The 68,902-nt window shown below is 40.4% G+C and overlaps 7 protein-coding genes across 10 annotated transcripts in view; 4 read left to right on the top strand and 3 right to left on the bottom strand.

The window, feature by feature from the left end:
• Positions 1 to 489: 489 nt before the first annotated feature.
• Positions 490 to 29,902, bottom strand: srpx (sushi-repeat containing protein X-linked). 2 transcript variants are annotated; one of them, XM_007555397.2, is made up of 10 exons: positions 29,709 to 29,902; positions 24,008 to 24,064; positions 21,694 to 21,882; positions 8,714 to 8,890; positions 6,832 to 6,958; positions 6,587 to 6,708; positions 5,638 to 5,817; positions 4,176 to 4,309; positions 1,169 to 1,290; positions 490 to 1,096 (listed from the first exon to the last, which is right to left on the bottom strand). In XM_007555397.2, the coding sequence occupies exons 1-10, from the start codon at positions 29,767 to 29,769 to the stop codon at positions 913 to 915; spliced, it is 1,353 nt and encodes a 450-aa protein (XP_007555459.1). In that variant the 5' UTR covers positions 29,770 to 29,902; the 3' UTR covers positions 490 to 912. The 2 variants fall into 2 exon arrangements, with proteins under 2 accessions (XP_007555459.1, XP_007555458.1); XM_007555396.2 differs by lacking the exons at positions 21,694 to 21,882; positions 24,008 to 24,064; positions 29,709 to 29,902 and adding an exon at positions 15,726 to 15,921.
• A 2,395-nt stretch (positions 29,903 to 32,297) lies between these two features.
• On the bottom strand, positions 32,298 to 41,407 carry rpgra (retinitis pigmentosa GTPase regulator a). Its single transcript, XM_016673082.1, has 11 exons — positions 41,400 to 41,407; positions 40,980 to 41,042; positions 40,684 to 40,842; positions 40,434 to 40,583; positions 40,187 to 40,345; positions 39,400 to 39,555; positions 38,933 to 39,057; positions 37,918 to 38,127; positions 37,090 to 37,588; positions 36,933 to 37,012; positions 32,298 to 35,408 (listed from the first exon to the last, which is right to left on the bottom strand). Exons 3-11 carry the CDS (start codon positions 40,721 to 40,723, stop codon positions 32,298 to 32,300), a joined length of 4,530 nt encoding a protein of 1,509 aa, XP_016528568.1. The 5' UTR covers positions 40,724 to 40,842; positions 40,980 to 41,042; positions 41,400 to 41,407.
• A 1,389-nt stretch (positions 41,408 to 42,796) lies between these two features.
• On the top strand, positions 42,797 to 46,966 carry otc (ornithine transcarbamylase). Its single transcript, XM_007555398.2, has 10 exons — positions 42,797 to 43,270; positions 43,377 to 43,515; positions 43,621 to 43,702; positions 44,879 to 44,966; positions 45,107 to 45,260; positions 45,334 to 45,456; positions 45,532 to 45,585; positions 45,656 to 45,805; positions 46,494 to 46,631; positions 46,713 to 46,966. Exons 1-10 carry the CDS (start codon positions 43,188 to 43,190, stop codon positions 46,770 to 46,772), a joined length of 1,071 nt encoding a protein of 356 aa, XP_007555460.1. The 5' UTR covers positions 42,797 to 43,187; the 3' UTR covers positions 46,773 to 46,966.
• Positions 46,967 to 48,120: 1,154 nt separating this feature from the next.
• On the top strand, positions 48,121 to 50,857 carry LOC103140312 (G-protein coupled receptor 161-like). Its single transcript, XM_007555399.2, has 2 exons — positions 48,121 to 48,435; positions 50,297 to 50,857. Exon 2 carries the CDS (start codon positions 50,341 to 50,343, stop codon positions 50,719 to 50,721), a length of 381 nt encoding a protein of 126 aa, XP_007555461.1. The 5' UTR covers positions 48,121 to 48,435; positions 50,297 to 50,340; the 3' UTR covers positions 50,722 to 50,857.
• Positions 50,858 to 51,624: 767 nt separating this feature from the next.
• LOC103140313 (ornithine carbamoyltransferase, mitochondrial-like) lies at positions 51,625 to 55,435 on the top strand. The gene is made up of 10 exons (XM_007555400.2): positions 51,625 to 51,739; positions 51,846 to 51,984; positions 52,090 to 52,171; positions 53,348 to 53,435; positions 53,576 to 53,729; positions 53,803 to 53,925; positions 54,001 to 54,054; positions 54,125 to 54,274; positions 54,963 to 55,100; positions 55,182 to 55,435. Exons 1-10 carry the CDS (start codon positions 51,657 to 51,659, stop codon positions 55,239 to 55,241), a joined length of 1,071 nt encoding a protein of 356 aa, XP_007555462.1. The 5' UTR covers positions 51,625 to 51,656; the 3' UTR covers positions 55,242 to 55,435.
• On the top strand, positions 53,806 to 67,133 carry LOC103140314 (G-protein coupled receptor 161). 2 transcript variants are annotated; one of them, XM_007555401.2, is made up of 7 exons: positions 53,806 to 53,813; positions 56,687 to 56,904; positions 58,804 to 59,191; positions 60,545 to 61,266; positions 62,405 to 62,512; positions 63,691 to 63,816; positions 63,982 to 67,133. In XM_007555401.2, exons 3-7 carry the CDS (start codon positions 58,848 to 58,850, stop codon positions 64,248 to 64,250), a joined length of 1,569 nt encoding a protein of 522 aa, XP_007555463.1. In that variant the 5' UTR covers positions 53,806 to 53,813; positions 56,687 to 56,904; positions 58,804 to 58,847; the 3' UTR covers positions 64,251 to 67,133. The 2 variants fall into 2 exon arrangements, with proteins under 2 accessions (XP_007555463.1, XP_007555464.1); XM_007555402.2 differs by having other exon boundaries at positions 58,814 to 59,191.
• Positions 67,134 to 67,689: 556 nt separating this feature from the next.
• Positions 67,690 to 68,902, bottom strand: part of dcaf6 (ddb1 and cul4 associated factor 6) — a 26,084-nt gene continuing 24,871 nt past the window's right edge. For both annotated transcript variants that reach the window (XM_007555405.2, XM_007555404.2), the window contains 3 exons: positions 68,898 to 68,902; positions 67,854 to 67,959; positions 67,690 to 67,773 (listed from right to left, as the gene is read on the bottom strand). The exon at positions 68,898 to 68,902 is cut by the window's right edge and continues 84 nt beyond it. In XM_007555405.2, coding sequence (XP_007555467.1) covers positions 67,715 to 67,773; positions 67,854 to 67,959; positions 68,898 to 68,902 — 170 coding nt within the window. In that variant the 3' untranslated portion in view covers positions 67,690 to 67,714. The remainder of the gene's footprint in view (positions 67,774 to 67,853; positions 67,960 to 68,897) is intronic.

Below are 68,902 nucleotides of genomic sequence, written 5' to 3' on the forward strand. Positions count from 1 at the left end.
TTTTCTTTTTGCACACAATTTTGGCCAAAACAGCTGATTCTGAGTTTCATCGTCCAGCAGAGCAACGATCCTAAACCTGCAGCCAGAGAGCTACAATTAAATGGTTCAGATCATCTGTTAAAGTGGCCCAGTCAAAGTCCAGATGTAAATCTAATTGAAAATCTATTTCAGTTACATTCATGGGAGCTCATTTTTGCTGGTCGGTCACATAAAATGCACTGAACTGTGTTTGTTGTACGTTTACAAGGCGTGTGTGTGTGTGTGTGTGTGTGTCAGGTAAAATGACAAAGCCACAAAAGAAGCGGGTTTGAAAAATTATAAACACGTTTCTATACCAACCATTTCAGTTTAACACATGGCAAACCTCTGAGTCAAATGCAATCTTTTTTTTTTGACTAACAAACCCAAATGACATCATGATGACGGAGATTTCTCCACAGAAATAAATTAAACTGACTCACAAAGACAAACATCACCGAGAAGCGCAACCTCCGCATTACTCACTTTTTATTAGTTTTATGAATTCAAAGTACATCGCAAAGTCAGATGTAAGATATAAATATTACAAAGAATAGAAATTTTCCAAAAGTTTATTTTTTTTTTCTTTTTTTTTTACAAAATAGTAAATCATATTTCTGCTCTGAAAAAATGTATAAAAAAATAAAATAAAACACACAGTGACGGCCCTCGATGTGACTACAAAGCACCGTGTGATCTGCTCAGACCAGCTTCAGATCAGCAACATGCCAGACATCTTTGATCACACGCAGAAACACACATAAACACACACTGGATACAGGACAGGAGGACTTCAGAGAGGAGTGTGTGGCACAAAACACGATGATCTGAGCTGCGTGTGTCTGTGGAGCAACAAAAAAGATCAACGCTCCACGAAGGGAGGCTCCTGTTTTTTTACGACTGACAGAACTGGCCCGCCTCCTGCTGCAGCAGCATCTCGTCCTTGCGGAGCGGAAACGTGTCGATGGTGGTGAACAGCTCAGCTGCCGTGATGGGGAACGGGTAGCGCTGTTTGTCTATGCCCTGCTTGTCCACCAGCACCATTTGGAACGACCTCTGAGGGATCCGGAGCAGTATCCTAGGAAACGCATGCCGGATTAAAGTCATGTTTGCCGAGGTTACCCACGATTGCGTGTGTGTGTGTCAGTACCTGATCTGCAGGGCCAGTCCAGGCGGGAGAAGCCTGTGGCGGATTCGGCCAACTTGAGCTGGATACGTCCCGACCAGCTCAATGACGGTGACGTGTCTCAGGTCCAGTCCACACTGAGCCGGCTGGGACAAAGATCCACATGTTACACAGCTACTGAGTCACATGGAGGTGAGAAACTGGAGATCTTACCAGGGCTAAAACGATTAATCACGATAAAACAGTTACTGAAATAATCGTCAACTAATTCAGTAATTGATTTATCATTAACTGGAGTATATGGACCCGAAAGATTAACACAGCTAGAGCCTTAAGGAAGCCACAAAAAAGGTATTTTTGTCTGAAAATTAGCTTTACCCAGTGGCCTAGTTTTAGCTCTACCCGGTTCATATTCTGAATAAATCTCTTATTAAAGACTGTTTGTAATCCAATTAATCTGTTAATCCAAAAAAAAAAAAAAAAAAATCTTCAGGAAAGAAGATGTTTTTTTTATTATTATTATTATTTAATTGTGCCTGCTGTATTAAAAGAAATGTTGACAATGAAGGGAAATTATATTTTCATGAGAAATATTCTTCCCCTTCTTTCATTAATGAAGAAAATCTCATTAAAAAAGCCATTGGGTTCTGTAAGGTGGTTTTAATCTTCTCTATGATATTAAAGAAAATGAATTTTATTTAAAGGATGTAAAGCAACCAGCTGCTGCATCCTCAGAGCTGAATGAAAGCACGTTAATAATCATTTGCTTAACATCATGCCAACAATAAACACTAATTTTATCTAGTCAGATCCAGCTGGAAAACAAAGCTGAACTGTTATATTTCAGACCTATAATTAGCTGCAAATAATTATGTTTAACCAGCTGGACATGAGCCTCCTGGATAATGCCGTAATAATACCGTCTATAACAACATAATGTTGTGTTTGCTCCCCATCTGTGACAAAGAGACAAGTATACGGCTGAGCAATTTCTCCTTTAATAAAACAGAAACACATTGGGTGACACGGCAAAAGCCAATAAGTTTATTTATTTATGCAACTGTGGGATTCTGTCACGTAAATTATTCTTAAAAATGGGTTGTGCTTTGTTGTGTGTGAGGGTTTTATCCAAACTGAACTTATTATGAGACTCACTGAACCTTTCTCTGCCTGTCGTCTAAACGGGGTCACTGGTGCCCATCTCCACTGGTCGCCGTATGAAACTTACGACATCGACTGGTCACCAGTCCATCACCTTCTAGCTGCGAAGCTACAGAGCTGACAACTGCGCCACTTTGCATCACTTAACATGAAGAAGAAAGTAGATTTTTGCAACGGAAATGGACATAAATGGATGAAATAGTCATCAAACGTCACAACAAAAACTAATTAGTTATCTGATTCCCGGCCATCGCACCGTAAACCTGATATGCTCAAAAACTAAGATACTCATGTCATGTCACTAAACCTGCTGTTATTGATCAAAATGTGATTATCCATCTGTCGAACCTGATTAACCCATCAAAATTTACCCTCATTTTCTTTGGCTATCCATTTCTAAAATGTTTGGGATTTCCTGTTTCCAAAAACCAAAAAAGAAAAGGCTGAAAACATAAATATTATTCTTTTTTTTTTCCATACTTGGACAAACATGATTTGTGTCTGTCCTGAGATCGTCGAAAGCTGGTCTAATTTTCTGCAAAAACTAAAGCAGCTGGATTTATTCGCTCTGTTTACAAAAAAAACAAAAAAAACACACAATATATGGAATTACAGTGGATGTTACACTTTTAAAAAAATTAAATAACCTCTGCTGCATATGTTTAAGTAGTAACATTGGCTTCATTTGTTTTATATATTGTTTTCAACATTTCAAAAAATGTTTTTATTGCGTGTGCACCTTCATACCTGATGTTATCGTTTCACCTGAATTTCCCCTTTGCAGGACAATAAAGGCTGTTTCTATTCTACTCTATTTATCAATTGTTTGAATTGCAGAATAGATGTGTGGTAATTTATGTGCAGATGTTATGTCGATTTGGACATGAGCACGGGATGACACACAACGCAGAACAAACATGTAGGAGGAGACACCTGGAGCTCCAGTCAAGAGAAATAAGGAGTTTTTCACACAGCGGCTTCGGCAGGCGGTGGAGCGGTGCTTAAAGAATACTGAAGTGGAGACAGATGTGCAAAATGTCAGACAGAGGAACTCTGTTGTTCAGAGTTGTGAAAATATGTGGCCTCATTATGATCTGTGCATCTCTGCACCATATTGAACAGGTCTGTGGGGTTTTATTTATCTTTGCAGAGTGATGACCTAATGAGGATCCGACACCTGATAGATAAAACCTAATCAATCCAATCAACTCTGAGCGAAGACATTGCATTTACATAAATTACTTATATGATGAATCACATGTAATTGTGTGTCTTATTCTTAATCCACACCAGATCTGTCATGTGACTCTCCTTGAACAAACTCTCTCTAGTTAACAATAAACAAGGCCTAATCAGTGTTAATTTAAGACACATTTTTGAATCACTAATTAAAGAATGACCCAACAACCCCTTGTTTTTTTTAGGAATAGTTTAAAAATGGCTCAATATCTGACAGGAAATCTAAAAAAAACAACCTGTTATAATCAAACTAGAGAACTAGCAACCGGACTGACCGGTGGACCCGTTGATGAACTAACACCGATTAAGTCTCTCGACTCATAAGCTGAATTGAAAAGGTCAGGGGTTTAAACAAAGCTCTGACTTAATGGTTTCTGACGTCGTGGAGGAAAACAACACCACTCACAGAGCTGTGTCACTATCATTTATTCATCGCTGAGACATTTCCTGATCATCAGCTTGACGCCCTCTCCTTCTTCTCAATTGTTGTGCTGAGATTAAAAACAACTCAAACACACCGCAGTCGTCTTTATCCGCGCTGCTTTCCTGCTCCAGCACCCACAGCTCGGTCAACTTGGATTTTGGATGAAGCTGTGTGTGTGTGTGTGTGTGCGCCCGAGTCGTGCCTCACCTGCAGGTTAGTCATCTGGAAACGGTAATTGTGATTGGCAGCCGTCGGCGCAGAGATAATGAGGAGCCGCCGCTTCTCGTAGAATTGGTCCAGCAGCGCCGCGGCCGAACGCACCCCCACATTTATGTTCATGGCTGCGATGACATCGAACGCAAAATTAAGTCAGTATATGAAGGAGAGTACATGAAGGTGAATACTTATTACCACACAGTGTCAGTGTGAGGCGTTGCATAATTAAGGCCGACGATGAGGAGCTTCTTCCTGCCTCACAGACGAGTGTGAAACAGAATGAACTCGCTATGGATTTTTTTAAAATCGATGGACAGGCTGCTATTTTCTCCTCCACCGAGCCTCCAAATCCATAGAGAGACCGCAATATCAGAAATGACTGACACGTACAAAAAGAAAAATGCTGAATCTGGATCCAGGACTTCTCCAAATTAGCTCTTGAACTATTCCTTTATTAGTCCTACCAAATAAATAACCTCACACAATGTGACGGTTCACTTATTTGGTCACTAAATATAATTTTGAAGGGGCGCAAACCTTGAGATGAGACTGTAAGCAAGACTTTAACCCCTTAACCCTCACTTCTGGAAAACACAATGGAAAAGCTGCACAATTCGCCCCTGCAGCATACACACAGCTTCATGCACATAACAGTGCATGAAGAGCATTTTTAATTCATCACAAAGAATATCAAATGAACTTGTAAAAAGGTGTGTTAAAGAGGAATACTAGGAATACATTAATTATCTTACATAATCCAATTTTTAGCTTGGTTCCTATGTTCCGTTTCAAATTTCTAAACTTTCCCACATTTAATTTTCTGGATTTTCCAAGCAGAATTGTGGACAAATTAATACACTATTTTTAGGATGGTTGCGTTTGAACTTAAAGACTCGGGGACGTTTGTAGCTCTTTCAAATGTCCTCTGCTTGTAGACTGTTTGTTTTGAGGTCTGTTTACTCCTGTTGTCTTCCTGAAGGCTTCAGACAGACCTTTAGATCTCACAATGAATGTTTAGCAGGCAAACTCCTTCAAAAACCTCAGTGTTTATGTTCTAATCACATGGAATGATTCATTTCCAGTAGGAATAAATGTGAAAGTGTCCAAATTAATCCTCAGTAGAAAGTGTATGTTTACTTATATTTTATAGAATATAAAACTGGTTTTTTCTTCTCTTTTGTTAATTTAGCTTTTCTTACATTTTCCAGTCAAGTTAAAATTTATATTAAATATCCACGCATACAAATACGTCACAAAAACGGAACGTGTTACTTTTTATAGCACGTTAGGTTTGGAGTTTACTTCCATGTCCCATTTTTTAACCCAAAGCTTTTAGTTGGACTAATTGTTTGTAACCTCAATGACTACTGAACACATGCAAGAAGAGATATAATAATACACTCAGCTTAAATTTAAAACAGCTTTGGTTGTTTGCGTGTTGAGCGCTACATACGTGCACACGTTGTGTCTAAACCAGACCAGGAGAGTCCAGACTGACACACTCTGGCAGCGCTGCCCTGCAGCTCGGAGCCGCCGGTGCAGGAGAAGTGACAAGAAGCGCCATAGTTGTCTCCGTCACTGTCGCACTTCATGTAGCCGTTGTCTGGAGGGAACAGGCGGCTGCAGCGACGCACTGTGCAAAGACGGGAACACGGAAGAGGAGCAGCAGCCAGGATTAAACAGGTTGGCAATTAAAAATAACATTTTGCATCCAAAAACAGTATTTGTGTGTTTTATTTTGTTTTTTGTTTTTTTTTTTTACACAAAACACAAATACTGAGAATTGAGACTTTTTTCTAATAATTCCAAACATATAAACTGAATATTATTCAAATACACTGAAACAAGAACAGCTAATTAGTTTGCTGTGACAGTTTTTTTAATAAACAGTCACGGGTCTTTAACTTCTGTAAGACTTTTATCAAACTAAGACATTTATCAAGTCAAAACAGTGAATGTTCTGCATAAAGAACAAAATATATATTGAAATTGATCCATTTCTATAAATATTTAATCTTGTATAGATAAATACTTGTATATGTGTAATTTTAAAAAAACACTCATTAAATCCATGTAAATGGTCATTATTTCACAAAATGTAATTTTCCCCATAAGATAAAGTATTTGTTTCTGTCTTTTTGTCTTATTTGGTGCACTGACTGACATTTCATGGACATTGAAAAATAAAGTAAATACGTTTTTACAGTGGAGTAGGTTGGTTTGAGTAGCTTAATTTCCTTAACATTTAAATAATCTTCATTACAAATCAGCTTTTTATGTCCTATCGGCTTGTTATCAACATTAGCTTAATGGTCAGACGTAAAAGCTCAAATATAGATCTGTGTATTTTTCTGTAGGTACATAAAAAAGCAGCTCTGTTCAAGCTGCTGTCTCAGGCTCACCTCGCACTCTGATGGTGAAGCGGCAGGACCCTTTGTTCCCGGCCCGGTCAAACACGCTGTAGGACATCTTATGAAGGCCTTCTGGGAAGTCGGATTTCGGTGGTTTCCCTTTCAGGGTCACACTGGAAAGCCCATGCTGAGTTTTAATCTTATACTCTGATCTCTGACCAGTTTATAAACAGGATTTAAGCTGAGTCTGAAGAGAAAAGGTCTTAAAGGAATCAAAGGGTTACGTCCGGACTGACTCTGTGAGGATGCCGTCTGCAGTGTCGACGCCCTCAGGTGTGTCCCAATTCACCCTCGCCGTCAGTTTTCCTGGTTCTGCCCATTTATCCTTCACATTGGGACACTTGATTTTCGGGGGATCAATATCTACAAACAGATAAGAAAGAGATCTTTATCTAATCCTTTTTTCATCCACATGAGCGTGCATGGTTCACCGATAACGGTAGGCAGCACAAAGCAAAAAAAATAACAAGACAGAATTTGGCCTTCTGTCTTATGCACATAAATGTCACTAGTGATAAACAAAAGTGTTCAATTTGATCACATTATGTCAAGTTTCAGCCACTAACTTCAATTTTATGTAGTATAATAAAAACAATAGAGACACGCTTAATGTCTTTTGTCCATCTGGAAGTGTCTCCAACTTTGCGCGTATAGAAACAGAAATTCTTGCCTACGTCTGTTGACAAAACAGCTGAAGCTCAGTTACACTGAATTGACAGCATCTGTGAACGTTTCTTGTCAGAAATTATAGTTTTGATATAGGCCAAGACTTTGACTTGACCATTTTAACTCATGGTTACGCACTGATCCTAAACTAATTTATTATAGTTTACTCATGGCGGTGTTCAGAGTCTTTGCTCTGTTGATGTTAGGGTTAACGCTAACGCTAATCCTGTCAGAGCTCACAGGGTTTCTTCCAGTGTTTGTTTTTATTCACCATATCACATCAGCTCTAAGTACTACCTCTGTCCTTGCTAAAGAAAAACAAACCATCTCCACAGCATGATGCTGCCAGCACCAGGTAATGACTTTCCTCTAACCACATTTCTATAAAAGCCAGACGTCTTGGTAGTTTTGCAGATGTGGGATCCTGTTTACATTTCCTCGTGTTTCATAGCTTTGTTCCACTTTGTGTTGGTCCATCACATAAAATCCCAATAAAAGAAAATGCAGAACACAGCTAAAATTAAAAAAAGGTTAATTATTTTTGTGAGTTACTGTAGCTAAAGTTGCTACATGACGGCATATTTAATTAAAAAGCCCAAATATAGAAACTCAGGAATATTAATGTATTTATTTCTCACTATTTAGATGAATAAATAAAAATTTGCATGTTTGTAGATAGTTTGCACTAAAACACGCTCTCTGTTTTATGCTGTCTCTCTCTCTGTGTGTCTCCAAGGGTTCATTTTATTTTCTCCAGCATGATTCCACACTCTGAAATATTCATGTTCTGCTAAATGCAGATACAGATTTGACTGGGTGAGTGTGCATTCTCATTCGTCTCATTTGTCTTTGTGCTGGAGCAAAAACTCCCGGGCGGTTTGTCGCGTTAAACAAACATAATCATCCAGGGAAATGTTGGCGAAATCAGAAACATGTCAAAGAACCTTCCAGTGTAGCACAAAAGCAAATGAATCATAAGGTGAAAACAGGGATGTTTCTTAGTGTCCTTGTAGACAAAAAAGTAGAAAACTCAATGTTAAATCTTCAACACACTCTCAGTACATGCTGGCTGTAGTGCAGTCTGTACAAGCATCAAAAAAAAAAAAACACTGACTGCAGTTGCAAACCTGTTCTTTCATTGATGTGTTCATCAAAACGTAGCTCCTTCATCTCTCACTCATTTTCATCTCTGACTCTGTGCAAGAAGTGAAAATAGTGTAATTTTCCAGTGAATGGAAAAGAAAAATGCTGCCTGCCTGTTTCGGTTTGTCTGTGAAAGATGATTCGTGTCTAGAGGTCTGCTTTCTTCCAAGCATCGATCAGATAATCAGGAAAAAAAAAATAAAAGCCCTGGAACTGACAAGGCGTTTCAAGAAAAATCTGTGAAATCTTGTAGAAATCCTCTGGCCACGCTTAAAGCAGCAAATTTATCAAATACAATCACAGTCTTACCGATGCATGTGGGGACTCCGGCGCTCCACACCTTGTTGTACTGGCAGACGGATGTTTTCTGGCCTTTCATGGAATATCCAGCAGAACAGAAGAACTCGCAGCGAGAGTTGTAGTAGGAGCCGTCCGAGCATTTGTAGCCTCCGTTAGCCAGCATGTTGAGCTTTGGGCAGCGGATCTCTGTGAGCAAAATGATAAAAGCTCATGATAAAGACGCTCTACAGGACTGTGTGTGTTTTTTCTGACATGTCTGGTAGAATTACTGAAAAGTCCATTTATTTCTGTAATTCACTAAATGAAACACATCATATAGATTAGTCACGCACAGATGGATATTTCGAAATCTTTATTTCTGCTAATTATGATGGAAAAAAACATTTAAGATTAGAATACAGCGAAACATTGTTGGTGTGTTTGACAACCTGCTTAAATAATGCGATTCAAGTCGATTACCCCCATCTCTGCATTGCAGTGCCCTGCAGAAACTCAGAACACAACAAAGAAAGGCTCAAACATTTACTGCAAAAAGCTGCTTTAATGCATCATAGTGTAACAATGAGGCTCTGGAGTGGAGCTTTGGAGGAAAATCAAATTAAAATTGGTTCTCGCACAATCAGTCAGACTTAAAACTGCAACTGCTTTGGTGGGGAGAAGAAAGAAAAAAAAAAACATCTATTGAGACATGAAAACTGCTTTCACAGAGTGCCGTCTTCCAGACAATGACTGCTTCCTGCTGTCTTCATGATGGACGGCTTGTCGCTGAATGATCTTTCCCACGGCAAATATTAAATTGCCCAAAACTGTCTGTCCTCTCGTACTACCAGCATGTATACAGGATGAAGGCAGCCTCTCTGGAGATCCAGAACATGTCAGAGCAGAAATACCTTGGAGATGATGGATGGATGGATGGATGGATGGATGGATGGATGGATGGATGGATGGATGGATGGATGGATGGATGGATGGATGGATGGATGGATATGATGATGATGATGATGATGATGATGATGATGATGATGATGATGATGATGAAGCAGGGTATTACCGTTTTAAAGGTCACCAGTCAATGGGGATTTTCATTTGTTGTTGCATTTCTCTTAGATTGCTGCCTTGGAAGCTTAATATCCAGCTTGTGCTGATATATTTGTTATCTAAAAAAACTAATAATATGACACACATATGCCATTTAGGACTTCAGTGTTCATGTAAACACTTATTCATCTTCAAACTCATCTTCATTTTGGGCCACATCTTCATCATGCTGTAACAGAATGAACTGATAAAACTCAAATAGTCGTGTCTGCATTCAATAAGTTCGTTCTAGAAGTAAATAATATTGAACATTTCACCACATGGATCACTACCTCATGATTGTTTTTGTGATTTTTTTTTGTGAAGCTAATTTAGAAATATTTGCAAGACATTTTGCGATATTTGTGCTTATGTCTGGCGGTAAATGTGACCTTCTACTCGCCATATGGATCACAGACTATCTTCCCATCAAGTAGGCTGAGGCAGTGGTGTAGTAGAAGTAAGAAATACTGCCCCCTATATGTGGGAGTAAGCAGTCACTAAAACCCGCAACGGACCTTACCACAGGGGCCGCGTTTCATTGTCTAATGCCCATTTCACGTCACAGCGCAGCTACCATGTGCGTGACTGTCTCACAAAACACAAGCCACGGTAGTAAACACATGCTAATGTAGATTGTGGACTAGCAGACCGGCAGAAAGTTTTTGCGTCAGGACTCGAAAAAGAATGGTTCTCCACTGTCAGTGGGGAATCTGTTCAGGCGATGTCAGGCATCCTGATCGTATTTGTGGAACTAAAATTCACAGATTTCCAAAATCTGAAACGGAAAGCCTAGCTTGGATCAAAGCTTGTGCACGACCGCATTTGCAGCTCAACCGTCGTAGGATCAATAAGAACAAAGGAGTGTGTGCTGGTGTAAGTATTACTGCTTTGCTTTCTTTGTGTTTAGCGAATGAAAAAAATAAAGTCAATAATTAACACATCCACTATGAAAACCTTTTAGCCAAGTACAGCATAATGGCAGTACCGATACAACTTCTACACCTTGAAGCCTGTCTGTTACACAGTCTTACGTTAGCTGAACAGATCAATATGCAGTGTGTACCGTATCTGACATACATTAAAGATTTTATTTTACCTAAAAAGGCTGTTTACAAAACTGTAATCGTGTTAGCCACACTAGCACCGAGTACAGTCTATCAGGTCTAGGCACACTCAAACATTTGCCAACAACAGAAATCACTGATTCCAAAAGTAACCCTCAAAACCATGAATGCCGACTTACCCAGCCTTGCAAGAACAATAGGCATCAGTGATCTTGTCCACAGCCATATTTATGCTGAGGGTGTGAGGATCTGCTGTTTTCCTCATCTGTCGGTAGCATTTAGTTGTGACGCGCACAATGTTGGAGGCATCGCGTGGCTCAAACATCTTGATGTCGTCCAAAAAACATGACATGAACTTGTTGGTTCCCCTGTACATTGTCGTCGCTGATATTTTTTTGAAAATCCGACAGAAATGCTACACTAATCGTCTTAGAAATACTCTGCAGAGAGTCAGTCGAAGTGAAAGACGCCATGTTTACATAGAAACTAAGCTCCGCGAGGCTTTGTTTGTGAGAGATGCAGCCACGTGGGATTTTAGGGGGCGTTTCTGGGCGGAGCGTGGTAAGGTCCATTGTTGATTAGCGCGAAAACGTGTGGGGATCTGTTAACTTTGAGTGAATTTCCATTGTCACAGAAACTGAAAAAACTGGAGGAAGTAAAAGGATAAAAAAAAATGTGTTTGATTAGATTGGTAAAATAATATTTAAGCACACAACTGTTATCTTGAAGCACCTATTTACTATTTATTATTTCACATAAATAGCTGTGGTGGACCAAATTTGAGTTTGACACATGTGCCTTAAATGGAATTTTTTTGTAATTTTGAAAAAAAAAATATTTAGGAATATTGCTAGCACTAATTATGCTGCAGCCTTTGGTACCACAGACCATTATAATCTATATTCTTCTGCTAAAGAGAGGCTGCCATGCCCTCAGAGTCCCACATATTTTCTGTGCATCTCTTTACCAGTCAATATTGCCGCAAACGAGAGTAAAGCCTGGTTTCTGCACTCTGTGGACAAACATGAACCTCTGCCATGATAAAAGTAAGCCAAACTCATCAACACTCACAAAGTCTAATATCAATAAACCCTGCCTGCATGTGTACAAACAAGCCGAATCGATGAAGCAACCTTATCATCAGACAAATAAATGATTGACTATTTTGATCATCATCTGGTTTAACGTTAATCTTTTATAATGCCATAAAGTTAAAGCCTGAACAAACAGGATAAATTTTAAAGCATAACTGGAGAAACTGTAACCTGCAGCATGTGCCCAGCAGGAGAAACGATCACACCCGCTGTGTCTGTCTCCAGTTTTCACCCTGCTTCATTATCAGTCATCAATTTGCTGCTCTGCTTGAGAAACATGCGCCATGACAACAACAACATGGGAAAAGGTTTGTTTGTGAAAGTCTCACACTCGGGGATGTGTGAATTGGCAGCATGTTATCTGCGACAGTAGACTTTAAAAAGCTGGCGTTCACGCATACACAGTGATATTTGTTCCACTGGGATCATCTAAAATAACACTGGGTGGGCTGGCCTTCAGACGCAGCCAACAGCGATGAGTTGTTTTAGTTCATTTTGGTTATTTTTAAAGTTTGCCTGGAGAATTACATGCTTTTTGAACATGATTAAGTCAGAAAGGAGCGCGCGCACACACAAAAAAAATCTAAAGCTTCTCAAATTTCCACTGAAAAAACTCAGAAGCCAAAGATGAATTAATTTAAAAGGTGAAACACTTGAGAAACTCAGACAGCAGAGCAAAATCTGCTGCACAGAAGAGGCTTTATTTTCCCACAGGTGATGTGCAAAATCAAGGAGTTTCCCTGGAGAAAATGAATTTCTGAACAGACACGGTCTGAGTTTCCTCTGCATTCCCAAAAAACCTTTAATTTCAAATACTTTTCAGAACATAAGAACATTATTGCTACCTTATAGTAGAAGCACAGACTATCGCAAAGCATGCAAATAGTAATGTAGAGGTCATCAGTAACTCTGATGTTCGCCTCTGAGGATTAATAATCCAGTCACATCATTTATGACATTATTTTTGCAAATTAGTGACATTATGACTTTAACTGTGAGCTACTTCACAACCAAAACTGTGGCTGTGATCCATGATTGGCAGATTAAACACTGAAAAATTATATTTTGTTCTTCTAATTTATTAAATGCATAAAACCAAAACAAAAAAAAAACAACATATTTTTCAGTCTATAAAAGTCAATAAACAGCATGGACTCTGATGCTTTGTCACAATCACATACAGATTAGGGAAATTAAATTCATCCATCCACCAAAGAAGCACCTTTTTCTCCTTTTATGTGCTATAGAAAGTTGAATAATGTTACTTAATGTTAGACGTTTAAAACAAAAAACATCAAAATCTGCACTTCAGTTCTTAAAGAAAACCACAAATCAGTCTAAGGTTTTCTTCGCTCACATCTTCACTGCTTAGTCACTCTGACTTAAAGGAGCTCTGCCTTTTAAAGGTCTCGTTTCTATAAATTCATTTGAACTTTTATTGTTTCCTGGTATCTTCAGTAACCTGAGTTTCCAGATTACCTCACCACCTGTTACTCATCTCTCGCTTACCTCCTCTCACCTAATCATTTCTCCCAGTAAAAATAGCCCCTGTTAGTCATTCACTTTGTCAGATCCTCAACCATTTTCTCTGGCTGTTTTAGACTTTTAACTTTTACGTTTGATCTGCTGGACTTTCTGCTCCTGCAGCAGAAAAATGATTGAATCAGTCACGACACAGACATGATTATTGGGTTGACAATAATTACTGTCAGGAGAGGGGAATATCCACTATAGTGATGACTTTGTCTCTAAGGGAGAGCCCATGCTCCCTGTGGGAACAGCGCATTCATGAGGTTGATTGACAGCGCTAAGATCCTCCTCCTGGCTCTGATTGGTTGTTTCTGACTGGGAGCGATGCATTTATTTTTTATTTTATTTTATTTTTTTCACATTTTATCTGTCTTGTGTTATACTGAGACGACACAGTGGCAGTTTTAATAAAAATGTAAAAAGAAGAAATTTAAAAGACTACTTTTATTAGTTGCATACTGCAGCTTTAAGACAGAGAAGGACCGGGGTGGTTTACCTCATTTTGGTCAATATAATCCCCACCTCACTAAGGTGGAGGAGTTTGAGTATCCTTATAATCCTGGGAGTTTTTCCCTCCTAGTTGTTTATATAATTGCAAATTAACCCGAGCGGAGGAGTTAGGATATAGAAAAACAAAGTCAGGAGAAACTGGGAATGGAGTAAAAGGGCTTGAAAAGTTAGGTTGCTTTTTTCCTATCACCTTAATTTCACCTGGTGGTCCGGTCTTTGATTCTGGGGTTCGCCCACAGAATCAACTGAGCTCAGCCCAAAAGGATGAGAGCTGATTTAGTCCACATAGACCCAGCATCTGCTGGGAGCTGCATCAAGGGTGGTAGAGAAGGGCGGCGGTCAGTTTTCTCAATTGTGTTTTGAAGAGGATTTATTTGCTTTAATTGTACCGTACCTGGGAGGTCCAAATTACAGAACAGCGTGTGAATGCATGAATTATGTAATCTGCATTGCTCAACATTTAAAGGTTTTATTTTTGCTGTGAACTACACCTTATCACTAGAGCAATGTTTTACAAACTAACCAAAGAGGTGCTGCAAAAGAAAAAAACAAAAACAAAAAAACCTAGTTTTGTGGAAAATTATGATCAAAGTTAGCAAACAGTGATGGCCGTATAGCACGGAGAGAGATTAGAGCTAAATTATCTGAGGGCTACAATAGTCAACAATTAGTAATAAATATAAAAGGCCTTCCTTTAATGACTTTAAGCCGTCTGCACAGGACATCACTAGTCAGTCAAACTCCTGTCCTGGAAAATAAAACTTTGGTTTGCTTACTTGGAAGAATGAGCTAATAACGAAGGTTTCTGAAAGTGTTTTTCTTGTGGAACTGATAACGGAGGTTTCAGTGAACATGTTTTTCTTCTTTGTCCAACCAAAACGCCTTTGAACCGGGTTTGATTTAGGGACAGAGGTACCAATTAACCAGAGATGGGAGAAACTGAGAGAAACTCCCTCCAGGAGAGAGACGGGTGGAAGGCACCACCGTGTACATGACTGAAAGATGTGTAAGCTGAATTGTATGTTTAAAGTTTCACTTCTTCTCTCTTGCTTTTCTTTTCTCACCACGCTGATCTCTGATACTTACTCTGATTTTCTAAAGAAAATATCTAAAGACTCTGACTGAGTCAGTGTTTCGCTCTCTCCCAAAACGAGAAAGATTTTTCCTAAACACTCCTCTGTTCTAATCTTTGGACACTTTTCTTTCAGTTTCTTTCACTTTTAGGTGATTGCAAAAAGTTTTTCAGGCATAATGTTGTCAATCACTTTGCAAGAGGTTTTCTGGGTTTAGATCAGCACATTAAACCAACCATTTTAACAGTTTGTTGTTTCTAGTTTCAAGAATTTGCTTCGTATTTTATCGTGTTTGGTGGCTGATTTTCTGCCGTGGCAGGTGGCTGAGCTGCAGAGTGAGTCCTTCACCTGGATCTGTTTGTCTTAGAGACATTTGCTCCTGATTAGGCACTAAATAAACTGAACTGAAATGTTTAAAACGATGCCCACCTCCAGCTGCAGCAAACATTCCTGAGATAATGACGCTTTCTTCTGGATTGGCTCTCTTCTAAACCCTCTTAAGTTTACAACTAACATAACGTTTCCCATCAGAGCCGTAAAAATGTAGCCATGCAACATCTGACCTGGAATTGTTTCTTTTTCACTCTTCACTGCCTTGAGATGACTTCATCGACTTCATTTAAAAAAACAAAAAAAAGATAAAAGTGTGTGTGCAGATGTTGGCTCTCACCCCGACAAGCGTAGTTGGAGGACCAGTGCTTGCTGGCCATGCACACCACCTCCGTGTTCTGGGATTCGTAACCCCTTTTGCAGCGGATTTTACACCGCGTCCCCATCACGTTCCTGTAGTGCTCCCCTCTGGGCGTGCGGCAGCTCGCATCACCGTGCTTCAGCTTAATGGGCGCGCACCACAGGGTTCCTGGGAGCAGGGGAAAAAAAATAAAAAGATAAAAAGACAGGGCACTGGGTGCATCAAAGCAGGTACATGACTTGGCCTTTCAGCTGGAGAAGCTCAATAGGAAGCACTTACCTGCAGGCTGCAAAAGCTTAGGAAGAGTTTCTTTACCAAAGGAAAAGCAGAGAGAGGAAAGCCACCTATCTGCATGAGCACAGGCAGATATGGTGGATTTCTCATTACCTTCTCTGTGACTTCCAATCATCCAAAAGTGTCTCGGGAGAGGGATCAGAAGATGGCTTCACCCGAAGAAAAGGTGTGTGAAGAGCTCTTACGGCTGTTAGAAGATAGCTGGAAAAGTCTCTCTTTGTTAACACCACTGCTGAATTATAGGTATTCACGCCTTTTCTACGTGATTTACATCACTTCAATCTAATAGTTCAGAATTCAAATTAAAGTTGGTTTTCATTGCAGACCGCACATTTATTATGAATCGGTGATTTTCATCTCAGTTGTGAGACGAAGAGTGTACTTTCACAAACATTAAATGACTCTCTTTCTTTTAGTCCATGTCTAGAAAGCTGTTTAGAANATCCTGATCGTATTTGTGGAACTAAAATTCACAGATTTCCAAAATCTGAAACGGAAAGCCTAGCTTGGATCAAAGCTTGTGCACGACCGCATTTGCAGCTCAACCGTCGTAGGATCAATAAGAACAAAGGAGTGTGTGCTGGTGTAAGTATTACTGCTTTGCTTTCTTTGTGTTTAGCGAATGAAAAAAAGAAAGTCAATAATTAACACATCCACTATGAAAACCTTTTAGCCAAGTACAGCATAATGGCAGTACCGATACAACTTCTACACCTTGAAGCCTGTCTGTTACACAGTCTTACGTTAGCTGAACAGATCAATATGCAGTGTGTACCGTATCTGACATGCATTAAAGATTTTATTTTACCTAAAAATGCTGTTTACGAAACTGTAATCGTGTTAGCCACGCTAGCACCGAGTACAGTCTATCAGGTCTAGGCACACTCAAACATTTGCCAACAACAGAAATCACTGATTCCAAAAGTAACCCTCAAAACCATGAATGTCGACTTACCCAGCCTTGCAAGAACAATAGGCATCAGTGATCTTGTCCACAACTATATTTATGCTGAGGGTGTGAGGATCTGCTGTTTTCCTCATCTGTCGGTAGCATTTAGTTGTGACGCGCACAATGTTGGAGGCATCGCGTGGCTCAAACATCTTGATGTCGTCCAAAAAACATGACATGAACTTGTTGGTTCCCCTGTACATTGTCGTCGCTGATATTTTTTTGAAAATCCGACAGAAATGCTACACTAATCGTCTTAGAAATACTCTGCAGAGAGTCAGTCGAAGTGAAAGACGCCATGTTTACATAGAAACTAAGCTCCGCGAGGCTTTGTTTGTGAGAGATGCAGCCACGTGGGATTTTAGGGGGCGTTTCTGGGCGGAGCGTGGTAAGGTCCATTGTTGATTAGCGCGAAAACGTGTGGGGATCTGTTAACTTTGAGTGAATTTCCATTGTCACAGAAACTGAAAAAACTGGAGGAAGTAAAAGGATAAAAAAAAATGTGTTTGATTAGATTGGTAAAATAATATTTAAGCACACAACTGTTATCTTGAAGCACCTATTTACTATTTATTATTTCACATAAATAGCTGTGGTGGACCAAATTTGAGTTTGACACATGTGCCTTAAATGGAATTTTTTTGTAATTTTGAAAAAAAAAATATTTAGGAATATTGCTAGCACTAATTATGCTGCAGCCTTTGGTACCACAGACCATTATAATCTATATTCTTCTGCTAAAGAGAGGCTGCCATGCCCTCAGAGTCCCACATATTTTCTGTGCATCTCTTTACCAGTCAATATTGCCGCAAACGAGAGTGAAGCCTGTTTTCTGCACTCTGTGGACAAACATGAACCTCTGCCATGATAAAAGTAAGCCAAACTCATCAACACTCACAAAGTCTAATATCAATAAACCCTGCCTGCATGTGTACAAACAAGCCGAATCGATGAAGCAACCTTATCATCAGACAAATAAATGATTGACTATTTTGATCACCATCTGGTTTAACGTTAATCTTTTATAATGCCATAAAGTTAAAGCCTGAACAAACAGGATACATTTTAAAGCATAACTGGAGAAACTGTAACCTGCAGCATGTGCCCAGCAGGAGAAACGATCACACCCGCTGTGTCTGTCTCCAGTTTTCACCCTGCTTCATTATCAGTCATCAATTTGCTGCTCTGCTTGAGAAACATGCGCCATGACAACAACAACATGGGAAAAGGTTTGTTTGTGAAAGTCTCACACTCGGGGATGTGTGAATTGGCAGCATGTTATCTGCGACAGTAGACTTTAAAAAGCTGGCGTTCACGCATACACAGTGATATTTGTTCCACTGGGATCATCTAAAATAACACTGGGTGGGCTGGCCTTCAGACGCAGCCAACAGCGATGAGTTGTTTTAGTTCATTTTGGTTATTTTTAAAGTTTGCCTGGAGAATTACATGCTTTTTGAACATGATTAAGTCAGAAAGGAGCGCGCGCACACACAAAAAAAATCTAAAGCTTCTCAAATTTCCACTGAAAAAACTCAGAAGCCAAAGATGAATTAATTTAAAAGGTGAAACACTTGAGAAACTCAGACAGCAGAGCAAAATCTGCTGCACAGAAGAGGCTTTATTTTCCCACAGGTGATGTGCAAAATCAAGGAGTTTCCCTGGAGAAAATGAATTTCTGAACAGACACGGTCTGAGTTTCCTCTGCATTCCCAAAAAACCTTTAATTTCAAATACTTTTCAGAACATAAGAACATTATTGCTACCTTATAGTAGAAGCACAGACTATCGCAAAGCATGCAAATAGTAATGTAGAGGTCATCAGTAACTCTGATGTTCGCCTCTGAGGATTAATAATCCAGTCACATCATTTATGACATTATTTTTGCAAATTAGTGACATTATGACTTTAACTGTGAGCTACTTCACAACCAAAACTGTGGCTGTGATCCATGATTGGCAGATTAAACACTGAAAAATTATATTTTGTTCTTCTAATTTATTAAATGCATAAAACCAAAACAAAAAAAAAACAACATATTTTTCAGTCTATAAAAGTCAATAAACAGCATGGACTCTGATGCTTTGTCACAATCACATACAGATTAGGGAAATTAAATTCATCCATCCACCAAAGAAGCACCTTTTTCTCCTTTTATGTGCTATAGAAAGTTGAATAATGTTACTTAATGTTAGACGTTTAAAACAAAAAACATCAAAATCTGCACTTCAGTTCTTAAAGAAAACCACAAATCAGTCTAAGGTTTTCTTCGCTCACATCTTCACTGCTTAGTCACTCTGACTTAAAGGAGCTCTGCCTTTTAAAGGTCTCGTTTCTATAAATTCATTTGAACTTTTATTGTTTCCTGGTATCTTCAGTAACCTGAGTTTCCAGATTACCTCACCACCTGTTACTCATCTCTCGCTTACCTCCTCTCACCTAATCATTTCTCCCAGTAAAAATAGCCCCTGTTAGTCATTCACTTTGTCAGATCCTCAACCATTTTCTCTGGCTGTTTTAGACTTTTAACTTTTACGTTTGATCTGCTGGACTTTCTGCTCCTGCAGCAGAAAAATGATTGAATCAGTCACGACACAGACATGATTATTGAGTTGACAATAATTACTGTCAGGAGAGGGGAATATCCACTATAGTGATGACTTTGTCTCTAAGGGAGAGTCCATGCTCCTTGTGGGAACAGCGCATTCATGAGGTTGATTGACAGCGCTAAGATCTTCCTCCTGGCTCTGATTGGTTGTTTCTGACTGGGAGCGATGCATTTATTTTTTATTTTATTTTATTTTTTTCACATTTTATCTGTCTTGTGTTATACTGAGACGACACAGTGGCAGTTTTAATAAAAATGTAAAAAGAAGAAATTTAAAAGACTACTTTTATTAGTTGCATACTGCAGCTTTAAGACAGAGAAGGACCGGGGTGGTTTACCTCATTTTGGTCAATATAATCCCCACCTCACTAAGGTGGAGGAGTTTGAGTATCCTTATAATCCTGGGAGTTTTTCCCTCCTAGTTGTTTATATAATTGCAAATTAACCCGAGCGGAGGAGTTAGGATATAGAAAAACAAAGTCAGGAGAAACTGGGAATGGAGTAAAAGGGCTTGAAAAGTTAGGTTGCTTTTTTCCTATCACCTTAATTTCACCTGGTGGTCCGGTCTTTGATTCTGGGGTTCGCCCACAGAATCAACTGAGCTCAGCCCAAAAGGATGAGAGCTGATTTAGTCCACATAGACCCAGCATCTGCTGGGAGCTGCATCAAGGGTGGTAGAGAAGGGCGGCGGTCAGTTTTCTCAATTGTGTTTTGAAGAGGATTTATTTGCTTTAATTGTACCGTACCTGGGAGGTCCAAATTACAGAACAGCGTGTGAATGCATGAATTATGTAATCTGCATTGCTCAACATTTAAAGGTTTTATTTTTGCTGTGAACTACACCTTATCACTAGAGCAATGTTTTACAAACTAACCAAAGAGGTGCTGCAAAAGAAAAAAACAAAAACAAAAAAACCTAGTTTTGTGGAAAATTATGATCAAAGTTAGCAAACAGTGATGGCCGTATAGCACGGAGAGAGATTAGAGCTAAATTATCTGAGGGCTACAATAGTCAACAATTAGTAATAAATATAAAAGGCCTTCCTTTAATGACTTTAAGCCGTCTGCACAGGACATCACTAGTCAGTCAAACTCCTGTCCTGGAAAATAAAACTTTGGTTTGCTTACTTGGAAGAATGAGCTAATAACGAAGGTTTCTGAAAGTGTTTTTCTTGTGGAACTGATAACGGAGGTTTCAGTGAACATGTTTTTCTTCTTTGTCCAACCAAAACGCCTTTGAACCGGGTTTGATTTAGGGACAGAGGTACCAATTAACCAGAGATGGGAGAAACTGAGAGAAACTCCCTCCAGGAGAGAGACGGGTGGAAGGCACCACCGTGTGCATGACTGAAAGATATGTAAGCTGAATTGTATGTTTAAAGTTTCACTTCTTCTCTCTTGCTTTTCTTTTCTCACCACGCTGATCTCTGATACTTACTCTGATTTTCTAAAGAAAATATCTAAAGACTCTGACTGAGTCAGTGTTTCGCTCTCTCCCAAAACGAGAAAGATTTTTCCTAAACACTCCTCTGTTCTAATCTTTGGACGCTTTTCTTTCAGTTTCTTTCACTTTTAGGTGATTGCAAAAAGTTTTTCAGGCATAATGTTGTCAATCACTTTGCAAGAGGTTTTCTGGGTTTAGATCAGCACATTAAACCAACCATTTTAACAGTTTGTTGTTTCTAGTTTCAAGAATTTGCTTCGTATTTTATCGTGTGTGGTGGCTGATTTTCTGCCGTGGCAGGTGGCTGAGCTGCAGAGTGAGTCCTTCACCTGGATCTGTTTGTCTTAGAGACATTTGCTCCTGATTAGGCACTAAATAAACTGAACTGAAATGTTTAAAACGATGCCCACCTCCAGCTGCAGCAAACATTCCTGAGATAATGACGCTTTCTTCTGGATTCGCTCTCTTCTAAACCCTCTCAAGTTTACAACTAACATAACGTTTCCCATCAGAGCCGTAAAAATGTAGCCATGCAACATCTGACCTGGAATTGTTTCTTTTTCACTCTTCACTGCCTTGAGATGACTTCATCGACTTCATTTAAAAAAACAAAAAAAAGATAAAAGTGTGTGTGCAGATGTTGGCTCTCACCCCGACAAGCGTAGTTGGAGGACCAGTGCTTGCTGGCCATGCACACCACCTCCGTGTTCTGGGATTCGTAACCCCTTTTGCAGCGGATTTTACACCGCGTCCCCATCACGTTCCTGTAGTGCTCCCCTCTGGGCGTGCGGCAGCTCGCATCACCGTGCTTCAGCTTAATGGGCGCGCACCACAGGGTTCCTGGGAGCAGGGGAAAAAAAATAAAAAGATAAAAAGACAGGGCACTGGGTGCATCAAAGCAGGTACATGACTTGGCCTTTCAGCTGGAGAAGCTCAATAGGAAGCACTTACCTGCAGGCTGCAAAAGCTTAGGAAGAGTTTCTTTACCAAAGGAAAAGCAGAGAGAGGAAAGCCACCTATCTGCATGAGCACAGGCAGATATGGTGGATTTCTCATTACCTTCTCTGTGACTTCCAATCATCCAAAAGTGTCTCGGGAGAGGGATCAGAAGATGGCTTCACCCGAAGAAAAGATTTAATGATGTGTGAAGAGCTCTTACGGCTGTTAGAAGATAGCTGGAAAAGTCTCTCTTTGTTAACACCCCTGCTGAATTATAGGTATTCACGCCTTTTCTACGTGATTTACATCACTTCAATCTAATAGTTCAGAATTCAAATTAAAGTTGGTTTTCATTGCAGACCGCATATTTATCATGAATCGGTGATTTTCATCTCAGTTGTGAGACGAAGAGTGTACTTTCACAAACATTAAATGACTCTCTTTCTTTTAGTCCATGTCTAGAAAGCTGTTTAGAAGGAAAAAAAAAAAAAACCTTCCTGTCTGTCGCCAAGATTTGCAGGGTCATGGCTTTCTTATTTCAATACAGGAAAAATAAAAGTCTGCAGTTTATTTCCTGCTGGCTCAGGACAAACACACATATCAGCTCAGCTGGAGAGGAGAGAGGAGACACAAGGCTCGGGCTTAAGGCCATTTCTAATAAAAACGACGGTCCAGCCTCCCTTACTCTTACTCTGTGGATATGAGTGGTGATGGTGTTTCCACAGCCACTGAGCAAAAAGAAAACAATAACTTTAACACGAGCGGAGGGTTTTATTTGGCCAGGGTGACTATAACGTCAAATCTAAAGTTTGAATGGCAAAGATGGCCGAAGCAAATGTTTAATTTGAAATAAAATGCTCCTCTTTAAATCCTGTGCTTTATTGTCTACTAAATGTAACAGCTCTTTCTAGCCTTTGTTGCAACAAGCTGCAACCAAAGGTTTGAGATAACTGAGATCAGTGTGGATGGATTTTAATTCAAATATGTTGGAAGGTTTTCAAACACATCGGCCTATTTGAGGTAATGCCACAGCATCTCAAACTAATTTAAGTCTAGACTTTGACTAGGCCACTCTAAAACCTTGAATTGGACTTTAATATTCAGAAGTCTGTTTGCTGATGTGATTTTAATCACCATCTTGCTGCACTAACCAGTTTTGCGTGAGCCTAAGGTCACAAACTAATGCCTGATTCCCTGCTGGGAATCAGAAGACATGGTTCAATTAAAATACATTTTTTTCTAAATCAGAAATCAGCCTCAGTCCATCACAGCAGCACCATCTTCGACTATCAGCATGATGTTCTTTTCCATCAGGTTTTTTTGGGAAATGTGCAACAGGCCCTTTCTGTTCTTTGTTGTTGGTTTTCACCATGAATGCTCTTTTTGCTCAGTCCTTTCTTGATGTTGAACTTTATTCACAGACTTTATTAGCTGATAAAAGTCAGGCCTGCACTGCTTCAGATGTTGCTGTGGAGGGGGTCAGTGATCCGTTTGACGTAGTTTTGTACATCAAGAGCTTCTTGGAAGATTCACCACAGTCCCGTGTTTTCTCCATGTGAGGACAATGGCCTTCATTGTGTTTGAAAATGTTTTTATAACCCTTTCCAGACTAAAAGATGGCAGTGATTTTGTTTCTAATCTGTCTTGACATTTCACTTGATTAGAGCACGATGCGTTTCTTTTTGACCACTTTATGCTGTCATGCCGGTTCTGTGTGATTTCTTGATTCTCCTGGTTTGGCAGTGATCAGATCTGGGTGTAAATTGAACCAAAAAAAATCTAATAATCAAATGTTTATTGTTGATCCGGCTTACTGTTGTCATTTCTGCTTATTTGTATGTGTCTTTGAATCTCCTTTTCACTATAGGTTTCAGAAAAATAACTGGGTAGGTACGTTTTAAAGAGCACAACCTTTTGTAAAAAAAAATAAACAAAAAAATTTACTTGACCTCTGAGGTTCTGCTTATATTTCCACATGTATGCATTTTTATTTATTTATTTTTTTTTTTTTTTTCAGAATAGTCACCTTTATATCTACGAGAATACCAGTCCTCGTCGTCTCCGTAACCATAGTGCCCTGACCCTGAAAGTGAAAGAAAAAAAAAGAGAAAGCTACTACAAAGAACTACTCCAAAAAGAGCACAAGATCAGATGTTGAGCAATCCCTTAAAGCTTTTCCCTGGACTCATCAGGGAAATGACTGCTGCTGCTGCAAAGCAGACAAAACAAGCAGGGAAATCTTGCTCAACTTTCCATTTTAATCAGACTGCAGGGGGGATCTTCTGGACACAAAAGCGCAAAGAATGAATTTCCAAACGATCTTGTTTCCTCTAATAAATAAACATTTTTAGTGAAAATATTCATTCTGAAGCCCCCCTTGCTAGTCCTGATGCAAATGGGAAAAGTTCTGCTATTACACAACTGGAGTTGAAGTTGAAACCAGATGTTGACAGATGCTGTATGAAAGATACATCACCTTTTCTTTTCCTCGCTGTCTAATATTAAGTCAGAGTGAAACTTATATGTTGTAGGTGAGTTTAAAATGTTCTAAATGCCAGAATAACAAAACGTAGACTATTTATTTGATCACTTTCTTCGAATTCAGAAGTTTTTAGACACTGTAGCAATACTGATGAGCGTTTAGAAAAACCCACAAGTATAAGTCACTAGTAGGTTAAGTGATAAAATACCAACTAAGAGACATGGAGCCAACAAATCAAATTTGCTGCTTTCTTCAGGGACATCTTAGAAAAATCAGCCAATCAAGGGAGCAAAACCTAATTCTTGTAGAAATATCCTGTAGCAAGCACGTTTGGCAAACAAAAATGGCAGAATCACTTTGTTTTGTGAGAGTTTTTTTTTTTTGTCCTGCAGGAGAAACTGGTCCACTTTTTAAAGCAAGTGCTATTACGATGGAAGAACGTTAAGTGGAGACACTGAAGTGACGTCTCAAGACATCAAGCAGGAAAGAACCTTTTCCACCAAACTGGTTCCAGTGCTTTACTGGTGCTCTGGCTGCATGTTCTTCAAAACACCTCCAAGTTCTCAGATGCTTTATGTTGTTTAATTTTTGCTCCAAACAATGACACTAAAAACTTAAATGAGAATGTCTCTGATCTTCCTTTAGCTTATTTTAAATCACCCTTCATGCAGGTTAGTATTTTTTACTGGAAGACCAATATTCCAGAAACATTTGTAAGAAGATTGTGTAAATTCATAAAAATTCAGAATGTCCCACAGTTTAACAGGATATCGCACAAAATGCAAAAGAAATGAATACTAACTTATGAATTTAAATAAGGTTACAAATATATCTGAGACTGATTCAATTCATTATTCTGGCATTTAGCAAATAGAAAGAATTACCGTAATCCTACTTGGCCTAAAGCAGGAAGAAATTATTCTGATTTAATCTTGGACAACAAGAAAAAACACTATGTCTCTTTGCTACGTCAGAGAGACATAGCATGTACAAGTAAATGTAAAGCATATACAAGTGTTAGATTTCAACTTCATACCTACCACAGACCGTTCTGAGTCACCTTCAACTGAAAGGGAGCAACCGATAAAGACATTTCTCACGGCTGTTTGGCCGCTGGAGGACACATTTGAGAGGCAGCGGTGAAAGATAAGAGTGAGAGGAAGTGAGAGAGGAAAACTGTTTTCAGAAACAGTGGTTGAGGGGGCAGATGAAGGAAACACGAATAAGAAGATATTGGTACAGAAGGAGTTAAATTAGTGAGGTGGAGTGAACTGTAGAGTGAATATGGTCTCTGTGCTGCAGGACTCATAAGAGAGAAAGGTGTTCGGCCCCACTCTGCTTCCAGGCAGTGAGCTAATCTGCTTTCCTCCACCCGATTTCACGGCTTTTCTGCAGGTTTACCGGAGACCTCTCTGGGTCAAAGTGCAGCCAATCACACAAGTTTATATTTCCACCCATCGTAGGACTTTGCATTGATCCATTTTAGTAACTGTGCTTGTGCCTAGCTTAGATATTTTCCCTAACTCTAACCAGTACATTCCTAACCCCAATTTTAACCAAAACATAATCCACACCATTATCCACTGGTGACTTTGGGCCCCATAAGGAGCAGTGGGTCCTCACAATGTAGTACTTACTGGAAACATGGGCCTGAAATGCTGTGACAGAAACACACTCACACACTCTTTCCATCCTTTGAGGTTTTCATAGCGGCATGAACTTCATGGTGAAAACCCAGTTACTGAGTCAGACTTATAGCCGGCTAATGGGGAAACTACTGCAAAGTATCTGCTTTGTGATGCAGCAAACAAGGGAGGTATAAAAGTCCAGTTGTACAGTGGGTGGTGCAGCTGTGTGTTTGCATGTGTTCGCAGTTTAAATGAAAACCACTCGGAGCTGAAAGAGTCCAAACCGGATCTAATAATGATAAACATCAGTCGATTTATGGTTCTCTAAACTGCCTTCCTTACATTACATTTTCTGTATGCTTTAGCATCAAAACCACACATGCATGGTGTCTGTCAAGTATAAATATATTGTTGACATGAAGTCCTGACACTCGAAACATGATATCAAAGTTTATATTGCATCTATGAACCGATATGCTCCACTTAATACTGTCACTCATTGCTGAACTATACAAAAAGAATAAATCTTTTTTTGATTTTCACTTTGAGTATTTTGCAGTCGGAGCTGGCCAGTCATTGGATGAGGAGAATGGCTCATCCTGGAAAGGTTGCAAGTCCAACACATGGAAACACAACCAGGCTCACTCACGCACGTAGACGTGACGTGAACCCATTTTCCTGTTTCCACTCGAGTCCATTCTGCACCGAGTCTAATTGCTATTCGCACTCTCTCCAACAGGTGGCGTGGGTTTGCCTGTGTTTGGATCTGCGTTGACACAGCAGCCAACAAAACATAGATTAAGTCCAGTTGATCCCGTTCCTGCTTGTCCATAAATAGTTTCTACTTTCTAATGAATTCAAGGCAAGTACGAGCAATCCGAGACTCCTCTTCATTCGTAGATTGTGAATCTGTCAGGATGATGAAGAAGAAATGAGCTGCCAGCATCAACTTCCTGTCCGTCTCTCCTACATCAAAGGAGTTGCTAGCGCAATCTCTGCCAAATCTTTAAGTGTGCTGGAGCAGAAGGAGCTTTTTCCTCCCCATCCTCCTGAAGTGACCACAGTTAAAATAACAGAGCCCGATTTTCAATTAGCTGCTCTTTTGGGGATTTTAATGCGAACCATCAAACTCTTTCAGACGTTGGAAAGAGTTTGTTCTGGTTAAATGTGTAAGCATTTAACCAGAACCAGAAGGTGCCAAATCCAACGTTGGTACCTAAATTAGCACGCCGTTTATTCAACCTTTAAAAAGTTTTTTTTTTTTTTTTTTTTCCCTTCCACTAGCAATTTGTCAGCCTGGTCACTGTTAAGGTAAAAATGGGTATTTTATAGAGGTGGGATGAATACTTTTTGCTCCGTCTGCAAAATACTTGGAGCCCATTTTTACACAGATTTGCTTTGTTCCTTAAATGTCTTGTTATACTGAAGGATGGCGCTCGTTCATTATGCTCTAAGAAATGTGGGAAGTCGTCACAGAACAGCTGTGTTTTAAATGAGAGTAAATTACACACAGGCGGGCTGTATTTACTAATTACACCTATGAAGTGAATTGATTTGGTTGCACTGGGTTTATTTTTGGAAACAAAGTAAAGAGGGCAGGATGCAAATGCAAAACGTCAGATTTTATTTGTACAAAATTAAATTAATCAACCCGGTATATTTTTATTCCACTTCATAACAATGCATTTTGTGTTGGTGCATTGAAAAAACTTACATGACATGAATTTGTAGCCAAAACATCAATTGTTAATGGGTGTGGGAAATTGCAATTGCAGTGCCAGCAACAAAATTAATAATATGTATGAAGAAGAATCTTCTTTTTTTTTTAGTTTGGGAGTACGTTTTGTTGCAAGTAATATAGCAAGAGTATTAATTTCTTATTTTTACCTGGTCAATAATAAACAAAACACCAAATATTTTAATAAAAGAAACAATGTATTGTTTTAAAGGGATAACATGTCAAGCACTTCAATCATTATGTGGGTTGATTGTTCTGAATTTTCTTCTATTTCCCTTCATTTTACATCATGAACATGATTCAGTCTTTCTTTAACGGCTCTTGCTTCACTGAGCCAACTTTTATGATGGATGCTCCAAAGTCTGTCTTTGAGGGTTTGCCTGTTTGCCATATATATATCATGAAAACAGCAAAACTCCATTAACAATATCCCATTTGCTTCTTCGCTGTCCAAACAAGCTGCAATAATCATTCAATAATACCTTGGGGTTGCTGAAAATTTTCTTTAAGCATTTTTGCAGGACAATATACCTAAATGAAGTCAGCATCGCAATACTAGTGTGCATAGTAGCACAGTTGCAGCAGACTGCAATATTTGGGAGGACATACTGTGTATTTCAAATGTCATGCAAGCAGATTCTGCGTATTTGGCTGGCTGATTGAACTCTCCCTGCCCACGAGGCAAAGAAGGAAAATATGGGTAGATCTTGATTGATATATCATTTTTCCTTCCACTTCACAGCTGTGCACTATTTTTCTGTAGCTCTACCAAGCAGACCCCTCCCCCGACCCCCCAAAGGAATAAATAAATGAAAGTTTGAGAAAACATTGTCGTCGTAAAAGAGGGGGAAGCATTTGTTAAGAAAATCTCTACATCCCAGCCTGTGTACTCAGGCGGCCACAAGCTGCTGATGAAAGACATAACTTACCACCAACACAAACCCTGACTGCCCCCTGTAAAATAAACCCCTCATTAATCCAAACACACATTTACACAAGTACAGACTGGAGTCCCGGGGACTTGATGAGCAGTTTTTAAGTCTGTCTGGGTGTCTTCATGTTGCAACCTGTATGATCTGACAGTGGTGGTGGTGAGCTGCTTCCCAACCATCTACAAGTTCATAACCACTGCTGCTGCTGCTGCTCACGTCCACACACACACACACACACACACACACTGAACTCCTTTCATACACTGGAAGTGACTTCTGGAGTGACTTCATCTGCTGCAGGCTCCACCATTTGTCTCTCTGGAAAGCTTGTATGCTTTCCTATGTTTAATGCATGAAACATGTAATTATGTTTTATGCTTAAATGATAAAAAAAAAGATGCTCAGGCGTGACAAAGAGAGATAGGAAAAGCTAATTAACAGAAGTGCGAGCCGTCTAATTACTGCTGCAGAGAAATGCTAAGACTAATGAGGCTTTCCAAGAGAAAAATACTTGTTCTATAAAAAGCTGCATGAGGATGTATGCGGAAATATTCTTTGTTTGAATTAGAAATCGCTTTCTTACTGTCTCTGATAAATAAAAAAAAAGTGTGAACAGTGAGAATATAAAGGCTGAAAGAGTGGAGCCTGAGACCTGAGCTCTATGCAGAAACGTCCCCCAGATGCACACTGCACTCCCCCCCGCTTTCCACCCCCAGCTTCCACGTAAACACACCCGCGGTTCACCAAACTCAGACCCCCGATCACACGGCCGCAAAAATCCCCCCACAATCTGTCCAGCTCTGAGCCAAAGCTACCGGCGCTTCACATTTTCCCCTCCAGGCAGTGAGGAGATAAGCTATTGGGTCATTTGTGGATCATTCTTCCTCTCTCTCTCTCTCTCTCTGTCTCTCTCAGCAGGGTTTGTGAAACGTTGAGTCAGCTCTTACCTTCATATCCGGAGCAGAGACAGAACTGGACGAGCAGGAGAGCCAGTGGCCACAGCTCCATGTCAGGACGGGCGATTTTTAACGTGCAGGCAGGAGGAGGACAGCTTGCAAAGAAAACTCTCAGCGCATTCCTGCTTTTTCCAAAGAGCCCGCCTCTTGCTCCAGAAACAAGGGAGGATTCTCTTTACAGCAGGCAGGGCATCCACCGGCGTTGAGTCAGGGGCCAGGGGTAAAGACGGGGTATCTGAGAGAGCCAGGGCCTGACGTGAACAACCACACATTCAGCTGCAATGCAGCAATAAAGCTAGAGTCTAAACACAGAAACAAGTTTAGGATTATTTATGACTATTATTACATTCAAAAAATATGGATTTTTTTTTTTTCTGAGTCAGTCAAGCCCAAAAGTATTCATACCTCTGGCAGATTTAGATTTAGCCATTCAACAAAGAAGATGATTTCTGATAGGAAGACAGGCATCCCTCAGGGGAAAATAAACTCCCTTTTTAATGGCCGAACAGCTTTTTGAACATTTCCACAGGTATTTTGACAGTTTATGCTTACACAAGGAGAACTCCTTGAGGCAGACCTTGTCATCGTCCTAATCGCTTTTCTTCCTTCACAGACGGACAGTTCTGGACTCCAAAATGTTAACATTACTTCCAGTCAAAAAGAAAAAAAAAAGTTCTCGAAATTAAAGGATTGCTTTATATTTGAACTCCACAATTTTTTGCAATTTAAAAAGGAGCACAACATGCATTTTTGGTCAGCTTTAACATCTCTGGTGTCATGCACAAAATCCCTGCTTGCTAATAACATCATGTCCTTCATGTCCGCACCTGAGATACGTCTTGGTCACAAACAGTAGGGGAAAGTTAACTTACAAAAAAATCAGCAAAATTATTAGTATGTCATGTTTAAATAACACAGTGAAGACATCCTTAGGCCTAACAATACAAATAATTTTGAAATTAACTGCATGACAAAAGGCGGATCCATATCAGCTTCTTTTTAGTTTCAGACTCAGAGCTTTGCAAAAATATCACATTCAATATCAGCCACATTTTGTCACAGTCCATGCAAAAACGTAAGTGCATTTTATTGATAATTAGCACATTTATGAGGTTGTCATTCTGAGTCAAGTTTATCTTTTTATCTTTGTTTCTGTCAAGGCGTGCGCAGCTGATTTTATTTTATCTTTTTACAAATTCGCCTCCTCTGAAGATCCTTCTTTTACTGCATTTTCTTTACCTGCCTGCTTCCTGAGCTTCAGACAGCGTTCGACAATAGGAACATGACTAATCATGCAGGGAAAGTGAAGTGACTAAAATAACTTTACATCAAGCGGACAGGAACGGAAGGAGTACACAAGAAGCAATCAGGCAAGAGAAAACAACTTTACGGTTCTTTTACAGAAATGAGCCTGCAGCTTTATTATGAACACGCAGCTCTGATTTGTTTTCTTACACCAATTCTTTCGCATAGATGCTCTACTATAACTGAGCTGAAATAGCAAGCAGTAAAAGCAGCAAACAAAATAGAAAAGGTGGAGATCTTAGCAGCAGAACATTGGAACAATACCAGTGTTTCATGTCAAATGGTTTTTGATTTAGAAAAAAAGTAACTTTCACTTTAATAACCTGAAATTACTTCAACTGCACTTACTGCAACAACGTGCAGTGAATTAAGTTTGAGACAATCCTACATTAAAAACCACAGTGCTGACTACAGCATCAACTATTTATCACAAGTGAGTCTTAATAAATTAAGTTTATTTAAAAAGTACATTTGCTTCAGTAATATAATTTAAAAAGTGAAATTCAAGTTTATTAAGGATTTAATAGGTGTCAACTCTGACAGGCTTCATAACACAAAGTCATTTTAAGAATTCACTTCTTCAAGTTGAGGATTAACCCAAAGCCCAAAATTCACTTTCTTGGAATGGTACATAAAATCAGGAGTTTTGATTTAGAAATAAAATATAATAAATATTAGTATATATATTGTAATATCTGTTCATATAGTATATATAATAATCTTGTCCGTCCAAGCATAAGCATGGAAAGTTATGTGGAAGGAAAATCTGATCAATTATCTTTAAAATTTCCAGAAATAAAGGCTAATGTGTAATGAATTTATGTTTTATGTGTTTTGCCCTTTGAATCAAATTGCTGAAATACGTTGATATTGTGATTTATTGAGAGAAAACTTAAGCAACGCACTACAGCCAGGAACATTCTGATGTATTGCTTGATTTGACTGTTTTCCTGGTTGTGTGTCATGTAGTGTAACACCAGCAACTGCAACTGATTGAGTTTGACTCGCAGTGAGGGTAATTATTGACTCAATGCGTTTGCGCATTATTACAGTGCAATAATACTGACGTCCAGCAGGAGGCAGCAACAGAACATGTTCAAAAAGTATCAACTTTCCTCACTAGAAAAAACAACAAAACTATTTCCTGCCTCTCCTCTGGAAAGTGAAAGTCCAAGATGGCCACAGACGAGTGTCCACCTTAAGGCATGGAAGCCCCAGTTCAGAAACCAGCATGTATCGCCATGGCAACAGTATCTGTGGCTGAGGCAGTAGGAGTCACTGCAGGTCCAGGTACTGAGGCAGAACGTCGGTCCAGAACTGCTTGGATTCTTCTGGTTTCTTCTCCTCTGCGTCTCTCTGTTTGCTCCTTGGAGCGGGTCTGGGAGCTTCTCTCCGTTTCCCTGAAGGAGAAGAAGAAGAAGACGGTGGCTCCGCCCCCTTTGAGCCTGTTGATTTCTCTTTCTTCCTCCATTTCTTTGTCGTCTCTTGCACTTCTTCCTCATCTTCTTCTTCTTCTTCTTCTTCTTCTTCTTCTTCACCCTCTTCTTCTTCTTCCTCCGCTTTTTCCACATCTTCTTCCATTTGATCTTCTTCCTCCTCTTCCTCTTCCACTTCACCTTTCTCCGTTTGGTCTTCCTCCTCTTCTTCCTCCTCCTCTTCCACTTCACCTTTCTCCGTTTGTTCTTCCTCCTCTTCTTCCTCATCTTCTTCCATTTCTTCCTCTTCTTCCTCCTCTTCTTCCTCCTCTTCTTCCTCTTTGCCCTTACCTTTCCCCTCTTGTTCTTCTTCCTCTTCCTCCTCTTCTTGTTCATCTTGTTCTTGATTTTCATCTTCTTCTTCCTCCTCCTCTTCTTCCTCTTCATCTGCTTCTTCCTCCTCCTCGTCATCTATTTCTTCCTCTTCCTCACTCTCCTTTCCTTTTTCCTCACTTGCTTCCTCTTCTTCTTCATGGTCATCTTCACTTTCTTCCTCTTCCTCAGAAGCAGAGATACTTTCCTCTTTGCCTTCCTCATCTTCTTCCATGCTTTGCTCTTCCTCCTCGCTTTTGCTCTCTTCATCTTCCTCATTCCCTGTGCTCCCATGTTCCTCTTCCTCATTTTCCTCCTCTGTGTTCTCCCCTTCTCCTTCCTCCTCATCCTCTGTAGCCTCCTGTTCAGCTTCTTCATCACTTGAAGAAAGCTCTCCTTCCTCCTCCTCTTCCTCACTGTCTTCTTCCCCCTCTCCTTCACTCTCCTCTTTCTCAGTTCCCTGCTCTTCATCAGACTGCCTCAGTTCCTCGCTTTCTTCTTCCTCAGACACGGCCGTGTCACTTCCCTCCCCGCCCTCCTCTTCCTCCTCCTCCTCCTCTTCACTCTCACTATGCTCTCTCTCGGATCCTTCACCGCTTTTATCTTCTTCATCCTCACTCACCTCACAGTCTTCCTCTCCTTTGCTCTCATCGTCACTTTGCTCTTCACTTCCACCTTCGTCCTCCTCGGCTGCCTCACTCGCCTCAGAGTGACTCACTCCTTCACCCGTTTCCATGCCGCTCTCTTCTTCCTCACTCTCGGCATCCTTTGTGTCACTGTTGTTACTTTCTTCACCTTCCTCCTGAACGCTGGAGCTTGTTTTCCCCTCGCTCTCCTCTCCTCCTGACTCACTATCTCGCTCGTCGTTTTCGTCGTCGTCGTCTCCAGGTTCATTCTCCCCTGCAGCCTCGCTGGTTTCTCCTTCCTCGTCCTCGTTTTTGCTTTCCACGTCACTTCCCAGCGCTTCATCATGCTCTTCATGCTCTTCATCACCGGTGTTTGTTTCAGTCAACCTGGAATAATCTTCCTCTTCAGAGCTTCCCTCGTCTCCTTCATTTTCAAAAGTTTCCTCCTTCCTGGTCTGCTCAGCCGGTTCCTGCTCTGATGGATCCTCGAATTCCTCCTCATGTGCTTCGTTTCCTAAATCCGATAAGATGCTCATTTGAGCGTCCTTCTGCGTGCTGTCGTCCCTGTCCTCTGAATCCGAATGCAACGTCGCAGAGAAGGACGGGCGCATAGTTGCGCTCTGTTTGACTTTCGGTGTTTCAGGTTCCGGAGAGGCATCTCTGTCGCTGTCGGCCCGGAAAGCCTCCACACGAGTCACGGCCTCGCTCAGGAGGCCAACAGCTGCGCCTGTGACCCCCGCAGCGGGCAGAAGAAACGCCGCATCGCTCAAAATCTCTCCCCACGTCTGTTTTCCCTCCGGCAGGTCTTCGTTCTCTTGCCTTTGCGTTTCAGGTGGAAGTGTTTCCACGGCAGGACGGTCGGAGGACGGCAAGGATTTAGCTCTGCTGACGGAAAGAGCCCTGGTTCTCGTGGGGCTTTGTGAGGAAACGGCGCTGCTCGAGACTTCAGAAGCGTCTTCGTGATGTGAAGAGATCTGGCTGGGAGCCTCGGTAGCTTTAATCCCGGGTTTGGCTTTGCCGTTACGTTCCGAGCCAACATCAGCACCGTCTTCTTTCCCTCTTTTTCTCTGTTTCACTTTAGGTTCTTCTTCCTTCTTTCTCTTCTTCTCTTGAAATAAATTCTGTTTTTCTGACCTTCTGCCTTCAGTTTCACCCGTCGTGCGTTTTGTGTATATTAACCCATCCTTGTCACCTTTTTTGATGCTTTTACCTTCAGCAGGAGGTTTTTCTGTGAGCTTGCTTTGACTTTTGCCTGGTTTGGGTTTAATCACCTTCACAGGTGTTGATTTCACACTTAAACCCTCAGCCTGAGGAGGCTTAGTAATTTCTGCAGCTTCAAGTTTTTGTAATTTTGAAGGCACCGCTGTGTTTTGAATATTTCTCGATGTGCGTTCGACCTTTTTCTTTGTCGGAGTGGACTTGAGTCGCTTATTGTCCTGCTGCTTCTTCACTTCGGCGGATTTTAGATCAGTGATTTTATTCTGGATCACAGCATCATCCTTTGAGATGTTTTCAGTGGTTATTTCCTTATTATCTGTAACCTTTAGAGTCGAGCTGATCTTGTCTGAAGAAGACGATATGTTCCTTCTTTTTGGAGTCACTTTTAGTTCTTTCTTAAAAGAGTGCTCCGCCACTTGATCTTTTTCACCTTTTTCACTTACTTTGGTCATCGCTATCGGCGCAGGTTGTTGTGTTGTTGCACTTTTCCTGTCACGGTTTGTCGATTTTATCTTATAGAGCTTGCTTTGACCGTCTTTTACTTCTGGAGGTTTCGTTTTGCTGCTGTTAATGTCCTGACGGTTTTGAGATGTGACTCGTGCTTTTTTCTTCCTGCTTTTCAGTGACAACTCCTCTTCCTTTCCGGCGCCTGTCAGAAGCTCTGCTTTGAGGCTTTTGGACGAGCTTCGGCCACTCTTTTGGTCTCCGTGAGCCTCGAGCTCTTTGGCAAGTTGAACTCTCCCGGTTCTGGTTTCCTAAAAGACAGGATTGAATTTTTGTTTTTTAATTTAGATTGTAAAAATGTGTAAACAGGAAAACAAAGGAGATTCCCAACCCAAAACTGAGCTATAAATGTTGCTATTAACAACGGAGTTAAACATTTTAATAAACATTTTAATAATTTTAATATAACCTTCCATAAATCAATGCATAAAATATTATAATTATAGATACATTGTTTAGAAAATACATTAAATTGCTGGGGTATATTTTAAGAATAAGTGCAAAGAAACGTTTGTGCAAAAAAAAAAAAAAAACTGCAGCATTTTCTCTAAGCTCCTTAGATGGGTTATAAGATGACGTGATGCGTAACATTCATATTCATGCGAATTTTCTGTTTAAAAACTAATATACATTTTTATTTTAACCAGCTAACAATGTTTTTACTACAACAGTGCAAAACCCCTCGGTTTAGATTCTCACTTTTATAGCCAAAACTATAAAAAAATATCCTGAAGCTTGACATGTAAAATAGTATTTTACCACCAAAAATAAGATATTTGGTGCGAACAGCGAATATCAGGTCCTGTGTTAGGTCTTTTCCAGTATTTTATTTCCTATTTCTTAAGGCATGACTTTTACCATTCATCTGCTCAGAGTGCTGCCAGTAATGACTACAGGACAAACATCAGGTAAAAAAATAAAAAATAAAAGAAGAAGTCAAATTCATAGAAAAACTTTGACAGACCTTCCAAAAATACCAGGCAAACTACAAATGTCAAGGCGTCTGGAAAAGATTACAAGAAACTCCAGGTCACTGGAAGCAAAATGCAAAGAGGTTATCCATAGCTTAACATTTTGTGACTTTCAGACTCCATTTGGCTTATAATCCACTAAATCTAAGGCTCATGTACAGCGTCTGTCGCCGCTGTACATTCACACCCTCCATGTGAGACAGGACTGGGCCACTGGACGCCACATGTTGGACAAACCTGCTGCACACAACAACAACGCAGGAGACTCTGTCACCGCTTGCTTCAACGCTGGCTGTGGAAACACTGATGAGATGTGGCAAGGCTGCTGCCAGCTTTTCAGAAACACTGTGCGTGCGTGTGCGCGCGTGCGTGCGTGCGTGTGTGTGCGTGCGCGCGTGTGTGTGCGCGCGTGCGCGGCTGTGCGTATGCATTCTTGAGTAAACACACTCTGAAAAGCTTAATTAATGCTGAAACCTGAGAAATCACAATTCAATTTAACATTTCCCTTCAGTTTTAAACTGAGTGGGAAACTGCTGCGGCCCATGTGCTTTCCAGAATACACAAACACACACACACGCGCCTACACACACGTATACAGTATATATGCTGAGGTATGCAGGTTTCCTGGAAAAGTCGGCGAGCGTTCAACTCTGCTGCTTCCTGCCCCGAAGTGCTTATGATTTAGAGCAGAAAGAAGAAACCAGGAGTGGATAACGACGCTCAGCAGAGTGAGTTTTAATGACTCCGTGCTACATCCACCTCCTCCATCAAACATCACAAGCTAATAAAAACCTCTCCTCTCACCATATATGGCAAAAAATCCACATGGTTTCTCTCGTCTTCCACATCTTGGGAGATTAGCCGTCTCCTTCGAGCTTCTCCCTCTGAAACAAGAAGAAGGGACTTTATTGACTGCAGATACTTTAGTTACTTGCTTGACGAATGTATCCGTTCAAAATACCTGTTTGTGGTCCCTTCTGGTCCAGGTTATTATCAGAAACACGGATGAGGGGTCTGTTAGGGCTGCAGGGTTTGTTGGGAGAGAAAGCATCATCATCATCATCATTTAAGGCTCTGCGTGCTGCGCTCCTCACAGCCTCTTCAGAACAGGCAGGACTCCCTGAGTTGTGATTAGCTCTAGACGTGGATGAAGATACAGAAGAGGGCAGCCTTTTGGATTTGGACCTGGAGGAGACGGCGGTGGAGGCTTTACTCCGAGATGAGAGAGATGATTGTGAACGTGGGCTTGGCGGCTTGGCGGATACGGACAGAGATCTGGGGGATAAAAGCGGGCTTGCTGGCGCCGCTTTGGGGGAGGAGGAGGTGGGGGTGGGAGCGTCCGTTGGAAGCCGCTTCAGGTTTGGGATATTTCTGGATGTCTGCCAGGAGGTGCTGAGGAAGCCAGAATTAGGACGAGGTTGGGTCTGAGGCAACTCTCCAAACAGCTCCACGAAGCTCTTCTGAAAACGCAGAAAGAATCTCAGAGTTAAAGGTTTGAAACTCTTCCCTGCAGCCTCCACACGGCACTGCAGAGTCGGAAAATCTGTGTCACACCGCTCCCTGCTGGAGCTAAACTGGGACTGCAACCAAACGAGAAATACTTCCAGGTTTTAATTAAATCAGATTTTGTGGCATTACTATTGTTGATTTTTTATTTTATTTTTTTATGTTATTGAAGGTTTTTTAGCAGGAACGATACAGAAGCCTTTTATTTTTACAGACGTGTTTCTGGATGTCCCACATGATTGTGCTGTTTAAAATGAAAACTGTGTGGGTTTTAGGTTCTCACTTTTTTTCTGTGGCGAGCCCGAGCGGCCAGCGCTGAGAGCGGGACGACTGGAGCTGGGTCCGTCGGAGAGTCTTTGAAGACGTTTTCAGGGTCGTCTGACTCCCAGAAGAAGTCTGTAATTGCAGCACCCTTCTGTGACTCTCCACCCTGACTCTGTGCTGCCGGTCTGGGGACAGCCAGAACCAGAGTGTGGTGACCACCGCAGGACACCTAAATGTATAAAAGACACATAGTAGCTCCGCTGATTATTGTGCATTCACTTGCAGGGTTGAAATTGCACATTTTGGGATGTATTGTCTTATTTATTGTGTTAGCCTTTAACTTTTTCACACTTTGTCAGCTTACAACCACGTACTTTTGTGATATGGACATTTTTTTAGGGCAAAGCATCTGTGAACATCAATCAATCTCAAGTCTTTCCACTGATTCTCAGACTTTGACTGGGCCGTTCTAACACATTAAAAAGGTTTTACTGTGTTGTAGATTTTAACTTTAGATATCTATTTCTATATTTTAACTCTGCTTCAAACTTTCCCCACTGTGTTCCTTGGTCCTCATGATGCTGTTTGTTTAATGTTCATATCACCCACAGAACAAATGGATTTATACTGAGATTAAATCACACACAGTCGGACTCTATTCACCAAACAGGCGACTTTTGTATGCAATTGAGTGCATTGGAGTTTATTTTAGAGGCATCAGTTTGAAAAGTGTTGAACAAACAGAGAGGCTATGCATAATTTTATTTAGTAAAAGTCTTTTTAACCCATTGATGACTTTCTTTCCACTTCACAACCATGTACTACTATTTTTGCATTGGATAGTTACAAAAAAAAAAAAAAGAAAAAATTAGGGCGGGATGTGGCTATAACCTGAGAAAGTGTGGGGAAAAAAAATAAATGCACAAGGTGAGAATATGTTTTCGAGGCACTAAAACAAATAATTATAATAATAATTCTGACTTTTTAAAGGGTTTTTCCATTGTTATTTTCAGTTTGCGAGACTCCTAACTTACCGACTGCACGCTGTACTTCAGGAAACGGGTGCACAGCGTTGGGCTGAACTGGTTGATGAAGTTCTCCTGCTGCAACCCCAGTTTTCCAAAACGGCCATCACCAAACGTGTAGAGCAGTCCAGCATCTGGAGAGGAGACAGGCAAATTTGCATTATTTGACTATAAAACAGGTGCCCCCGCCCCCCCCAAAAAAAAGAACACAAGGTCAACATTTCAGGTCATTTATGTTGTTTCTCCTGTCAAAATGAGTACCGAGAATGAGGGTAACACCTAAGTGAATTTTTTTTTTTTTTGTCATTTTGCAATAACTTTACAATAACACGCTGACTGCTCACAACCCCTCCACATAACTCTGCTTCAAAACATCCGATCACATCGCTCCTGCCGTTCGCAGCACATCAAATATGCATGCGGAGCTGCAAGAGTGAAACGGGAATAGCTTTTTGGAACGGCAAGAAACGGTTTACTTGTAATCACAGCAGTGTGGCTTTCTCCGCAGGCGACGCGTCTGGCGCTGCTGTTGTGGAAGCGCTCCAGCGGTTTTGGCAAATGAAGTTCGAACTCAAACGTCCCGTGGCCCAGCTGACCGTACTGACCCCTGCCAAACGTGTACACGTCCTCCTCTGGCTCAGGGAGACAAACAGCACAAGAGAAGAGAAACGTAACCAGTCACAATTCATGGTCAATTTACTTGTCTGCTGTACGAAAGTATAAATCAGGCGTGTTTGAACTCGATTTACCGGTTCACTGATTCTCGTTTCAGAACGATAATTGAACTTTTCGTTCAGTGAGATGAATTAAAAATAGTGAGCAAAGTTTAAGTGATATTTGCCAGCAGTGTTTCGAACCATTGCTTTATTAATTCAGAAGAGGATGATTCAGAGAAACAGGGGTATTCATAAAGTATATGTGATCATTTATTTATTCATGATGAAATAATTGCAACTTGACTGACCGACCGATCGATTGATTTATAGAGGTACCAGGAACACACATTTTAACAGTTTTCTCTGTTGTTTTATGCAATTTCTCCATAAAATTGCAACACAAATTAAACATATATTGCAAGGAACATATTAACATATTACTGTTAGTAACACTAGTCCCTTTTTAAACCAATTTTCCACAAATTTGAAATGTTTACATGCATTTTAAACAACCGGCAAGACAGAATTGTAATTTTTAAAACTAGATGAGTTATCTAATTGTAAAGGGAAAGAGATTTTGCCGTTTCAGTTTATCCTGTCAACACACCTGTTAGTGCCACAGTGTGCTCCCCTCCACAGCACACCTGAATGACACTTCCCATAATGCCTTGCACTTGCTGGGGGACTCTGTGATTAGCCAGCTGCCCCACCTGGAGCCCGAGTCGTCCATTTGCGCTTTCACCAAAGGTGTAAAGTCCGCCGTGCACTGAAACAGAATTATTGATGGATAAAGCGATAAAAGTCTGGTCCAACTGGGTCAGAGCGGGTCTGGGTTTGGTCCAGCAGCGCCGTACCTGTCACAAACGCTGAGTGGCGATGCCCACAGGACACCCACATCACCGCCTGCCCCACATTCAGCTCTCTAGGTTCGGCTGCAAACGCCTTGTCCCCTAAGCCGATTTGACCCACGGAGTTGTCTCCCCACATGAACAGCCTCCCTTCCTCTGCACACACACACAGAGGAGAGCCAATCAAGCTTAACACCAGTCTACATATGGTTTCCTTTTATTATTTTTTTTTTTTTTGTTTTACGACTAATCAGACCTGTTAAGGCAGCTGAAGTGCCGCTGCCAGCAGCGAGCATTTTGACCGCTGCCGATTCACAAAAAGGACGGAGCAGCTGAAAGGATTTCGTGTTCTTCTTGTGGCCCAAGCCGAGCTGTCCCTTCTGGTTCCTGCCAGCCCCACAGACACAGTGTTGAACTGGAAAAAAAAACATTAAAAAAAAGATACAAAACAAGCACCGGTTCAAAAACAAGACACGTTAGGAACTAAATATTTGGCTTTAATGCAGAAATATGACAAATCCACGTTTGAGATTGTTTTGTTTTGCATCTTACGTGTGCAGACAAGCGTGTGATCTCTCCCACAGGCCACAAGCTTCACCTTTTCAGGCTTCAAGGCTGAGAAGTAAACAGACTGTTACACAAGTCTAACAAGGACAAAGTGGTTTGCATTTGAATGTTTAAGATGTCACGACTGTATGACTGAAATGTCCACATATATTGGCATTTTCATGTTTTCTGAAATGTCATTAAACCAAGCAACAAAGCTTTAGTCCTGAGACAACGTGCTACATTGTCTCAGGACAAGCTCAAGGCTTGTAAGACAAGCCTTGAGCTTGTCTTACATCTTGAACTTTTTTTCAGATTTTTTTTTTCCTAAAACACAATTATATACTCATTATATGTTATATAAGATCCCCCAAAACACAAAATATATATTCCATGCAAGACACTATGTTAGTAATAAAAACTTACTAAAGTTGGTCTATATGGATACCTTTCACAGAGGTTGGTTTATTGGCATCTGGTTTTATCTTCAGTCCCAGTTGGCCACCAGTATTACCACCAAACATGAGCAACCTCCCATTTTCTGCAGAATTATAACAAAAGTCTGCTTTTATTTACTTTTTTTTTTCAGCAAAAAAATACACACCCTTAGTCAGAAATCCGCTTCTGACTGAAATGTTTGTGTGTGTGTGTGTGTGTGCGTGCGTGTGTGCGTGTGTGTACCTGTAATCACAGCACTGTGCTCTTTGCCACAGCATATCTCCACCAGGCGGTCATTTTTCAACCAGAACTGACTGGGGACATCGTCAACAAAGCTGCTCTTCCCAAATGTGAAGATGGCTCCTGTTTCTGAGGGGGCGTGGGGGTAGTAAAAAAAAAAACAAAAGTCTGTGTGAGTCACCTCTCTGCTGCTGCCCTGACAAGAACAGTGCTTCAAATCTAAGCAGGTCAGCAAGTTACCGCAGTTGTCTAAGTTAACACCGGCCAAATCCCAGCACAAGCTGCTGTCAACTCTCAGGAGATTTAAGCAGCAGCGGACAGAAATAGCAACAGGTTTACAAGGTTTGCACGGTAGAAATGCAGAAACTGACACTTTAAGGAGGAGAGGATGTCCGCTCCTACATTTATATTATTCTAACTAGGCTTGGTGCCTCTCACCAGGTATGTCTGCATCGGTCCGGCCAGGCATCTCCTCCCTTCTCCCCGGTCAGCAGCTCTGTGCAGACTGCTGCTGTAGATCAGGGAGAGCTCAGACTGGACTAAGCTGGACTCGTGCGACCCATGGATCTGGCATAGATAAATAAACGACTATATGGCTTGCAAAACATAATAATAAACAACCTTAAAATAAAATTAAACTAATTCAGAGGCTTACAGCATTTTTAATCTTAAATGGTAGAGAAAGGAAAATTTTAAAAAGGTATTTTTACTTGCTACGGTTGTATGTGGGGGGCGGGTGGCGCTCGTTTTCAAAGCATTAAAATTTTAAGGTTTTTATTTGAGAAACCTCGGACCAAAACTAGGACTTGGGGATACTGAACCGACGAACCTACTCAAAGTAACATAAAGAGGGTTGAAAAAGATTTTTAAAAAAAAACCCACAGAAAACAAACTTCTCTCTCTCTCTCCCCGTTGCCCGATGGTGATGTCGTCATGGCCATGTTGGACCCAGACACCGCTACATGTGCTCGGATGTGGGTCCGCTCCTCTTCCTTTAACCGGGAAGACGATTGGAGTCATCGGTCCAACGGGGAGCGCAGGCTGGCGTTTCTGAAATGTTATTGTTGTGTAATTTTACACCACTAGAGGGCGGTGTGGTTGCGGTGACAGGAGCGTCTCAATAGAGTTTTACCCATCAAAATGACATACTGAATACACGTGTCTTGCTGCTAAATTTCTTCATGTAACTTCTGTGTACTGTTGTTACGAAAAGCCATTCTTTCTTTGCTATTGACGCTTTTTTTTAACCGTCATTCTGCCAATTTATGACCTTTCAATGGTTTCACCAAGCCTAAACTGAGCACTGGTTTTCTAGCTGCAGCTGGGACACGACGACGATCGCCCTTCGGTGATCAGTTCCCAGCTAAACTAAAAGCAGCCCCAATAAGCAGCTGTAGTTTAAATCTCTCTTAAGCTCCACCCACTCGCAGAACCGCAAAGTCCCCCCCCCCGGCTATTAAAACGTGCGGACCCCATAACTCACTGATCCAAAAAGTCGCTGATCCTTGCGCTCTTTTTAATTTCCTTTAAACTGCGATGCCTTTAAATCGTTTCTCTGTCAACAGTTGCCTTTTAAAATGTTTGAAATCTTTTTATTACAACCCGCAAAGAGGATTTAGGTAAGCAACTCCAGCTTATTTAGAGGTGATTTGCACTAAAAACCATCTCTTGTCATAATTGCGTGGTTGTGTAAGTCTAAATCATACATTTTTGCTGCCTTTCCAGAGGTGGAGCAGCTTCCTTGAGCTCAGTGAGCTTAAAAGGTCGCAGCTGTCTCACACTTAAAGATTTCAGCTCCGATGAAATCAAGAAGTTGCTGTGGGTATCAGCGGACCTCAAGCATCAGATAAAGCATGGAAAGCAGGTATTTAAACTAAAGGGAGCATTTTTTTTTTATTTATTTATTGGTAAACAAGTTCATATTTGCTTGACAGAGTTTGAAAGAAGCCAAATGCTATTTCTATTTCAGTATCTGCCTCTTCTGCAAGGAAAGGCGATTGCAATGATATTTGAGAAGAGGAGCACCAGAACAAGAATGTCCACAGAAACAGGTGCTCAGTTTGTATGTCAGCATCTACGTGGGGATTTAACAGAGAACTGTGTTGCTTTTATTGCTTTTTAGGACAGAAAATAGTGTAACTGCATGTGCTCCGGTGGTGTTCTCTGCTCTGATACTCTTACTGTCTGTCATTGTTAACAGAAACAAAAGATCTGCTGAAAGGCAAATTTTCAGGGCAAGCCTGTGACAAAACACAGAGCTTCATCCACTGGGTGCAAAACGTTGCTTCATTTTTGTCACATTACAACCACAAATTTCAAGTCATCCTGTTGTGGTTTTACAGTTTAGATCAACACAAAGCATACACGTTATTATTCCTTTAAAATAAAAATCTTAAAGTGTCTAGCACATTTTACTCTGACGCCTGCAAATAAAATCCAACTGACAGTATTCAGAAGTCACCTACTCACTAAACAGAGTCCACCTGTCAGTAATTTTATCTCAGCGCGGGGGGAAAAAAACTGAGGTTGGAGAACCTTATTGATCAAGTGGCATCGTGAAGACAGAAGAACACAACGTACAGTTCAGAAAAAAAAAACACACAAATAAAAGTGTGGAGTTTAAATCAGCTTTTGGTTGTTAAAAGACTTCCTACATACAAAAAGACTTTGTGTGGAGGAAAACAAACGCAACTGTGCATCAACCTGGTAAAAGATACAGACTCTCCTTCCATCAGGACACAACACTAAACACACAGTCAGAGCTACAAATGAACCGTTTAGATCAAAGCATATTCATGTGTTAGAACGGCCCAGTCAAAGCCCGCAGCTTGTTCCAACTGAACATTTGTGGTAAGGCTTGAAAACTGATGTTCATAGATGCTCTCCGCCCAATAAGACAGAACATGAGACATTTATTTGTGGTGGAAACACTAGAAGACTTGCAGTTGTTCTTATATCCAGATTCAAATTTGAAAACTGTGCTTCATTTTCTTCTGTTGGTCTATCACACACACACACACACACACAAAAAAAAAAATCACAGTAAAACTTATTGACATTTGTGGGTGTAATGTGATAAAATATGAAAAAGCTTAGGGGTTATAAATATTCTTGTGAGATCTATTTTCCATTTAATGTGTAGTATGTATGTTCAGAGTGTTATTTTTATGAAATAATTTCCCAGTGTCTGAGGCGATTCTGAATAGAAAAGTTTATTCATATTTCAGGTTTTGCTTTGTTGGGTGGACACCCCTGCTTCCTAACCTCACAGGACATCCACTTAGGAGTAAATGAAAGCTGCACCGATACGGCAAGGTAACGCGCGCGCACACACACACACACACACACACACACACACACACACACACACACACACACACACACACATCTATATTATGTAAACTTGTGGTGCTGCTGTTTTTCCTGAAAGCGGTGTCTCCTATCTTTCTGCACAGGGTTCTCTCTGGACTTTGCGATATCGTTTTGGCGCGGGTTTACAGTCACTCCACGCTGGAGGAGCTGGATCGAGAGGCTTCCATCCCCATCATTAATGGACTCTCTGAACTTTATCACCCCATCCAGATTCTGGCAGACTTCCTCACCTTACAGGTGCCATTTCCCCCCAGCATTCTGCAACTTTTATACATGATAAACTTTCTTAATTTCCGCTGTTGTCTTCTAGGAGCATTATGGGTCTCTTAGTGGACTTACAGTGAGCTGGATTGGAGATGGAAACAATGTCCTCCACTCCTTCATGATGACTGCTGCCAAACTGGGGGTTCATCTAAAGGTTGCCACACCAAAGGTCCGCCTCTTCTTCTCAGACCATCATGGGTTCTGATGGGTTTTCCTGTCTCACTGAATACCCCGTCCTCCACAGGGTTACGAACCAGACAAGGGAGTAACTGAAGAGGCGCAGAGGCTGTCCAAACAAGTGAGGACCTAGACTACTTACAGTCATTTATCGGTTAACAATATTCACCGCCAGTTTTTTCTAATCGCAGCATGGGACCCAACTTGTTCTGACCTCGGATCCGATGGAGGCTGCCCATGGCAGCAATGTGTTGGTCACCGACACCTGGGTCAGCATGGGCCAGGAAGAGGAGAAGAAAAGGAGGCTAAAAGATTTCCATGGCTACCAGATTACAATGCAGGCAAGCAAGAAGAGGCTTGTTTTCTACAAATATCAGCTAAATTACTCTGTAGAGCCTTCTCATTCATATCCCTTGAGGCTTTTCCTATATTTTCTCATGTTACTGCCACCAAATGTTGATGTATTTTATTGGGATTTTACATGACCTGCAATATTTCTTTGCAAAATATCTCAAAGCTCAGACTAATGGAGAGCGTTTTTGAATATCAATTTTCAAGTCTTTCCACAGCCTGTAACAGGTTCCTGTCCAGGACTGTATTTAGGTCTATTCAGCTTCCTCCAGAAGAAAACCACCCACACAGCATGATACTACCACCACCATGCTTCACTGTAGAACCAAGGTGTTCAGGGTGCAGTGTTAATTTTCAAAAGTTAGTTTGAAGCTCCTCAATAATTTTCTCGATGACTTGTCTGAGTTTCTGAATGCACAGCATACTTTGTATTTTGTCCTTTTCTCTTTCCAATTTTGTGACAATTTGCGAAGGTCTGTCACATTGAATCCCACTAAAGCGAGTTGACATGTTTGGTTGTAGTGTGAGAAAATGTGAGAATCCCAAACTTCAGCAAGTCTGAAACCATTTCTGGACACAAAACCCCAAAGCCTATTAATTAGTTGTGTCACTCCAGCAACTTTAGCAAATATTTATTTTAATTTTTTTTTGTGGTGGGGACGGACTGGATGAACACAGACCGGAAATGTGGCCAAACCAAATTGGACCTTCCTGCACTGCCTTCCCCGGAAGATGGAGGAGGTGGATGACCAAGTGTTTTACTCATCCCGCTCCCTCGTCTTTCCTGAGGCTGAGAATAGGAAATGGACCATCATGGTAAGATAGCAGGTAGATACTTCATATTTACTCCTCGTCATTCTTTCTGGTTACTAATATCAGCCGTTTTACCTTTTCCAGGGTTTGATGGTTTCTCTTTTGACCGACTACACTCCACAGATCTTTATGCCAAAGTTTTAAATTTAACGTGGAATTTATTTTGGACCTACTGATGAAACAACATGTGTTAGCAGAATTTGTGTTTACTTTTATAATTGTTAAACTTACCAACAAGGAAACAGTTTCTGAGTTATTGAAATTTACTTACATTCATCTGAACTTGATGGAAGGTGCCAGCAATGAATAAAAGGATTGTGTGCGTTGTGATTGATTCATGTTGTAGTAAGGTCACAACTTTATCCAAAAGCGTTTTTGAGAGATAACTTTGTTAGATTAACTTGAGTTCAGCTCAGACGTGGGTCTGACTCTGTGAAAAAGCGACACCAAGTGGTCAAAGTTAGTAACGCGTCCCGGTGTCTGATTGGAAGACGGTAGATGACGCGTTTTGCTTGAGATGGGAATTACGGCCCTTTTCCTGGATCCTAATAATATAGCTTGTCTCTGTACATAACACTTTGGTTTCATATAACTATGCAAAGTTTGGGTATAAAATAATTTTCCTTTATAAGACTGCACAGCTTGGGGGTAAACAGAGAGACACCCAAGACAGATTACTATACATGCACATATTAATATCTAACGGCAATCTAAAACCAAATTAACCAGACATTCATGATTTTAGATAAACACTGAAATAAAGTGTAAGTTGTAGAAGTTTACAGTGAAATGTTGTTAAATTTGTGTTTATTTACAGAATGTTTTATAAAAGGTAAAAATACAAACACAGTTTTGGAGGACTTGTTTCCATGTGGACAAGGCTTTACTGTACTGTACCTTACTGTCAATTTAAACTTGCCTGCATTAAAGAAACACATGGTTAAAATAACACAAACTGTCTCCCACCTATAGAAACCGCCATTACAATAGTGAATCTGTCTCTCCTTTTCTCCAACTTCAGTTTTTTTCTCTATCTTATATCTGTATCATACAGATATAGAATATTTGCACTATTTTTCATACAGACTGTGTGCTGTGAGCATGTGAAAACAAAATCAAATTTGTTGGTTATGCACATAAACTGATTCTGATAAATGACAGCCCTCGTTTATGTAATGAGCTAGCAATTAGAGCCGGCTCAGTTGCGAGCGGCACACTTTTAGCGGGAAGCTATGATCTCCGTGTGTGGTCCAGACGGATCAAGCGATGCATAACAGTTCATTCATAAACAGATACCTCCGTCAACATGTACCCATTCATTAACATTGTTTTATAAACAAAGCAACAGAAACACACTGCCTGTGGTTCTTCTGGAAAAAAAAAAAAAAGAATCAAATGCACTTTTTATTTGTTCAATACACATAGCATAACAATGATAAGACGTAATTTAATTAAACAAATTCGTTAACCACGGGATTATAACAGCACTGCTTTAATGGCGAAGCGAAAACAGAGCATTTTTCCTCGACGACCACCCACACAGAGAGAGGGTGGCAGCTCGGAGAGGGAGCTGGAGCTTTGGGTGGGAGGCGGCGGAGTGGAGAGGAGGAGGACGCCATTGCAGCCACAGCTGGCCGCCCGAGATTAATCTCATACCATCCCAAACGCTTTCCACATTCACTGGCTTTGCTTTTTTCCCTCTGGCTTGTCCCGCTTTTGTCGGGTCTCGAGGAAATACAAAAACAAGATGGACGTTTCGTCTTCGCTGATAGTCGAAATGTGGAGACTCAGCGCCGAACAAAAGCAGGTAAAAGAGCCGAGTTCAGGGGGGGACAATGGGGAAAGTTTTAGCCAAACTTAGCTAACTAACGGTAGCTGTACCGCTACGGAGTCAGGAGGTGGACGTTATCATCAGCTCAGAAAGATAAAAAAAAAAATACAAATAAAAAATCACAAACGCTGGGCTTTGGGGTTCACTTTTACTACTACTATTACGAAAAGTTGTATTTGTACACATACACAGAAATTAAGATCGGTCTCTGGTGTAAAATTGTGTCAACATATTCACATTTAAAGCCTCAATTTTCGCTCGAGTTACATGTTGCGTTGTAACAGTTTAACAATCTGTGATTATCAAGTGAAAGACACAATAAAACACATCTAAAGTTTTGTGTATCTTTTAAGAGAAAAGCAAAATCAATCCACCATCTTCAGTGGGTAAGCTGGACAAAATCTAGTTTGATGCTTTCATGGTGTTTCGTTATAAATTAACCAAAATCTTAAAGAACATGGTCTGTAAAGAAACACGGTCAAGTGTAAAAGTATTCTTTAAGATTCCCTAAACTTATTTGTAATGCATTGTTTAATAATTATAACTACAGTTGTAGCTCTTTCTTTGGGGGCTTATAAATGGGTTTTAATTTTAAAATGAGATCATCTTCTCATCTTTGAAGTAGTATTTGTAGTAAAAAAAATGAATAAATTAGACGTTAATTTACATGGTTCTTGTGCAATCTGGAAAAGTTAAGGATTTGATTAAATCATTTTCTCGGTCTGGATATGCATGGAAATATTTAGATGCTTTAGTTAGTTATTATTTGCACCATTGTCTAAAAGCAGCATCCGTCCATTTGTTTAGCTATCCACCCATTTATTTTCCATCCTTCCATCAATTCATGTCTAGTCATCCATGCAATCCTTTATCTAAACATTTATTTTTCATCCCACCATCCACCCATCTTGAAACTTAAATAACTGCTGTAAAATTTTCTAAATACACAAATTTATACCTTTGAGTGTTTTTAATGTTCTTTGGTGTTTTGCTCAAATATACCACAGTGTGAAACATCTCCTCAGATTGTATTGCTTACATGAACCACATGCTGTGAGTGACTCACTACCTTCAAACTTGTTGCCTATTTTGAGTTTTGCAAGTACAAATTTACAAGGCAGCACGGTTTATAATGATTATATCATCGACGCACTATCAGTGTGTGCAATATTCATGTCACAAAAGGACAAGTTGGAGTGCAGCAATTGTTGGCTAATATATTCCAAGTGGTATGAAGTTGCATTTCACATGCTGATGTATTATTTAGCCAGTTGGACAGAGTCTAAGGGCAGCAGATGCTCACACCGGACACAAACTACGTTGCCCAAAATGCAGAATAGCGCAGAATGCACGAACCATGGTCGAGAAAGAGAGGAAAGAAAGACATGCGTATGTGTCGAAGCTGATCATTGCAATATTTACCAATACTATCAACCTTAATCTAACAGCATTTTTGCTTTTGCCCTTTCAGTTTAGACGTCCATGTTTCTCTAGAACCCTAAAAAGTAAAGTAAAACTTTGCTAACTTCAACCAATCTAATGCTTAAATTGGTGGATTTTACCAGTTCATACGCACTGTTAAAATATGTGTTGTCATGTGTCAACCACTTGACAACACATACCAAATCATAAGTGCTTAAATAGAAGTCATCTGGACTTAGGAAACTTTATTAGTTTTTATAGATTCTCTATGCAGGGTCAGTCATGTCAGTACGGTTCAGAAGGCTTTGCTTTCAACTCTTTGTCTTCTGTTTCAAGCAGAAATATTCTCAAATAATACTTTTCTGGTATGTTTTCCTACTCAATATTTGTGTAATTCTGAGTTCTTTCTCTTCAGACTCCCACAGTTGCCTCGCCTGTCCGGTGGTCCAGTCTCTCACCATGAACGCCAGTAGGAACTGCACCTCAGTGGGGAACGGCGATGGTCTGGCGGTCCTGGAGTCGGTGTCCATCGTGACCATCACGCTCCTGGCCTGCCTGGGGAACCTGCTGATCGTGGCCACCCTGTACCGCCGACCGTACCTGCTCACGCCCAGCAACAAGTTCGTGTTCAGCCTGACCCTGTCCAACCTGCTGCTGTCCGTGCTGGTGCTGCCGTTTGTGGCCGTGAGCTCGGCGAAGCGAGAGTGGGTCTTCGGGGTGGTGTGGTGCAACTTCACCGCGCTGCTCTACCTGCTCATCAGCTCGGCCAGCATGCTGACCCTCGGAGCGATCGCCATCGACAGGTCGGTACCGGATCAGCCTGGAGTTGCAGTTAGATGAACTCTGCATGCATCGATATCCAGAGATATTGATACATCTGTTACTGTTTTTTTTTTTGTTGTTGCTTTTTTTCTTCATTTTGCCTGAAACAATTCTAACATATTTCTAATTTCTTATTAAAGTGTTACAGATGGTATTTGTGTGCATTATATTGTCCTAAATCCTAAAACTGAAAAATCTAATTTGTTCATACATTTTTAACATTTTGATGGCTTTATTTATTTATTTTTTTTGACATCACAAACACAAATTTGAATGTGTTTTAATGAGATATTCTAACATGAAATGTAGCATAATTGTTAAGTGGNCCGTTGCCCGATGGTGATGTCGTCATGGCCATGTTGGACCCAGACACCGCTACATGTGCTCAGATGTGGGTCCGCTCCTCTTCCTTTAACCGGGAAGACGATTGGAGTCATCGGTCCAACGGGGAGCGCAGGCTGGCGTTTCTGAAATGTTATTGTTGTGTAATTTTACACCACTAGAGGGCGGTGTGGTTGCGGTGACAGGAGCGTCTCAATAGAGTTTTACCCATCAAAATGACATACTGAATACACGTGTCTTGCTGCTAAATTTCTTCATGTAACTTCTGTGTACTGTTGTTACGAAAAGCCATTCTTTCTTTGCTATTGACGCTTTTTTTTAACCGTCATTCTGCCAATTTATGACCTTTCAATGGTTTCACCAACCCTAAACTGAGCACTGGTTTTCTAGCTGCAGCTGGGACACGACGACGATCGCCCTTCGGTGATCAGTTCCCAGCTAAACTAAAAGCAGCCCCAATAAGCAGCTGTAGTTTAAATCTCTCTTAAGCTCCACCCACTCGCAGAACCGCAAAGTCCCCCCCCCCGGCTATTAAAACGTGCGGACCCCATAACTCACTGATCCAAAAAGTCGCTGATCCTTGCGCTCTTTTTAATTTCCTTTAAACTGGGATGCCTTTAAATCGTTTCTCTGTCAACAGTTGCCTTTTAAAATGTTTGAAATCTTTTTATTACAACCCGCGAAGAGGATTTAGGTAAGCAACTCCAGCTTATTTAGAGGTGATTTGCACTAAAAACCATCTCTTGTCATAATTGCGTGGTTGTGTAAGTCTAAATCATACATTTTTGCTGCCTTTCCAGAGGTGGAGCAGCTTCCTTGAGCTCAGTGAGCTTGAAAGGTCGCAGCTGTCTCACACTTAAAGATTTCAGCTCCGATGAAATCAAGAAGTTGCTGTGGGTATCAGCGGACCTCAAGCATCAGATAAAGCATGGAAAGCAGGTATTTAAACTAAAGGGAGCATTTTTTTTTTATTTATTTATTGGTAAACAAGTTCATATTTGCTTGACAGAGTTTGAAAGAAGCCAAATGCTATTTCTATTTCAGTATCTGCCTCTTCTGCAAGGAAAGGCGATTGCAATGATATTTGAGAAGAGGAGCACCAGAACAAGAATGTCCACAGAAACAGGTGCTCAGTTTGTATGTCAGCATCTACGTGGGGATTTAACAGAGAACTGTGTTGCTTTTATTGCCTTTTAGGACAGAAAATAGCGTAACAGCATGTGCTCTGGTGGTGTTCTCTGCTCTGATACTCTTACTGTCTGTCATTGTTAACAGAAACAAAAGATCTGCTGAAAGGCAAATTTTCAGGGCAAGCCTGTGACAAAACACAGAGCTTCATCCACTGGGTGCAAAACGTTGCTTCATTTTTGTCACATTACAACCACAAATTTCAAGTTACCCTGTTGTGGTTTTACAGTTTAGATCAACACAAAGCATACACGTTATTATTCCTTTAAAATAAAAATCTTAAAGTGTCTAGCACATTTTACTCTGACGCCTGCAAATAAAATCCAACTGACAGTATTCAGAAGTCACCTACTCACTAAACAGAGTCCACCTGTCAGTAATTTTATCTCAGCGCGGGGGGAAAAAAACTGAGGTTGGAGAACCTTATTGATCAAGTGGCATCGTGAAGACAGAAGAACACAACGTACAGTTCAGAAAAAAAAAACACACAAATAAAAGTGTGGAGTTTAAATCAGCTTTTGGTTGTTAAAAGACTTCCTACATACAAAAAGACTTTGTGTGGAGGAAAACAAACGCAACTGTGCATCAACCTGGTAAAAGATACAGACTCTCCTTCCATCAGGACACAACACTAAACACACAGTCAGAGCTACAAATGAACCGTTTAGATCAAAGCATATTCATGTGTTAGAACGGCCCAGTCAAAGCCCGCAGCTTGTTCCAACTGAACATTTGTGGTAAGGCTTGAAAACTGATGTTCATAGATGCTCTCCGCCCAATAAGACAGAACATGAGACATTTATTTGTGGTGGAAACACTAGAAGACTTGCAGTTGTTCTTATATCCAGATTCAAATTTGAAAACTGTGCTTCATTTTCTTCTGTTGGTCTATCACACACACACACACACACACAAAAAAAAAAATCACAGTAAAACTTATTGACATTTGTGGGTGTAATGTGATAAAATATGAAAAAGCTTAGGGGTTATAAATATTCTTGTGAGATCTATTTTCCATTTAATGTGTAGTATGTATGTTCAGAGTGTTATTTTTATGAAATAATTTCCCAGTGTCTGAGGCGATTCTGAATAGAAAAGTTTATTCATATTTCAGGTTTTGCTTTGTTGGGTGGACACCCCTGCTTCCTAACCTCACAGGACATCCACTTAGGAGTAAATGAAAGCTGCACCGATACGGCAAGGTAACGCGCGCGCACACACACACACACACACACACACACACACACACACACACACACACACACACACACACATCTATATTATGTAAACTTGTGGTGCTGCTGTTTTTCCTGAAAGCGGTGTCTCCTATCTTTCTGCACAGGGTTCTCTCTGGACTTTGCGATATCGTTTTGGCGCGGGTTTACAGTCACTCCACGCTGGAGGAGCTGGATCGAGAGGCTTCCATCCCCATCATTAATGGACTCTCTGAACTTTATCACCCCATCCAGATTCTGGCAGACTTCCTCACCTTACAGGTGCCATTTCCCCCCAGCATTCTGCAACTTTTATACATGATAAACTTTCTTAATTTCCGCTGTTGTCTTCTAGGAGCATTATGGGTCTCTTAGTGGACTTACAGTGAGCTGGATTGGAGATGGAAACAATGTCCTCCACTCCTTCATGATGACTGCTGCCAAACTGGGGGTTCATCTAAAGGTTGCCACACCAAAGGTCCGCCTCTTCTTCTCAGACCATCATGGGTTCTGATGGGTTTTCCTGTCTCACTGAATACCCCGTCCTCCACAGGGTTACGAACCAGACAAGGGAGTAACTGAAGAGGCGCAGAGGCTGTCCAAACAAGTGAGGACCTAGACTACTTACAGTCATTTATCGGTTAACAATATTCACCGCCAGTTTTTTCTAATCGCAGCATGGGACCCAACTTGTTCTGACCTCGGATCCGATGGAGGCTGCCCATGGCAGCAATGTGTTGGTCACCGACACCTGGGTCAGCATGGGCCAGGAAGAGGAGAAGAAAAGGAGGCTAAAAGATTTCCATGGCTACCAGATTACAATGCAGGCAAGCAAGAAGAGGCTTGTTTTCTACAAATATCAGCTAAATTACTCTGTAGAGCCTTCTCATTCATATCCCTTGAGGCTTTTCCTATATTTTCTCATGTTACTGCCACCAAATGTTGATGTATTTTATTGGGATTTTACATGACCTGCAATATTTCTTTGCAAAATATCTCAAAGCTCAGACTAATGGAGAGCGTTTTTGAATATCAATTTTCAAGTCTTTCCACAGCCTGTAACAGGTTCCTGTCCAGGACTGTATTTAGGTCTATTCAGCTTCCTCCAGAAGAAAACCACCCACACAGCATGATACTACCACCACCATGCTTCACTGTAGAACCAAGGTGTTCAGGGTGCAGTGTTAATTTTCAAAAGTTAGTTTGAAGCTCCTCAATAATTTTCTCGATGACTTGTCTGAGTTTCTGAATGCACAGCATACTTTGTATTTTGTCCTTTTCTCTTTCCAATTTTGTGACAATTTGCGAAGGTCTGTCACATTGAATCCCACTAAAGCGAGTTGACATGTTTGGTTGTAGTGTGAGAAAATGTGAGAATCCCAAACTTCAGCAAGTCTGAAACCATTTCTGGACACAAAACCCCAAAGCCTATTAATTAGTTGTGTCACTCCAGCAACTTTAGCAAATATTTATTTTAATTTTTTTTTGTGGTGGGGACGGACTGGATGAACACAGACCGGAAATGTGGCCAAACCAAATTGGACCTTCCTGCACTGCCTTCCCCGGAAGATGGAGGAGGTGGATGACCAAGTGTTTTACTCATCCCGCTCCCTCGTCTTTCCTGAGGCTGAGAATAGGAAATGGACCATCATGGTAAGATAGCAGGTAGATACTTCATATTTACTCCTCGTCATTCTTTCTGGTTACTAATATCAGCCGTTTTACCTTTTCCAGGGTTTGATGGTTTCTCTTTTGACCGACTACACTCCACAGATCTTTATGCCAAAGTTTTAAATTTAACGTGGAATTTATTTTGGACCTACTGATGAAACAACATGTGTTAGCAGAATTTGTGTTTACTTTTATAATTGTTAAACTTACCAACAAGGAAACAGTTTCTGAGTTATTGAAATTTACTTACATTCATCTGAACTTGATGGAAGGTGCCAGCAATGAATAAAAGGATTGTGTGCGTTGTGATTGATTCATGTTGTAGTAAGGTCACAACTTTATCCAAAAGCGTTTTTGAGAGATAACTTTGTTAGATTAACTTGAGTTCAGCTCAGACGTGGGTCTGACTCTGTGAAAAAGCGACACCAAGTGGTCAAAGTTAGTAACGCGTCCCGGTGTCTGATTGGAAGACGGTAGATGACGCGTTTTGCTTGAGATGGGAATTACGGCCCTTTTCCTGGATCCTAATAATATAGCTTGTCTCTGTACATAACACTTTGGTTTCATATAACTATGCAAAGTTTGGGTATAAAATAATTTTCCTTTATAAGACTGCACAGCTTGGGGGTAAACAGAGAGACACCCAAGACAGATTACTATACATGCACATATTAATATCTAACGGCAATCTAAAACCAAATTAACCAGACATTCATGATTTTAGATAAACACTGAAATAAAGTGTAAGTTGTAGAAGTTTACAGTGAAATGTTGTTAAATTTGTGTTTATTTACAGAATGTTTTATAAAAGGTAAAAATACAAACACAGTTTTGGAGGACTTGTTTCCATGTGGACAAGGCTTTACTGTACTGTACCTTACTGTCAATTTAAACTTGCCTGCATTAAAGAAACACATGGTTAAAATAACACAAACTGTCTCCCACCTATAGAAACCGCCATTACAATAGTGAATCTGTCTCTCCTTTTCTCCAACTTCAGTTTTTTTCTCTATCTTATATCTGTATCATACAGATATAGAATATTTGCACTATTTTTCATACAGACTGTGTGCTGTGAGCATGTGAAAACAAAATCAAATTTGTTGGTTATGCACATAAACTGATTCTGATAAATGACAGCCCTCGTTTATGTAATGAGCTAGCAATTAGAGCCGGCTCAGTTGCGAGCGGCACACTTTTAGCGGGAAGCTATGATCTCCGTGTGTGGTCCAGACGGATCAAGCGATGCATAACAGTTCATTCATAAACAGATACCTCCGTCAACATGTACCCATTCATTAACATTGTTTTATAAACAAAGCAACAGAAACACACTGCCTGTGGTTCTTCTGGAAAAAAAAAAAAAAGAATCAAATGCACTTTTTATTTGTTCAATACACATAGCATAACAATGATAAGACGTAATTTAATTAAACAAATTCGTTAACCACGGGATTATAACAGCACTGCTTTAATGGCGAAGCGAAAACAGAGCATTTTTCCTCGACGACCACCCACACAGAGAGAGGGTGGCAGCTCGGAGAGGGAGCTGGAGCTTTGGGTGGGAGGCGGCGGAGTGGAGAGGAGGAGGACGCCATTGCAGCCACAGCTGGCCGCCCGAGATTAATCTCATACCATCCCAAACGCTTTCCACATTCACTGGCTTTGCTTTTTTCCCTCTGGCTTGTCCCGCTTTTGTCGGGTCTCGAGGAAATACAAAAACAAGATGGACGTTTCGTCTTCGCTGATAGTCGAAATGTGGAGACTCAGCGCCGAACAAAAGCAGGTAAAAGAGCCGAGTTCAGGGGGGGACAATGGGGAAAGTTTTAGCCAAACTTAGCTAACTAACGGTAGCTGTACCGCTACGGAGTCAGGAGGTGGACGTTATCATCAGCTCAGAAAGATAAAAAAAAAAATACAAATAAAAAATCACAAACGCTGGGCTTTGGGGTTCACTTTTACTACTACTATTACGAAAAGTTGTATTTGTACACATACACAGAAATTAAGATCGGTCTCTGGTGTAAAATTGTGTCAACATATTCACATTTAAAGCCTCAATTTTCGCTCGAGTTACATGTTGCGTTGTAACAGTTTAACAATCTGTGATTATCAAGTGAAAGACACAATAAAACACATCTAAAGTTTTGTGTATCTTTTAAGAGAAAAGCAAAATCAATCCACCATCTTCAGTGGGTAAGCTGGACAAAATCTAGTTTGATGCTTTCATGGTGTTTCGTTATAAATTAACCAAAATCTTAAAGAACATGGTCTGTAAAGAAACACGGTCAAGTGTAAAAGTATTCTTTAAGATTCCCTAAACTTATTTGTAATGCATTGTTTAATAATTATAACTATAGTTGTAGCTCTTTCTTTGGGGGCTTATAAATGGGTTTTAATTTTAAAGTGAGATCATCTTCTCATCTTTGAAGTAGTACTTGTTGTAAAAAAAAAAAAAAAAATTTTAGAGATGTAAACCTCCTGAGGAAAAAAAAAAAAAAAATTAGACGTTCGTTTACATGGTTCTTGTGCTATCTGGAAAAGTTAAGGATTTGATTAAATCATTTTCTCGGTCTGGATATGCATGGAAATATGTAGATGCTTTAGTTATTATTCGCGCCATTGTCTAAAAGCAGCATCCGTCCATTTGTTTAGCTATCCACCCATTTATTTTCCATCCTTCCATCAATTCATGTCTAGTCATCCATGCAATCCTTTATCTAAACATTTATTTTTCATCCCACCATCCACCCATCTTGAAACTTAAATAACTGCTGTAAAATTTTCTAAATACACAAATTTATACCTTTGAGTGTTTTTAATGTTCTTTGGTGTTTTGCTCAAATATACCACAGTGTGAAACATCTCCTCAGATTGTATTGCTTACATGAACCACATGCTGTGAGTGACTCACTACCTTCAAACTTGTTGCCTATTTTGAGTTTTGCAAGTACAAATTTACAAGGCAGCACGGTTTATAATGATTATATCATCGACGCACTATCAGTGTGTGCAATATTCATGTCACAAAAGGACAAGTTGGAGTGCAGCAATTGTTGGCTAATATATTCCAAGTGGTATGAAGTTGCATTTCACATGCTGATGTATTATTTAGCCAGTTGGACAGAGTCTAAGGGCAGCAGATGCTCACACCGGACACAAACTACGTTGCCCAAAATGCAGAATAGCGCAGAATGCACGAACCATGGTCGAGAAAGAGAGGAAAGAAAGACATGCGTATGTGTCGAAGCTGATCATTGCAATATTTACCAATACTATCAACCTTAATCTAACAGCATTTTTGCTTTTGCCCTTTCAGTTTAGACGTCCATGTTTCTCTAGAACCCTAAAAAGTAAAGTAAAACTTTGCTAACTTCAACCAATCTAATGCTTAAATTGGTGGATTTTACCAGTTCATACGCACTGTTAAAATATGTGTTGTCATGTGTCAACCACTTGACAACACATACCAAATCATAAGTGCTTAAATAGAAGTCATCTGGACTTAGGAAACTTTATTAGTTTTTATAGATTCTCTATGCAGGGTCAGTCATGTCAGTACGGTTCAGAAGGCTTTGCTTTCAACTCTTTGTCTTCTGTTTCAAGCAGAAATATTCTCAAATAATACTTTTCTGGTATGTTTTCCTACTCAATATTTGTGTAATTCTGAGTTCTTTCTCTTCAGACTCCCACAGTTGCCTCGCCTGTCCGGTGGTCCAGTCTCTCACCATGAACGCCAGTAGGAACTGCACCTCAGTGGGGAACGGCGATGGTCTGGCGGTCCTGGAGTCGGTGTCCATCGTGACCATCACGCTCCTGGCCTGCCTGGGGAACCTGCTGATCGTGGCCACCCTGTACCGCCGACCGTACCTGCTCACGCCCAGCAACAAGTTCGTGTTCAGCCTGACCCTGTCCAACCTGCTGCTGTCCGTGCTGGTGCTGCCGTTTGTGGCCGTGAGCTCGGCGAAGCGAGAGTGGGTCTTCGGGGTGGTGTGGTGCAACTTCACCGCGCTGCTCTACCTGCTCATCAGCTCGGCCAGCATGCTGACCCTCGGAGCGATCGCCATCGACAGGTCGGTACCGGATCAGCCTGGAGTTGCAGTTAGATGAACTCTGCATGCATCGATATCCAGAGATATTGATACATCTGTTACTGTTTTTTTTTTTGTTGTTGCTTTTTTTCTTCATTTTGCCTGAAACAATTCTAACATATTTCTAATTTCTTATTAAAGTGTTACAGATGGTATTTGTGTGCATTATATTGTCCTAAATCCTAAAACTGAAAAATCTAATTTGTTCATACATTTTTAACATTTTGATGGCTTTATTTATTTATTTATTTTTTTGACATCACAAACACAAATTTGAATGTGTTTTAATGAGATATTCTAACATGAAATGTAGCATAATTGTTAAGTGGAAAGTAAATCTTGAATAGTTTTTAAAAGTATTTACTGAAAATATGTGGCTTGTGTTTCCAATCAGCCCTCTTTAGTGTGATACCCCTAAATAAAATCCAGTGGAACCAATCGCTTCAACATGCCACCAGATTTCTAAATTGAGTCGACAGAGACGTGGTGGCAGCATCATGCTGTGGATGTGCTTTTTTTTTTATAGTTGAAAATGTGCTGATCAGAGTTGATGGGAAGACTAATTGAGCTAAATTCAAGAGAAATGCTGGAAAAAAAAAAACCTTTTAAAACCTTTAATGAGGCAGGACAGCCACACTAAACACACAACTTTAACTACAGTGAAATAGATTGGATCAAAATCAAAGTCAGGTGTTAGTAAGTTTCAGTGCAGACCTTAATAAGCTCCTTTCTGTGGCACTGAGACGCAACGAATAAACTGAGTCATTTTACAATGAAATGACATTTTCCAGGATTTTTGATTTTTCACTGTAATAAACATTTGAAATTCTTTGCGAAACTCTGGGAAGCAATCAACAGCCATTTATTTTACTTAAAAGTCTCTAAAGAGAATAAAGAGGCTGCTCATTAGGACTTATTATTTACATGAACTGTACTTTAGTTGAGCCAAATTTAGCACTTAAAGCTACTTGAGATAACTCGTGTATTATTTCCTCGGAGCTCACAAAGCTGTGACTGTAAATTTTCTCAGCAGCTCTCGGTCCACGGTGTTCTCACTGCTTTCCTAATTATCCTCCGCACCTTTGGGGATTTCTGGTTACACAGCAGCTTGTTTGTTCTCCTGCCAAGCTCCCGTCTGTCTGCCGTTTTCATCTTTTACCAAAACGCATTACAGCACCGTTAGTGGGTTCGTGCAGCTTTCAGGCTCCTGTGTCGCCCTCTTCCATCTCAGCAGTCTCTGAGGTTTACGGATCTACAGTCCCCCGCCCCCCCGAGAACCACGTTCAGCTGCTGTTTGACAGATTTCTCCATCATGTTCCCATTTCATCCTGCCAGGTACTACGCCGTGCTCTACCCGATGATCTACCCCATGAAGATCACAGGGAACAGGGCGGTGGTCGTCATCGTCTACGTGTGGCTACACTCGCTGGTGGGCTGCCTGCCCCCGTTGTTCGGCTGGTCCTCCTTCGAGTTTGACTGTTTGAAGCGGACGTGCGTCGCGGCCTGGTCCAGAGAGCCGAGTTACGCCGCCTTCTGGGTCACCTGGTGCATCCTCCCGCCCTTCTTCATCATGTTGGCCTGCTACGGAGTCATTTTCCGCGTAGCTCGCATGAAAGCCAGAAAAATCCACTGCGGGACGGTCGTTGTAGCCCAAGACGACTCAGCTGGAACTCAAAGAAACGGACGCAAGAACTCAAGCACTTCGACTTCCTCCAGCGGGAGCAGACGGAGCCTCGTGTACGCAGGGAGTCAGTGCAAGGCCTTCGTCACCATCCTGGTGGTGATCGGCACCTTTCTCATAACGTGGGGGCCGTACGTTGGGGTGGTGTGTACAGAGGCCCTGTGGGGTCAGGGCAGCGTCTCCCAGGAGCTGGAGACTCTGGTGGCGTGGCTCTCTTTCTGCAGCGCCGTGTGCCACCCGCTCATTTACGGCCTGTGGAACAAAACGGTGAGGAAGGAGCTGCTGGGGATGTGCTTCGGCGATCGTTACTACAGAGAGTCGTTTGCCACAAGGCAGCGGACGTCCCGACTCTTCAGCATCTCTAACAGGATCACAGGTGGGACAGCAGCAGGGACTATAGTCTTTAAGGCCATATATTCTCATGAGTTGGACGTTTCTGATTATCAGTCCACTCATGATGTGTTGAAAATGTAAATAAAAAAAAAAAAGTTAGAAAACAATAAGAGTGAAATAAGTGCAGCAAAGTCATAGCTGCTGGTTTTTCTGTTTACTTTTATTTTATAGCATAAAAACAAAAGTTGACCAAACTGCTTCAAATTTTAGTCGCATATAAGATAAAATAAAATAAAATTGAATAAAAATAACTGTAGAATGTACAATTTAAGTAATCAAATCCATTTCTGCTCTCATCCTCTGCTCGACTCAAAAGCCAGAGAAGGTGCATAAGTGTTCAGCAGATAGTAAATGATTCCAGTCTAAGCTGTGTAAATACGTATCGTTTTAGAGCAGCCACAGCAAATCCACCTTAAACCACTTTCAGTCTGAAAGCAGCCGAGATGGCAGATGTAGCTCACTAATGCCGGCTGATGCAAATACGACGCAAACCAAGGATTTGCTGCCATCTTGTGGTTGTCTAATTATTTTATGCCTGGTGGTCAAAGGTGCATGGATGGCTTACGGAGTTACATTTTAGAAGTAATGTGAAAATGGAGAAGAACACAATGGTGATAAAGTGAGGAAAAAAGAAAAATAAATTGTTTTTCCCGGTATTAATCTGTTTATACAACTTTACAGAACTATCCAGTATTGCAGTAAATTCCTCATAGTATAGTGGATCTAAGAAACCAAAAGCTTTGACTAAAACCAGCTCACCCATCCTGTTTTCATCGAGGCTCAACTTTGTCCAGTCTTGGTTTCAATCACACAGCCCAAAATCAGTGTCAGTGAATCTCTGCGGTTCGGTGCAGCTGAAGGCAGGAAGAACTGAAAGTCATCTGCAAAATAATGAAAAGAAGGGTTGATTCTTATCTTTTAAAAAAACTGGTGAACTGAGTATTGAGTCCTGGGAACCCCAATACTGGCACCAACATATGTCACACCAGAATATCGTATCGAAGACCGCTGAGCATCAACCTGCTTTTGTAAACTGTCTGTGATCACTTGACTAATGTGAGAAAAAATTGTTTCTTTGTGAGTGTGTGTTTTGTGAATGTGTTTGTTGTTTTTTTTTTCAGACTTGGGTATGTCCCCGCACCTGACTGCAATGCTGGCCGGAGGAGGACACCTGTTGGCCCAAGGAAGCAGCACAGGAGACACCGGCTTCAGCTTCACTCAGGACTCAGGTCGGCTATACACACACACACACACACACACCCCCACACACACACACACACACACACACACGCACGCACGCACAAGAAACACTCTGGCTTTTATCCTACAGGTGTTCTTTATGTTCACATCAATCTCTCTTATCCATGTTGTGGTGCACACAGTCATGTTGTAACTCCAAACTGTTTCTAGTGAGTCAGGAGCATAAAACTATACTCACACCATAATCTCTCCATACAAACTTTACTGCACACTTGACACGATGCAGTCACGTAATTCTCCAGGCGAATACCTAAACCCAGAGAGGAATGGCGCGTCACTCCAGAGATCACGTCTCCTCTGCTCTAGAGTCCACATAGAGTCCACACTGGGATTCGTATAATAATTTCTTTCGCAGATGATTATAGAATCAGTCTAGATGCCTAATGTTGGATTTTAGACACCAATAGCCATGGAAGCAGTCGGATCACCTGGATCCAGTCACTTGGATGAATGAATCAATACTTTTAAGCAATATACAGTTCATGTAAAAACTTTTTGTTTTTGACAAGAAACAGAAAAGGTTCTGTTGTACTATAATTTTATTCAGTCTTTCAGTATGGTAGTTTTTGTTATGAAAAACAAAACAAAACAAAACAAAAAAAAACCTACTGTTCTACTTCATATTTAACAAAGATAAAGATATAATTGACCTAAACCAAGAAATAGGTCTGTCACTATGTCAAATCTTTCTGGATGAGAAATTGTCCCAGAAGTTATTGCGATAAACAATAGCAATGTCGTTTTGAGACCAATTTAATGGAATATAATTGGTCTATTACTTATTGCGACAGGCTGACCAAAACAAAATGTATGCTAAGCCTCTTTGTTACATTATTGTTAAATAAATTAGTTCCCTCTACCTCATATTCCAATTTCTTATTTGAAATCCTTCAAATTGTCAAACTTTTTTTTTATTTCTTTATTTATCCGTCTAGCTTGGAGTAAACCCAATTTCCACCATAACAGTAAGATAATTGTGGCTTCAGGTCAGTCTTGGTTCCTCATAACATTCCTGTTGGACAGCTCATGTTTCAGCTGAAGGGCTGACATTCAGGATGAGTAGGATCACGCGCTTCTTGTTTTGTTGTTTTTCCGGCCGGGAGATAAAAAGGATCACAGGGAGCCGCCCTCTTTGCTTTACCTGCAGGCACCGATGTGATGCTGCTGGAGAACCCCTCCACAGACAGCTCCTCCTTCCCCTCACAAAACGGGAATCCATCCGGGAAGAGGCGGAGCTCAGTCACCTTTGAAGACCAGGTGGAGCATTCCAAAGGTATCCCATCATTAAGTTTCCTGCGAACAGGAAGCTTAACAAAAACAAAGGCAACTTTTCGTTGGAAACAAATGGAAAAAACATGGCTATACACCGAGCATGAATGCTGTTGTTTTTTGGGGGGGGTTTTTAATGTTTTTCTGAATTACTTGTTATTTTCCTCAGCTGAAAACTCGTCTTCAGCCCAAGTCCACGCGGAGGTTCACAAATCTCTCGACTCGTTCGCTTCCTGCTTGGCGAAGGCCATCGAGAGCGACGCCAAGCTCGCGCTGTTCGAGCAGAGTCTATCGCCGCAGGGGGGAGGGCTCTTTGTGACGAGGGGGGCGCCAAAGCCCAGACACCCGGACGGTCAGAGACTGAGGCTGGAGAGTATCGACGAAGGCATCGTCAAGGACGACAGGGAGGAGGAGGAGGAGGAGAAGAAGCTCATCTGATCGCTGCAGGTTTGGCCTTCGACTGCACACTAAGACACCCTGTGGTACGGCTGATGAAGTCTGGACTGGCAGACAGGAAGAGGCACTTTTTCACTCAAAGGAACGCCGTCAGTGTCCGGGCGAATTCTTCTGTCATGTTTGTACTCTTAATAGGAATTTTATACTACTGTAACCTTACATGGTAATGTTGTTTTGCTACACATTTTTGTTATTATATATTTTTAGTATCTTAATGTGCTGTGGTCAGTTTGAGTTAAAATAAAAAAATAAAAAATAAATTATTGGGAAGAAAAAAAAAACCCAACTAGTAAATCTTTCACCTCAGATTCTCTCTGCTACCGTTTCTCTCATGCAGATGTTTACGGTCCACTTAGGTTCTGTTGCAGCAAAGCTTCTCGACCCAGTTTTAGATTTTTTGTGAATTAGCAGCAAAAAGGTGACCTGATCAGCACTGACCGGATAGGCTATTATTTTTATGATGCTTCTATGCCTTGGGAATATAAACGTATTTATTTTTTTCAGGTTTGATCAGTATCAAAAAAAAAAAAAAAGTAATGCATTGATTCAAAATACTTTATCCATGCGTATTTTTTCTAAAGACCAAAATGAAATCCTCATTCTGACTTCAGGATAAAATAATCATGAATAAATTTCATTTTTATGTGAACTTGGCTACTTAAAAAAAACAACAACTTTTCAGTCAGGCTTAAATCACATGCATGAATGCACCAATCAGGCATAAGCTCTTTATTATCAGTGCAGTCCTGACTTCTATAGATTGGACTTGTTTGTCCAGCTTAACCTGATTACACTGAGATCTGGGGACATGGAGTCTAAGTAAACCTTAAAGTGATTCCCCAAACTATTCCTGACTCATTTTACCGTTTTGTGTCGGGGCGCATTATTCAGGGAATATTCCTCCACCCTTATTGATCTGCAGCTTCTTATGCAACCCATCTGTTAAACTGAGCAACACAGGGCAACTCTGACCCCCGTGTGCAGCAGTGAACTCTGGTAAACCACGGTTTCTTCGCCGGGCCTCTTTTGAGTGTCACTTGGGAATGATATGACCCAGTTTTGTAGGCATCACAATTCAGTTCTCATCAGACTATCAAAGGCTGAGTGTTTCCCGTTTTTCTGCTCTTAACACACCAGGAAAAAGTCACTTGTTGCCTTAGTTACCCCACCATCTCTTCTTTACTTTATTCAGTTTCACTCTGAATTTCAACATAGTCTCACCAGTTCAGGTTTATAAAAACCAGAACGGGTCGTAGAAATGTGCAGATTTATCTTAAATGTTCAAAATCAAATGATTTTTGAAAAGCCTGAAACTTTAAACATAAGAAATATGTAGAAATTGTCTTGATTTCAATACAAATCCTTTAAATATATTTGCTTCATCTTGTTCATTTTTATGTTCTGGTCTTTAATGCAGTTTGATGTCAGGCCAAACTAAGGCCGTAAAAGTTCCAGTTACATTATATTGTTTTTTTTTAAATTTATTTGTAGACAAATAATCAAAATTGAAAATAGTCAGTTTTATACAAAATGTTCTTTGTTTAGTTCAGTTTCAGGGTTTTTTTTTTTTTAGTCCATTCAGACTCAGATTCAGCATGAATCCTTTACATTAGAGAAGAAAACTGATGCAGTTCAGCAGCAGAGCAGACACAGAGGTACTAAAAGATGGTCTCTAGTCAGTCCCTAAACTGACTGCTGTAGAAAGTATTTCAGAAATAAATTATGTTGAACTGATGGTTCACAGCCAGCTTACAGAAATGTTTTCAGAGGTACATGCAGCTCATCCATTTCTACACTCTTATTTATGAAACTCGTATTATAATATTATTCCCTCAAAGACATACCTGGAATATATTTATGAAATTCAGTTTTACTTTGCATGTTCTCTTCTTATTTTTGCAACTGGTACAGCTTCATTTCTTATTGTAACTATGGATACAGATATTTGTATTAAAATTATATACCATCAAACATGTCTGCTTTGAGTGGAACTCAGTATTTCCATTTGTGAAGGTTGTGTGTCTCTGCCAATTCAGTTTAATTCAAAGTCAAAAATACTTTCTTTATTGGCCTTAACGGGATATTAAATGTTGCTGTACCTCGTACAATCAAAGATTCGTCAAAGATCTCCGGTAACAGTCTGTATTACAGCGAATCTGGAGGAGCCTCTGACTGAAGACGCCGGTTTCCTATGACAGTTTCATGAAGGGGATGCTCAGGCTTGTTCATGGTTTTCTTGATTTTATGTAAACTCATGAAGACCCAAGAAAAATGAAAAGAAGTATCAGTAATTTAGTTTACCTCCGAGTAATGTCAAGTAAACTCTACATGTTTATATTTTGGACAGTAGGACGAACGTCAAGATTCAATCTTTGGACTGTTTATGATGCTGCAACAACAGAGGAAGTTATTTAAAGTGTTTCTTGTACATCTTTACCAGGGATGTCAACAATAATGCAGGCCTCTATCTAATTAAGCTAAATGTTTAAACGAAGTTTGATGCTGATTTTGCACCAAAACAACAACAACAACAACAAAAAAAAACTCAAATCACATCTTACAGTTGGGAATACATCTGACTGATGTTACAGCTCTGTTTATTGTGCATTTGGCCATATTAGCTCTATGGGTCACAATAACTTAACGCTCCGTCTCTAGCAAAAAACTTTTTGTAGAGTTTATCAGAGTAAAACTCTTCTCAAACAGTTTTTTTTTTTTAACCCAAGTCAAGTAAGAAAGCAAACATGTTTAATGCATGAAAAATAAATAAAAAGGGCAGCTAAGTGAGAAATACTTCAGCTTTCGATATTTTCCCAGAGACAGAGCCTGCGTTCAGACAAACAGCTGCTAAAACAAACAAAAACAGCTGTAAGCAGCAACTCAGCGGCTGCCCTGTCACCGACCGCCGCTTCTCGTCGCTGATCACAGTTCTTTCCGTCCAAACTCTACAAAACAACAGATTTAAAGCCTTTGTATTTTAATTAAAGTCTGTATTCACATGCTTTAAGTGCTGCAGCAGCACGTCAACATTTCATTGCTACAAATTCAAAAAAATGTCAAACATTAACACTGATCCAACTCTCACCTTCGCCAAACAAATAATATTGCACTTTAACATCCTTTCACACCAGCCGCTGCTATTAGCACTCTAGACACACACTTTTATATACCCATACTGGCGTCCTTTTTGCAGTCACACAGGTGTAGTTTATCCTCATACAGAAATATCAGTAAGAAAGTTCTTTAAAAAAGAAAGAAAAACAAAACAACACAAGGGCCTAGAAATAACACTAATATCCAAAAGGAAGTATTCTACTAGTACAAATCTCGGGGGTTCTTTGCAAGTGCTATACAGCAACAACAAAAGGTGTTTGTTTGTTTTTTTGTTTGTGTTTTTTTTTTTGTTGTTGTTTTTTTTTCCCCATGAAAATAAAATGCCAACTTGGCTACTGCTCTTCCTCGTTTTCCTGACCGGATCCTTCAGACCGATCGCCCTCCAGGCGATCTACAGGAAGAAGAAGAAAAGAAAAATTTGACCCAGGAGAACAAGCGACGCTCCGCGGGTCGTCTGCGATGAGCTTTTACCTGATCTGATGTGATTGAGGGACGCCAACATTCGGAGCATGAAGGAGGCCGGGACAGTGATTGTGTTTCTCGTTTCCTCCAGCATCAGCTCGTTGCGGGTTATGACCTTTTAATGAGGAGATAAAAGTGGTTTTAAATAGACGAGTTTTATTTTCTGAAACTAGTGGCAGGAACATTTAACTTTTTAATAATATTGAATTTTTTTTAGATTTAAGTCTGTAAAGAGAGCTTTCTGGAAGTTCTTGTTATTATTATTATGTTTCGTCTTCTGAAATGAACACGACAGTGTTTAGCTCCAGGAGAGAAGTGTGAACTTTTCAAATGAAAATTGGATGTTAATACAAATAACAGGTTATGCGTTTCAATCTGTCAGGAATTTATTTTTTTGGTTTCCACACTGCTTCACCTTTGGTGTCGTGTAAAGTTGTTTTAGGGCTGGACAACAAATCAATTTGATCAGTTTTACCAATGATCTCCTTGGGTTTCCAAAAGGTCAAAGTGATGTCAGCACGCCCAGGGCGGCCATCTTGTTTGACGAGCATTTTTCTTTGAATTACGGTAAACTCAACTACAAAAAAGGTCAAGAGTTTTTTCTTATGAAAATAGAGTCACAATATTACAAGGATAGAGTCGTAGAAGTATGAGAATAGAGTTAGAATAATACTAAAATAAAGTCTTAATGTTACCAGAACAGGGTCGTAATGTTAGGGGAATGTCATAGTAATTTTATGAAAACAAAGAAAACCAAAATATTTTTTATCCAAGCTAATTTTTAGACATTCTTGTGGTGAAATTGCATCTTTAATCTGCTAATATTATGACTGCATTCTTGTAACTAAAAAAAAAAAAAACAAATAAAACCGTCACAGAATAAATTCACAGAAGAATTGACTGAAATAAAACCATTGTCTGAAAATATTTCCTGTCATTTATCATTTCTTTTTTTTTTTTTTTTTAGAAAACAGATCAACAAAAGATGACTCGGCGATATTATTTTTAAGCGAAATCGCCCAGCTCTAAGTCGTCGTATATAATTTATTATACCTCCT

Source organism: Poecilia formosa, unplaced genomic scaffold (genome assembly GCF_000485575.1).
Source record: "Poecilia formosa unplaced genomic scaffold, Poecilia_formosa-5.1.2 Scaffold70, whole genome shotgun sequence".
Classification (NCBI taxonomy): Eukaryota; Metazoa; Chordata; class Actinopteri; order Cyprinodontiformes; family Poeciliidae; genus Poecilia; species Poecilia formosa.

Excerpts from the sequence above, each read along its gene's own strand:
- LOC103140312 (XM_007555399.2), top strand. The coding sequence starts at position 50,341 with ATGAACGCCAGTAGGAACTGCACCTCAGTGGGGAACGGCGATGGTCTG.
- LOC103140313 (XM_007555400.2), top strand. The coding sequence starts at position 51,657 with ATGCCTTTAAATCGTTTCTCTGTCAACAGTTGCCTTTTAAAATGTTTG. Across the intron at positions 51,985-52,089 it reads AGATAAAGCATGGAAAGCAG|TATCTGCCTCTTCTGCAAGG; the intron begins GTATTTAAACTA and ends TTTCTATTTCAG. Across the intron at positions 54,055-54,124 it reads CGCAGAGGCTGTCCAAACAA|CATGGGACCCAACTTGTTCT; the intron begins GTGAGGACCTAG and ends TTCTAATCGCAG.
- rpgra (XM_016673082.1), bottom strand. The coding sequence starts at position 40,723 with ATGCTCGCTGCTGGCAGCGGCACTTCAGCTGCCTTAACAG. Across the intron at positions 39,556-40,186 it reads GCACACTGTGGCACTAACAG|AGGAGGACGTGTACACGTTT; the intron begins GTGTGTTGACAG and ends TCCCTGAGCCAG. Across the intron at positions 39,058-39,399 it reads CCACACTGCTGTGATTACAA|ATGCTGGACTGCTCTACACG; the intron begins GTAAACCGTTTC and ends TCTCCTCTCCAG.
- LOC103140314 (XM_007555401.2), top strand. The coding sequence starts at position 58,848 with ATGAACGCCAGTAGGAACTGCACCTCAGTGGGGAACGGCGATGGTCTG. Across the intron at positions 61,267-62,404 it reads CATCTCTAACAGGATCACAG|ACTTGGGTATGTCCCCGCAC; the intron begins GTGGGACAGCAG and ends TTTTTTTTTCAG. Across the intron at positions 63,817-63,981 it reads CCAGGTGGAGCATTCCAAAG|CTGAAAACTCGTCTTCAGCC; the intron begins GTATCCCATCAT and ends TATTTTCCTCAG.
- otc (XM_007555398.2), top strand. The coding sequence starts at position 43,188 with ATGCCTTTAAATCGTTTCTCTGTCAACAGTTGCCTTTTAAAATGTTTG. Across the intron at positions 44,967-45,106 it reads AGCTGCACCGATACGGCAAG|GGTTCTCTCTGGACTTTGCG; the intron begins GTAACGCGCGCG and ends CTTTCTGCACAG. Across the intron at positions 46,632-46,712 it reads ATAGGAAATGGACCATCATG|GGTTTGATGGTTTCTCTTTT; the intron begins GTAAGATAGCAG and ends TACCTTTTCCAG.
- srpx (XM_007555397.2), bottom strand. The coding sequence starts at position 29,769 with ATGGAGCTGTGGCCACTGGCTCTCCTGCTCGTCCAGTTCTGTCTCTGC. Across the intron at positions 24,065-29,708 it reads TCTCTGCTCCGGATATGAAG|GGTCAGGGCACTATGGTTAC; the intron begins GTAAGAGCTGAC and ends TTTCACTTTCAG. Across the intron at positions 21,883-24,007 it reads GTATTCTCGTAGATATAAAG|GAACCCTGTGGTGCGCGCCC; the intron begins GTGACTATTCTG and ends CCCTGCTCCCAG.